The sequence below is a fragment of the Lemur catta genome, chromosome 1 (assembly GCF_020740605.2).
Source record: "Lemur catta isolate mLemCat1 chromosome 1, mLemCat1.pri, whole genome shotgun sequence".
Taxonomy (NCBI): domain Eukaryota; kingdom Metazoa; phylum Chordata; class Mammalia; order Primates; family Lemuridae; genus Lemur; species Lemur catta.
Window position 1 is genome coordinate 110654055 of NC_059128.1, and position 68401 is coordinate 110722455.

Sequence of the window (68401 nt, forward strand, 5' to 3'; positions counted from 1 at the left end):
CGCACACATAACCATCCAAAGCCGTAAGATTCTGAACTTTTATTTTCTGGCATGAAAAGTACAAATAATTAAACAATTCCATGTAAAAGTCTGTTACCGCGGCCAGGCCTGTAATCCCGGTAATAAATAGTCTAAACGCAACGCGAAGTGTTCTTGGTGTCGGGTCGTGTGTTTCTCTTTTTTTTTGTCTTTTTTTTTTTTTTTTTAAACAGTTCATTATCATCTCCAACATGGACTCTGTCATGATTTGAAACCTTCCGAATAAATAACAGGATGAAGGGGAGGGCTGGAGGGGCTATGCCCCCTCCCCACTGGCCCTGCCTCTGCCCCCCAAGGGACGTGGAAGACCCGAGCCGGTCCCCTGGGAGCCCTGGCCTGGCCCCCTGGGGTGAGGGACTGGCCTCCAGGGTGGGGGCCTGGCTGGGCTGAGTTTAGTGTTTTAGAAAAAGAAGTCCCCTCCCAGTCTTAGGGGTGGCAGGGGGCCGAGGCCTCGGTGGGGGTGTGGGGAGGTACCCCCTCTCTGAAGCCTGGGCCCCCCAGGGTGGGGGACAAAGCCAGCCTTTATTGCTCAGACGCCTCCTGCACGCTTCCCACACGGCCACGCGTGTTCCCACGTGCGGAGGGCGGAGAGGAGAGAGCCCCAAGAAACAGCAGGGGAGAGGAGTGGACCCGCCTGGGGGTCCCTGCCCTGCTGGAGGGGAGAGGGAAGAAGGCAGGGAGGACTTAAAACCACAAGAATAAATAGGTTCGTGTATCAAGAACAAGCTAGGGCTTCACCAGCTAAATAGACTGAAAAAATTCTCAAGACAAGAGCAAAAGTAATCCCATTAAAGACCCCGGACGTCGCTGGCCATGGGGACTGCCCCACGGAGCATGCGCCCCCGGGTGCCACTCGGCTACCATTACTGTTATTAATAATTATTATTAACTTTAATGATTCCACTTCCCCTTTTATAAATAAATTAGGCATAACCACGTCTCGGCAAAACTTAAAGAAACAAAGAGAACACCATCGTTCCTTTAACTTGCAAACTGGATGAAGTAACAGAAATATACACAAATGTCCTTACAGGGCAACAGGAATAATAAATAGTTAACATAGCAATAAGTTAAAACTACAAGAAGCTAAATTCAGCAAAAAAGTACAAGAAAGTTAACTGGTGCCAGTTTATGTCTTTTTTTTTTTTTCCTTTTTTTTTTTTTAAATCTCTTCTGTGTGTATTTTTTCCTTTTTTTTTTTGTCTCTGTTTTTTGTTTTTCTTCTCTTCTTTGTGTTTTTTGTCACTTTTTTGATTTTTTTTTCTTTTTGTTCCTTGCAGCAGAAGCTCCACAGACGTTTAATAACAACACCGGGAGGGGGAGGGGAGAGAGAGCTGGACGATCAGATAGGGCCATGGCCAGACACCAAACGTGGGGACACCGGGGGACGGGGGTGGGGTGGCGGGGGCAGGAAGGCAACTTAACTATAGCTAAAGTCGGGGTTTTGCAATTCTCAGTTCTGACTGGGCCTGCTGAGGGGGGCAGGGACTGGTGCAGGGGCTCCCAGGGGCTCTGGCCTGTGGCTTCTGTTGGAATTTTATTATTATTATTATTTTAAAAACAAAATCAGGGAGAAGCAAAGTCCAGACAGAAGCCAGGGCCGGAGCTCGGCGTGGGGGCTGTGTCCACTGCGCTCACCTATCTGGAAAGACGAAAAAACCCAACAAACCAAAAGTGGGTAGGTAGGTGACAAGTGGACAGGAAGGTTCGTGGGGCTGGGCCCCCGAGGCCCATCCACCCTGGGCCTGGCGGGGAGTGCTGGGTGCCAAGGGAGGCCTGGCACTAGTGGGGGAGGCTCAGAGCTGGGCCTCCCCGTCGGCTTTGTGGGCCATGGCCTTGGCCCAGGGAGGCTTAGCCCCAGGGGCAGGGGGTCCTTTGGCCTCAAGTGTTGGTGGGGGGGCTGCCTCCAGCCCACCGTGACGCCAAAGTGGAACGAGGTATCGTGTGTCTGGATGCATGGACGCTGTGTGCGCACGCCTGTGTTCGTGGGCGGCAGGGAGACCACCGAGGGTCCAGGAGAGAGCTCTGCACAGAAACCGGGGCAGCGCATGGGGGGACCAAGAGGGTGCGAGAGTGACCGGGCGGGGTCTGGGGTGGGACCTCCTGCCTGGGCCTGTGGGATGCTATGGGCATGTCTGTGTGTCCCTGGGCGGTGTGTGTGTGTTTCTCTGTGACTGGGTGTTCAGATTTGATGTCCAAATATATCTGCCTCCATTGTCACGTGCGCACGTGGACCGACGGACGTATTCTCGTGCTCACACATGTGTGCCCACATATGTCTGTGCCCACATTTGCCCACGTCCACATTGCTGTAGCCCCAACTCCTGTCTCTTTCTGTCTAATCCTGTCCACGTGTCTGCGTTTGGCCAACGAGTCCCTCAACGTGTCCGGGGCGTGTCTCTGTCCGTCTGTGCTGCGGTGTGTCCCCGAGGTGTGAGTGTGTGCCCCTGTGTGGCTCTGCATGGTTGTTTCTTTGTGTGGCCTCCCCCCAGTGTGGACTCCCAGACCCTCAGCCCCACTCCCTGGCATCCCCCTGCCCCAGTTGGTAAACATAACCTGCCAAAATATTTTCTTTTTTTTTTTTTGTCTTTTTTTTGTGTTTTTTTTTTTCAAGTTCAAGAATCCCCAGTAAAAATTCTCCACGAGGTCTTTTTCCCTTTTTACAAAAATAGAGTTTTTCTTAAGACCCCTCCCTCCCACCCCCCTTTTTTTTTCATTTTGTTTCTGCTTCCAGCCCCCTCCCCGGCTCCCCACGTCCCACCAAGGGGGCCCTGGGCCGGGGCTGCCCACACCGCCTCCTCACGTGTCACCTTTTTGGGGATTTTTAAACCTGTTCCCTCTCCCCAAGCCCACCTAGGTGTTGGGGAGGCCTGGGCAGGGGGGCCTGGGAGGGCACCCCCAGTGGCCCCCACGCCACCCCACGGAGGGTGGCTGAGGGTTGGGTGGGGGCACACCTCTGCGTTCTTTTTAGCCAAAGAAAGAAACAAAAACCTTCGCCATGAACCAAACCAAGATGAGAGAGTGACCAGCTCAGCCTGGGGTGGGGGCAGGAGGATGGGGCAGGGGACCCCCGGGCACCCCCCATTCCCGGCACACCCTCCCACCCCCAGAGTGCTGTGCTCACCCTGTGGCTTCGCAGGGATGTGGGTCCCTCACGTCGTCCGTGGGTCTGCCTGCGCTGTCTCTCTCGGGCCCTTTCTCTCTCTCTCTCTCTCTCTCTCTCTGCTGCCCAGGGAGGGGTGGGAGGATGGGCGGGGAGGGCGGCGGCTCAGGCCTTGTGCTGTTTGCTGGTCTTGAAGGACACCTGCAGGACGCGCTCGCCCAGGCGGTAGCCGTTGAGGCTGGCGATGGCCATGGCCGCCTCGTCGTAGTTGGTCATGGTGACAAAGCCGAAGCCCTTGCACTTGTTGGTGGTGAAATCGCGGATGACCTTGACGTTGGTGACGGCCCCGAAGGGCCCGAACAGCTGCCACAGCACACTCTCGTCCGCCTCGGGTGACAGGTTGTACACGAAGATGCACCAGCCGGCGCCCGCCGCGCCCCCTGACAGGCCCACGCCCGCGAGGCCGCTCATGCCGTCGATGGCGATGGGCGAGAACCTGGCGATGAGCGAGAGGGGACTACTTTGGGGGTCACGCGGGCTCTGCCCTGACCCCCTGCATGCCTCCGACCCCCTGGTGACCCCTGACACCTTCAGGACCCCTGACTGTGCTGTGACACCTGCACTAACCACGTGGTCCCCATCTCTGACCCCATCTGAAACCCCAACTCTGACCCACTGACCTATAACCCTGTCTTGACTCCTGACCTCTACCCTGTGACCTTTAACCCTGTTGGTCCCAACCCTCCACATCCCTCCGGCTACCACCCCACGTGGCAAGAGGCTCACCCTGGAAGCCCCATTCATTCAGCCCTCAGGACAGCTGTCACCTCCTTGGGGCAGCCTCTGACTCCACCAAGTGACCTCCTGGTCCCCCTGCCCCCTCCAGCCTTTTCCTTTCCAAATCCTATCTGTTACTGGCTCCATCCTTCCTGCGAGGGCTTGTTCCCCGCTGGTCCCCAGCCCCAGGGCAGTACCTGGGAGGTGTTTGTTGAGTGAATTAATGAAACACTCGAGAAGTATTTGTTGAATGAATTAATGAAAGGACAGAATTGTCCTTCCACATTCCCCGCATTCCTCACTGGCTACCTGGCCCTCCGACCGAACCCCTCCACTAGAGGGGAGGACCCCGAGGGCCTGAAGCATTTGACCTTGACCGCGCCCTCACTCTCCATGCCCTTGCATGGGCCGTTCCCACTGCCAGAAACTCCCTTTCCACCCTGCCCTGTGTCTTGACGCCTCTGCACTGATGTCACCTCAGATGGGTCAGCAGGTGGTCCCTGCTGGGTCTCCATCACCCCTTATCCCTGCCCCTTGCACAGCCCTTACCATTGTTCATTTACCTGTCCCCTCCCCCACTAGACTGAGCTCATGAATAACAGTAACGACATCACGATACTGGCGACCCTTTATCTAGAGTGCTCCCTAGGTGCCAGGCACTGTGTGTTCAATACCACTTCCTGTCCCCAAGGGTCCAAGTCTGCCCAGACCACGCTGGGTCCCTGGCCCTCAGCCAAGTGCCTGGCTGGCACTCGACCCACTCAACAGCTTGTTGCGCAATAAACACGGGGACCTTTACAAGGTCAGGGACGTGGCCAGTGCTATGCTGCCGGGGCCTCGAAGTTTGTCCCTGACTTCAGGGCAGAAGGGGTGATTTTGCGACCCTTGGCAAGGATTAGTAGTGGCCAGGGGGAAATCAGACACTTAATGTGGGAACCACGGGGCATGACTGTGCCCTGGGCAACGCCACCTGACTGTCACTGGAGTGGAGAAAGGAAACCGGAAAGGGCCTCAGATAGCACCTCTGTCCCCTGGACCCGCACATTTTTGTAGCAGCTGCTATGCCCCAGAACCCCCAAGGAAGCGATCTTACAGGGTAGAGAGGACCCGAGAGGTAGAACCCCTGGGAACAACTGATGTCACATTTCTCAATGGCCTTGCTACTCCCAGACCCGGGTAGACACGCCAAGCCTGCAATCCTGGGGGCGTCAGAAACAGGGCCGGTGACAAGAAGGGACAGTGGGCCGGGGGCATTGTTACCTCTTGACTCCGTAGGCCATGTTGAGCAAATTGTCCAGCCTGCGGAGGCAGAAGCAGTGGTCAGAGGTGGCCTCCGGACACGCCCTCGTGCTGTGATGACACCACCAGCCAGTGGCCTGCCCTCCCCGCCCCCACCCGGCAGGCCTGCAGCAGAGCCTTCCCCCCCCGCCCCCCCCCCCCGCCGCCTGCCCGCTCCCCGCCTGGCTGGACACCGCCTGGCACGGAACCGCAGGCACTCGGGCACTGCCTCTCGCCTGCCCTGCCGTCCTTGTCCTCCCCCTCCCGGCCGGCGCATCCTGTCGGGGCCCAGGGGCTGGGATCTCTGGGGAAGGATAATTTCCAACAAAGGCGACAGTAACAAGCCCAGCCAACTCTCTCAGTGCGCTTGGGTGGCAGGGGTGGGGGGAAGTAACTTGCCACGGCCACCCAGGGCCCACAAGGGGCTTCCATTGTCCCCACTTTGAGTGGCTAAGAGTTCTGACTCACTGGGGATCCTGGGTTTGAGTCTCTGCGCTGCTCTGTTTGGGTGGGGCAAGCCACAATGCCTCTCTGTGCCCCAGGGTCCCCGTCTGTAAAAATGGGAACACAAGCTTCCCGCTTATCCAGTTGTGTTGCAGAATAAAAGTGTGTCTAGCAGGCAGGGGGCACTCATGAAATGTTTGGTGTTATTATTACAGACACGGGGCTGGGTGCAGTGGCTCACGCCTGTAATCCCAGCACTTTGGGAAGCTGAGGTGGGAGGATTGCTTGAGCCCAGGAGTTTGAGACCAGCCTGGGCAACATAGCAAGACCCCATCTCTACAAAAATTAAGCTGGATCCTGATCATGTTGACTCCAAAATCCTTAAGGCCAATAATGCCAATCATAGTGGCTAGCACACATTGAGTGCCTGCTGTATACGAGGGCCTGGCCTTGGCACCTGAAAGATGCATCTCTTTGCTGCTCTCAGCAGCCCCAGGGTGTGGGTGCTGTCGGTGTCCCTCTGCTCTGCAGGAATGGGCTTCAGGGGGGCAGCTGCCAGCCTAGGTCACCGTGTTTGGGGGTCCAGAGTGTGCCTGGGTGGGCGGCGGGGGGCTCACCGGAAACGCTGCGTCTGATGGTGAAGGGGCCCCGCGTAGCGCCGGGCGGACGACTGGTAGAGGTGAGTGAGCAGCGCCTGCCCGGTCTTCTGACTCGGGTTGTTGGCAAACTTGACCGTGATGGGCTCAGCTGCGCCCAGCGGCTTCTGCCCATTCAGTCCTTTGATGGCCTCCTCAGCCTCAATCCTCTTGTCAAAACGGATGAATCCCACACCCCGAGAGACACCTGCCAGGGGGAGAGGGTGCCCTGTCACAAGGACTCTGTCCTCTCCTGCGTGGCCACCTCCTCCCCAACTGCCCCGTTCCTTGTCCCGGCATTCGCGGTGTCTCCCTTTCTGTCCCACCTCTGTGCCTTTGCCCAGCACCTGCCCCCTCTGGGTGCACCCGCCCTGGCAGCCTGACCTGTGACCTGGTCCACCAGGATGCGAGAGGTGATGATGCGACCGTACTGGGAGAAGAGCTGCTCCATCTCTTTCTGGCTCATGGTCTTCGGGAGCCCGCTGACGTACAGGTTGGCATCCCTGATGGACGCCGAACTGGGTCTGGCATAGGACACCTAGGTGAGGAGAGGACCCATGTCACGGAGTCCCAGAAATGCCTCATCATCCATTCACTCAATAAACACCTCCTGCATCGTCACCACGGATGGGGCCGAGCCAGGCACGGGGGAGGGGCTGTGACAATGTGTTCCTGCCTGCATAGAGTGGTAAGGAGGGGACCTGTCGCGAGAGGTCACAAGTCTTCCTGGGGACCTTGGAGACCCTCAAATACCTAGCTCACATCCTCATGCTTTTTTTTTTTTTTTTTTAGAGATGAGGCCTTGCTGTGTCACCCAGGCTGGAGTGCAGTGGCACCATCATAGCTCACTCCAGTCTCAAACTCCTGGGCTCAAGGGATCCTTCTGCCTCAGCCTCTCAAAACGCCGGGATTACAGGAGTGAGCAACCATGCCTGGCCTCACCCCTATGTTTGATAGTCCATCAACAAACATTGATTCTTCCCACTCCTTTGGAGGGTGAGCCTGGGACACTGGCCCCCCTCTTCTAGAATACTACACTGGGTGCCTACCACCCCCCGCTGGGGACTCAGGTCTTTAGCCACCAGCTCCATGCTGGCGACTCCCAAATGTTGCCTCCGATCTGCACAACTGTGTGGCCCCCGCTGCCAGGCGCCCCGTGTGAGGGTGTCGCGGGCACTTCACACTCAACATGGCCACATCCAGCTCCCAACCACCTCAAACCTGCCCTGACTCAGTAACAGCTGCTCTGTCCTCCTGTGTACTCACATTCCCTGGCTTGGGTTGTCCTCGAAACCTCTCTTCCTTCCCACTCACATCCAATCCACCATAAATCCTATGGGCTCCACCTTCCTCCTTATCTGGAATCCACACACTTCTCCCTACTTCCAGCCAGCCCCCACCATTGATCACCTGGACAAGTGCAGCAGCCTTGGCCCTCCCCACTCTTCAGTCTGTTCCTCTTGCAGCAGCCAGAGGGGGACTGTGAGCGCCTGAGTCAGGTCATGTCCCTCCTCTGCCCACAACCCTCCATGGCTCCCACCTTCCTCAGTGCTAACTAAGGCCAAAGTCCTTCCCTTGGCTCACAAAGCCCTGCACACTCTTTCCCATCTCCTCCCTGCCTTCATATTCCCCCTTGCCCCCCTTCAATTGCTCTGTTCCAGCCACAGGGGTCTCCTCCGTTTTCCCCAAACCCACCAGCCATATCCCAGCCCCAGGGCCTTTGCAACTGCTGTTCTCTCTGCCCGCAACTTTCTTCCTCTTCTTTCTTCTCCAAGGTCTCAGTTGAAATGTCCTCTCTGTCATCTCCCATCTGAATTTGGTCCCCCCTCATCTCCACCCCTACTACTTTTTTTCGAAGCACCCCCTCAGTTGGGAATTAGACATGTTTTAGTTCCATCCTTTGATCCATGTTATTAATTATGGTCCAACCCAACAACGAAACTGTCTCTGTAGCTGTTTAAAAAATGGCGGACGTTGCATGGAATTGTCTAAGCTCAAAAAAAAAAAAAAAAAGTGGACATGTATATTTCTTTCCCCAAAACAGTGGTGGGCATTGTTTTGGGGTGAAGAAAAGTCTATTTACAAAGCAGTGAGGATTATGCGACCCCCATCTCATTGTGTGTGTGTCAGTGTCATCGAAATGTGGCATGGAAACCCACCCCACCAAATGCTGAGTGGGTGACATGTCACTGGTGGGCAGAGAGGGCCATGAACAACCCTCCTCCTTATTTCTACGATGTTGATTTTCTATTTCTTCTAAATTAACCTCTGGGTAGACAGAGGTCATTGTCAAAGGCCCGGCTTTTGTGTGGGATGCTGAGCTGCGAGGGTGTATGCCTTCATTAGAAATAACTAATTAAAAAGAAAACTAAAGAAAGCAGGTGTGGGTGAATTTGGGGTGCTTGTGGGCAGTGGTGTCTAATTCCACTAATGCAATTGTGCGCACCAGGAGATAAAAGACAAACACATCGCCTGTGTTATTTCTCTAATAGTAGTTTTAAAAATCGTGCTGTGTATTTGATGGTTTTCTCTCCCCCGTGGAGCTGGGAGCTCTGAGCGGTGAGCACTTGCTGATGGATCAAATTTGGGGGTGGGTTTTTGGGATCTTGGGGTCCGGCATCATCTGAGGCACAGAGTAGGTTTTGTTTTGTTTTTCATTTGAGAGTCTTGTTCTGTCATCCAGGCTGGAGTGCAGTGGTGCAGCCATAGCTCACTGCAGCCTCCAACTCCTGGGCTCAAACAATCCTCCCGCCTCAGCCTCCCAACTAGCTGGGACTATAGGTATGCGCCACTATGTCCAGATAATTTTTTTATTTTTTGTAGAGATGAGGTCTTGCTATGTTGCCCGGGTTGGTCTCTAATTCCTGGCCTCAAGCGATCCATCCTCCCAAACTGCTGGGATTACAGGTGTGGACCCCCATGGCTGGCCTCAGAGCAAGTTTCCATGGGCTTTTCCCATCCCTCTGTGACATGGGCTCCCCAAGGGCAGGGACAGGTCAAATTCCTCCTGCATCCCCACCCTGGGATGGGGCCTGGCACACAGGAAGCAGCTGGAAATATTTCGGTCAGAATATTTTGTCAGAGCACCCAGGGGGGAGTGAATCTCAGGGAATCTCAGTACCGGTCTCAGAACCACACACCCGTCACAGTCACAGCACCGCACGAGCACACGATGCCACACACCCTCCACCCAAACAGGGCACGGGTAGCCACACCCACACAACATCACTGAGACACACAAACACCCTGTCAGAGCCAGACACCCTCTCCCAGGCCCCACCAGGTCACAGCTGGAGTCGCAGTGTGTCACAAAGCACCTGTCAAATAAATACCACATCCCACAGACACAGGGGCACGCCCAGTCTTAAAGAGCTAGATCGACTCAAGGACAGCCACTCTGTGGACACCGTGTCCCACAACAACTGTGTCCCAGCCAGAGCCATAATGAGTGAGTCACAAGATACCTGGACCATAAACACTGCATGTCACAGTTCAGGGCGACAAACACACACACACACACACACACACACACACACACACACACACACACACTGCATCTCACCCTCACGCTTAAGGAAAGTCGCTAGGGTCAACCCTCACGCCCTGGGGTTTTTAGGTCTAGTCGGCCATGGAGGGACCCATCAGGTCACGACCTCATTTCTCCCCTCACCCCCAGCCCCCCACATCACGGAAAGGAAGAGATTCCTGCACCTCCATTCCCACCTTGAACCGGGGGCCAGATGGGCACCCCACACCCCTGCCTCCCCCAGGCTCCAGGAGCAGATTTGCAGGGCGGAGCCCAAACACCCCCAGGCGAACCCAGAGAGGGGGGTTTCCATGGCGATTCCCCCCCAGGGAACCCAAGCCTGCAAGGTCCCAGCTGCAGCTGCTGAGAGGGGAGGTCAGGGGGGAGGGGCATTGCACAACGGTGGGGGAGGGGTCCACCCCTAATCCCGCCCTCCCAGACCCTAATTAGTTTCCAGATGGCAGATGGGCCCCCACCGCCATTTCCATGACAAAGGCAGGGGTGGGGGCGGTGGCTCACAGGACCCTGGTCACTCTGTCCTACCTCCAGGCCCTGGCTGACTCCCTGAGCTTCCAGAGAACTTGGGGCAGGTATTGTCACCATTGCCAGTTGAGGAAACTGAGGTTCAGAGAGGCAAAGCCATTGGCATCCCCTCCCTACCGGGTGGCCCAGCTGGGCTCTGGATGAGCTGTGAAAGGGGGTGGAGGAACGGATATAGGGGGTGGCAGTGGGAGGCTGGGGACAGTCAGGGTGGGCAGTCATAGGGGGACTGGGGAATGAGGCACCAACCTTAATGGTCTTCGTCTGCAATTTGAGGCCATTGAGGGTGTTGATGGCTTTGTCTGCATCGTTGGGGTCAGAATAGTTCACAAACCCGTAGCCAAGGCTCTGCCCTGTGAGCAGGACAAGGATGAGGACTTGCCAGTGTCCTTCTGAACCCAGGCCTGAGAGACTGAACCCTCCCCACCAAGATCCCACCCTCGTGTATTTCCCTACAACACCTGCCGCCATCACTCCCAGAATCAAACCTATCTTCCCATCAAACCTGAGACCACCTCTTGTCCCTGATATCCCTGAGACACCCCACTGAGGGTCACACCTGCCCTCATCACACCTGTATTCCCTCCCCTCCAGCCACCTCCAGCAGCCACACCTGTGATCTTGTCCCGAACCAACTTGCAGGACTCGATGTCACCAATGCTGCCGAAGAGACTCTTGAACTCATCCTGGGTCATGTTCTGGGGCAGGTAGTTGACGATGAGGTTGGTCTTGCTGTCATCAGTGGCTCCATTTGTACCAAGGAGTGGCCCGTTGGGCAGGGCCGGGCCGGCCGGGCCCCCCCCCACCTGAGACTCCATGGCCCCCAGTATCTGCTGGAGACAACAGGTCGCACCAGCTCACCGCCCAGTCCCCACACCAGGGACCTGCGGGAATGAGTGGCTTGGTGGTGACAGATTAGCCACGTCTACTGTGGGCTTTGTCATGGGGAGTGGGGAGTGGAGGAGGGGACACCTTATTATTGTAAAAATCCCTTCCATTTACCAGAAAAAGCACTGGGCAAAAAAAAGCACCTGATGTGATTTTAACATGAGAAATTCCATCTACAAATACCACATACACAAAGAAAGATCTAAAATCAATCTATGCATTTTCAGAATAATAGAAATGAACCCTTTTGTCTTCAGAAGAAGAAATCTAACACTTTTAGTAGCTTTGAAGCCCCATATGCCCTTCCCTAATCTTATTTCCTTCCTCCCACCAAACATAATTCCTATCTCAAATGTGTTAATATTTCTTTTGCTTCATACATAATTTTCCTAGTAGGTATTTACCCTCATAGTTTTCCCATTGAGCTATTTTGTTTTTTTTTTTTTAACATAAAATATCTGCATGTAATGACAATTTTATTTTCTCCTGTTATTTATTTTTCTTGTCTTATTGCAGGGGCTACAATGTGATGGGGGCTTCATCATTCTTGATGGTAAAAGACATGATTTAAACATTTCACAGCTAAACATGATCTTTACTATGGGTTTTTTCTAGATGGCCTTTATCAGGTTAAGAACATTTTCTTTTATTCCTAGTATCCTAACAAGATTTTTTTTTAAAAAAATAAGAATGGATGTTGAATTTTATTAAAAATTTTCTACATCTATGGAAATGATTTCTTAGTTTTAATATATTAGTGTCATCAATGATATTAATTGATTTTCCAACATTACATCAACTTTTCTGGGATAAACCAAACTTGGTCATGCATATTGTAGTTTTGTTTATGTACATTGCTTGATTTAATTTGTTGAGTTTTTTGGTGGTTCCTTTTGTAGTATTTTTAATGTCTATGTTCAGGAAGATATACTGTTTTTTATTTAATTCACACAAAGACTGTAAAAGGTAGAAGTTAATCTTGCTATGATGGATGAGGAATCTGAGCTCAGAGATGTTAAAGAACTTGCTAAAGTCACACAGCATATCAGTTGTGGCACTGGAACTCAAATGCAGCCATCCCCAGACCTGTGATTTTCAGACTATGACAGTCAACCAGGCTGCTGCTGGCTCTGACGACTCACTATGTGTCTTTGGATATGCTCCTTGGGACCTCTGTTTCAGTTTGCTGCAAACACAAAACAACTGGTAATAGCTATCTACAGGGCTACGCAGAGGAGAATTTTAAAGCCACATCTAGGCTTAGCTGGAAACAGTGCTGGGATTGACTGGCATTGCCTGCCATGGGCTCAGGAAGGTCAAGTAGCCAGCATTTCCTTACATCTTTTATAGCATGGTTGGCAAACAGGCTGACCTCACTCAAAACCCCAAATCAATTGGTAGAGTCTTCCTAGAGGGGTTAATTAAGAAGGATGCAGAAGCCACATCTAGTTTCAGCAAGGAAGACCACTGTGATGTATTAGCCATGTCTGCTGGGGCCACAGAATCAGAAACAGCCAGCAGGTACCCACCATCTCGCCCACCTCTGACTCAAGATCCAACAGCATAATTGTTCCCACATATTGGGCACGAGTGTGTGCCAGCCACTGTGCAAAGTACTCCATGTGCAAATTTTCTTTTCTCATTCACAACCCTTTTAAAAAGAGGAGTTTCCCTCCTCCACCACACCCCCACTTAATACATGAGGAAACTGAGGTTAAGAGATATTTTAAAAATTGCCAAAGAGCATGCATCATGTAAACGGTGGAACAGTTTGCCCATGAGTTTTTCTGACCCAGAGTCTGTATTTCCTACTTCCACTGCCAACCAAGACTGGTGCCAGCTGTAACATTTCCCAGCTCTATGTCCTCAGATAGATCACTCAATGCTTCTGGGCCTCTGCTCCACCTTGCTGCAAACTCCAACTTACAGACACAGTGGCCAGGGTAAGGATCTATAAACCACAAGTGAGTGTTGCTGGAAAGCACTCTGGGATCGGTTAGCCATGTCTGCCATGGGCACAACCACAGGAAGTCGATTAGGCTTGTCGAGCCCACCATCCCTGCCTCATAATATTGCTATTAATAATCATTCCTGGCCAGGCGCGGTGGCTCACGCCTGTAATCCTAGCACTCTGGGAGGCTGAGGCGGGAGGATCGCTCGAGGTCAGGAGTTCGAGACCAGCCTGAGCAAGAGCGAGACCCCGTCTCTACTAAAAATACAAAGAAATTATCTGGCCAACTAAAAATATATATAGAAAAAATTAGCCGGGCACGGTGGCGCATGCCTGTAGTCCCAGCTACTCGGGAGGCTGACGCAGTAGGATCGCTTGAGCCCAGGAGTTTGAGGTTGCTGTGAGCTAGGCTGACCCCACGGCACTCACTCTAGCCCGGGCAACAGAGTGAGACTCTGTCTCAAAAAAACAAACAAACAAAAAAAATCATTCCATGACACTGAGAATCTATCGTGTGCCAGGCACTGTGAGAAGCACTTCAAGGCATCATTTCACTTATTCTCCCAACAATCTTGAAAAACAGAGAACACATTCACCATTTTACAGGTGAGGAAACTGACCTCAGAGACATTGGGTGATTACGAATGGGAAACTTGATTTCAAACCTGGACCTGTTTAATTACAGAGAAATTTTCGTCATTATGGCCGAGGCACTGGGGTGGCTCTGCCTGTTATAACCGTGTGTCCTCAGGAGTGATCTTTGGTTTTCCTTGGGTCTGTTTCCATCCCACTTACTCTTATAAAAAGAATGGTGGGGACGGTCAACTCTCCTACATCTCCAGTCAGCTGAGAGTGGCTCCCTGGGGGGCCACCTGGTGGAGTACTCTGAAGTCGCATGACGAGGCTCATGAGGAATGCCCACTGAGTTGATTAGCAATGTCTGCCACAGGCGCCTGCAGTGAAGCAGCAACATGCACACCACAGACCTGCATTCCGGTCTTGTGACATTAATACTTTACTAATAGCATAGTCATGTGTGGAGGGCTAGGAGTTTGCAATGTCCCAGACAAAATTCCTTATGGAAGACTTCCAGGTGAGTCTCCTGATGTTGAATGTTATAAGAATCTTTTCTCCACCAAACGCATGAGGAAATGGAGTTTCAATGAAGGACCTGCACAAAGTTCAGTTGGGACTTGCATGGGGTTGACACATGCAAGAGAATTCAAATCCAGGATTCAGACTCTGGTGTCCACTCTCCTAACCAAAAGGCCAATAATTAATATAACAAATAGTAACAGAAAAGCAAAGCTGTACCTACTCTATGCTGTGCCCTGGGCATCACAACATTGAAACTGCCTGCCGGTTGAATCTATTCATTCAATTCAACAAATATTTACTGAGGGCTACCACACACCAGCAGCTGACACCACCCTCCTCACTGCTGTCCTCTGATAGTCATGTCACGTCTTGGGACTCTGTCCCTCTGTCCCTCCAACGAAGGTATGGCACAGAGGTCTTCCACGTATGGAGATGGATTCTGAATTCCCACCCAGGCTTAGCGACATAGGCTTCTGTGATGGGTTGATACTATTTGCTATGGGAGCCCAAATAAGCAACCAGTAGTACCCAAGTCCCTGCTCCTGGACATGCTAGAGCCGTTTTTGAACCCCCACTGAGCATGTGCAAAAGTTTTCCTTGGCTTTCCACAACCACACTGGAAGGTGGAGAAGGTATGCTCCATTTCTCAGATGGAGAAACTGAGGGTCAGTCAGAGGGACTTGCCTAAGGTGACAGGAGGAGGTGGAAGGGACGGAGTCAGCATTTGACTCCTGATCTGATGACCCCAGAAGCCACAGAGTTACTGGCTGCCCCTCCCCCAGTGCTGTCCCCAACCTGGATGGAGTTAAGAGGTGACTGGGTGGGTCAGAGCCAGGTTCCTGAGGCGCAGCCAACTAATCTCACCACCACCGCATCTTCCTCCCATCTGTGCTGAAGCTTAGCAGGGACCAGTGTCGCCTTTTCTCTGAGCCGGCTGAGCTGATAATGGGATCAGATTGGAGAAGGCCACACCCGCCCTGCAGTGAGTGTGTGGCCTGGGATGGTGGCAACATGGGCATCAAAGGGACCTCGAGGGCTGGCCCAAGACAGAGATGGGGGTGTAACGTCAGAGGGGAGGAAGGAGGGCAGGGATCTTCCTTCCCATTCTCTGGTTCTTTCTGGTCTCTCTCTCCCCCTCTTTCAGTTTCCCTCTCCCTCTCTCGTCTTCTGTCTCTCTCTCCTCCACTGTTCGTCTCTCACAGAACCCTCCTTCTCCCTTTTTCTCTCAGCACTCTCTCGCCAACTCTTTTCCACCATTGCACACACATCTGACATGTGGATTTTGCAGTGGGCACACCTGAGGCCACTTGCTTCCTCAACCCTCCCACGTCTGACCCCCTTGGCTTCCAGCGGCGCCCCCTGGCCGCAGTCACAGTGACAGATGCCTGGATACCCCCGACAATAGGGCATTGAGTGGCTACGCATGGTAAGGCTGGGCCACCACGTGGTGCTGACTGGGCCTCCTACTTCTGGGACCTTCTTCCTCCATGCAGTGCCCTCACCGTCTCCATGGCTTCCCTCACTTCCTCCCAGCCTGTCCCCATGTTAGGTCTCTGCTTGAGTGCCCCCCGCATTAGAGAACCCAGGCCCCCAAGGGCCTCAAGGCCCTTGTGTGACCTCTGGCCACACCCTCTTCCCCTTTGTGCATTAGTTCTCTTTTTCAAATGGGAGGGGGCACTCATCAGGGGACGCCTAGGAGATACTGGACTGTCGTGGGAGGTCAGAGGGTCCTCAGGAGGCCACGTCCAGTTCCCAGACCTGGGTGAACAGCATGAGGCTCAGAGAGGGGAAGGAGCTGGCCTGAGGTCACACAGCAGGTGAGCCTGCCTCTGGGGCCTCATTGCTCAGAGCCAGGTGGGCGGGTCCCAGGGTCCAGGAGGGGAGCGAGAGTTGAGCATGCCCCCACCCACTGTGCTGGCCGCGACTCGAAAGAGAGGCCCGGGGAGAGACACAGTGTACAGAGACACACACGCAGAGACCGAGAGATAGGAAGAGCCGAAGACGGAGGCCCAGGCGCCGGGACCAGACAAAGGACGAGCGGCGGCGCGGGGAGCGGAGTCGCGCGGCAGGGGCGGGGGTGGAGCAGGGGTGGGGCTATAACTGGCCAGCCCCGCCCCCGGGATACGCCCGGGCTGCCGAGTGGAAATCCGAGGGCTCGGGCGAGGCCGGGCCCCGGGGGCCCTAGGGGCGGGGCCTAGATGGGCGTGCCCGGGCGTGGCTAGACAGGGCGTGGCCGGGCGGGAGGGGCCGCGCGCTCGGGAGCTGACCAGCTCCGTGGCTGCTGAAAGCACCGAGAGCCGGGCGAGTGGCGCGGGCTGGCGGGCGCGCTCAAGGTCACCCCGCGGCCCAGAGCCCTGGCGGGGTGGGGCGCCTGGACCTGGCTTAGGGGGACTGCCTCAGCCCCCTACCCCATCTCCCGAGGGGGCGGGGGCCCAGGAGCCGAGCAGTCTCCCCCCCCACCGCGGGCGCTCCTCTCCCCTCCCCCTCCCCGCAGCCCGAGGCGCCCGCGCGAGGCTACGGCCCGCGAAGAAGCGCCGAGAAACAAAGGGACGCGGCAGCGGCGGCGGCGGGCCCGCGGGGCCTCCGGGCGCGCCCCCTCCTCTCCCCTCCCCGCTTGCCGCAAGGTCGACGGGCTCGAGGACGAGACGCCCGCCTTCCGGGCGCGGCCGAGGCCCGAGGCGCGCGATCCGACGCCACCCGCTTCCCCAGGGCACTCGGGGACGCCTTGCCGCCTTGGCCTGGCCCAGCACCAGTGATCGGGGCCCTGCGTTTGCCTGGGCGGCCTGCCGGGTCTGGGCCTGGATGAAGGAAGCATCCTCCGCCGCCGCGGCCCCTCCCCCATTAGGCCCGTTGGAGAGGGGGCACTTCCGCCTCCAGGGCGGTGTAGGACACCCCCCGAATCGCAGCCCGCCTCCCCAAATACTTTCAGGCCAGGCTCTAAGCGCCCTCAGCACTCTGGGCGCGGCCCTGCCCACTCTCAGGCCCCGAGGCTCGGTCCTACCCCCCCCACCTGGGCCTAGCTAGGCCTGGTCCTACCCCCCCTCCTCCGATCTCCGCGGAGCCTGGGCCCAACCCCTCGCCGCCCCGGTTCCCTCTCGGCGACAGGGGAATACCTACAGTGACCATTCTTGTGTGCCCGGCGGGCGCGGTCCGTGTTGAGGGCGGCTCCGGGGGTCGTGCACTCCTAGGGGGGCGCCCGATGCTCACGCCGGGGTCCCGCCCGAGCGACCTCTGGTGCGGCCGCTGCAGATGTGGCGATGAAGGTGGCGGCTCCCTCGAGGGCCAGGGACGGGCCCGAGCCCGGGGATGCGCGCGCGGATGACCGGGCCCCGGGGTGGCCTGCGGGCAGCAGGGGAGGGAAAGAGGGAGCGGGCGCGGGGTTGAGGACGCCCCCTGCGCGGCCCCGCGGGGCCCGGGGAGGTTGCGCTTCCCGACAGAGATCGCGGCGCGCTGCCTTTCGCCGACGCCCCTCGGTTGGGCCTGTCCGGTCTCGGGTGCTCAAGTCCTCTCCCCTCGCCCACCCTCCCTCCCTCCCTCCGGCCCGCGCTGCGCGCTCCGCGCTCTGGGCCGCGCCGCCGCCGCCCCCAGCCCTTTATAGCAGCATCTGCCAGCGCCGGCGTCGCTTATTGGCTGCGGCGACCGAGCCCCGCCTCCTCGCGGCGCCCGACGGCGCGGCAGGTGGAAGCGAGCGCACGCTGGCCGGGACTCCGCACCCCCAAAAAGCACATCCCTGGAGCTCGGGTAGCCAGATTTGGGCCTGCCTTCTCTCGCAGCCACTGCTTCCTGCTTGGCAGCCCTTCTTGGGCGGGCTTTCTGCCCGGGTGACAGAGCGGGTTCCCCTCCGCGGGCCAGCACCTAGAGCTGGAGGAGCGAAGAGAGAGAAGAGGTAGCGGTGGCCCGAATGTGCGACCTTCCGGAGGCGCTGTCTACCGAGGGGACTGGAAGGGAACGAGGAACCAATATTTCAGTAGGCAGAGGCCTGGGTCCCCAAATTTGGAGGCACCAGGTGTAGCCCCCTTCAAGGCCACAGTGGGAGGGTGGGGGTGGCTAGGGTGGCCCTAGTCTGCCTGCAGAAGGAAGCTGGGACCCAGTGGATTTTGAGTGAGCTAGGTACCTCCAGGGTTCAAAAGGCCGGGACTGCACCCAGTAGAGGGGAACTCCGCACTGCTCCGAAGTGGGTCAAAAGGTTTGGGGACCAGTGTTTCAGACAATCCTCGCTGGAGACTTGCGACTTGGGAGAACCACTGATCCTTCTCCTACCCCATAAAACTAGGGTGGGCGGATCTGACTCGTAAATGTCCTGGCTTTCTGGGCTCGTGGTTGGTCCTCCTGACTGGAGTCATGCTCCCTCTCTGCGAGGGGGGCCCTAGTCTCTCTCTAAGGCGTTGGGGGTGGCGCAGCCTCCTTTGGTGCGCGGACGCACGTGTATGTTTACGTCGGGGGCCGCAGTGAGACGCGGGAACAAGCATTCATTAGAGCAGAGGCGTCTCCGAGTAAGGCTTCAGCACCCCAGAAAGCAGTCTGAAGGCCGGGTCCACGGTGCTGCGGGCCGGGTAGACCGGAACCCCTAGCTGCAGAGCTGCAGCCCCCACTCTATCCTTGTTCCCGCACGCCCCTTTAGGCTCCAGACTGTCAGTGCCATCAGCAGAAGAACCTAATTTGTCCAATCAGGGACGGCCCTTGAGAGAACCAATTGCCGGAAGATGCCCTAGAGATTGAGCCAATGAGAGAGTGCGCACCGGAGGTGCTGCCCACGCTGATGGAGAGGGCAGGCCAATCACACTGGCCCGCGCAATCGGGGCGGTGGCAGTGCAGGTCCCCGGGTGGCCCTTCTTGGGCTTGCCCGGGTGGCCTGGGTGCCGACGCTGGGGACCCCGAGCGATCGTCTGTCCCCCACCTTGTGTTCCTCCCGGTTCCAGTCCTGGCGGACGCCGTGCCAGGATGGGAGAAGGGCTACTCCTGGGCGCGCAGACCCCGCCGCTGTTCCCTTGGAAATTGCCGGCTTCGGCTGTGCAGGGCGAGCAGAGGGCACTGGCCTCCCGGGGAAAGCAGCTCGCGGGGGCGGCCCCAGCGACCGGCCTCGCTCATCCTTGTCGATTCTTCCGTCCTTAGCTGAGGCAGGCCCCGGCCCGGAGCGGAAACTGAGGCACAGCCGTGGCCCCGCCCCACCCCCGGGAGCTGGTGAGGAGCCGGCGGGGCCAATCTGCGCATGGCGCCACAGGGCTCCCCCGGGCACGTGCCCGAGCTCGCGGCTGCGGTCCCCGGGGTCACGTGGCTGCAGCCACCAGGGCTACGCGGCTCGCGCGCCACCTGGCGGCCGCGAGTCACTCCCCGCCCCTCTCCCTAGTGGCCCGCCGGAGGAGGCGGCCTCAGCATCCCCCTCTGGGAAATGGGGCCAGGGCAGGCACTGCCAACTCCCTTCCCCCCGCGGCTTCCTGTTCTGGGAACACGCCGAGCTGGCTCCACCTCGGGGCTGTGGCACTGGCTGTTCCTTTGGCCTGAGGTTTGCCTCCCCCAGCTTTCTTCAGGGATGTATCTTTGTCATTCTGGTCTATGCGCAAATGCCACCTCCCCAGAGAGGCCCTCCCTGACCACCGACCTAAACAGCATCCCCGCAAACCAACACATCACTATTTTCGGCCCGGCGCTTGTCACCAGCTGCAGAAGTCTCATATAGGGGTTTACTGAACATCTCCCCAGCTCATCCTGGAGCTCTCTGAGGATGGGGGATGAGTGTTCCTCAAGGGATGAGGAGTTAAGTCTGTACATTAAGGGATCATTTCCATAGCTGGTTACTAGAGAAGTTTCTCTGAACGTGTAGAGCACCAGAAACCAGAGGAGGCAGTGCAGTGTTAAAAAAGAAAGAAAGAGAGAGAGAGAGAGAGAGGGAGAGAGAGAGAGAGAGAGAAGCAAGCATCAGGATCCCGAGTCCTGAGAGACGCCCAGACGCCCCAGTCCCCCATCCCGATCCCGTGGGAACTGTGCAGGGCGGCCGGGCTCAGTGGTGAGAAGAAAGGACCCTGTACGGCATGGAGGGGTCTTCTCCCTGCCCGGCCTCGCTCAGAAGGGACCTATGTTGGAGACAGAGGGGCCCAGCCCCCAAATCATCCAGGTCTAGGGGAAGGGCATCTCCTTTCTCACTCTTTAATCTCGCTCTGCTCTCTTGAAACAGTTCCAGCAATGCAGCCCCAAGTGCCAGCTCCGGGATAGGGCAGGGTGGGGGACCTGCCCTGGGGACCCAGCCCTGGGGTCGGGCAGGGCAGGGGTGCCTTCTTCCGGCCTGCGGTCCGGGCGGCCCCCGTGGCTCTCCGGGCCCGGGCAGGCCCGGGCGTGGTGTCCCAGCGGACGAATAAATAGGGGCAGTCAGTGGTCAGGTGGCTCAGGTGGCCTTGTGGTCTGGGTGGCTTTTGAGCGTGTGAAACTTGACGCTGTCCAGCTTCTCGAAGCGCTTCCCACAGCGCTCGCACGTGAAGTTGTACTGCACCTCGGCCGTGTGCTTCTTCATGTGCCAGTTGAGCGACGCGCGCTGCCTGCACTGGTAGCCACAGATCTCGCACCTGCCGGGAGCCAGTGGGCGGCACCGGGGCAGGGTCAGGGGGCGGGGCCGCCCGCAGAAAGGGGCGGGGCCACCTGGGGTGCGAGTGCAGATGCAACTGAGGAAACGCCCGATGCGGACCCCGCCCCTGGGACCTGCTGGGATCCCTTTCTTCCCGGTCCCCAGGCGGGGCAGCCCCTCACTCACTGCAGGGGCGTCTCGCCCGTGTGCGTGCGCCGGTGCACCTCGAGGTGGTTCTTCCTCTTGAAGGACTTGCCACAGGTCTCGCAGGTGAATTCACGGACACCTGAGGGGTGGCGGAGACGCAGGCCTGAGGACACTGCCGTTCGGGGAGGGGGCTGCGGGGTGTCTCTGATGCGCTGCAGAGACGGAGTAGCCGCCCATCTCTCCACGTCTCCCAGGCCTCAGGGCACAGGCCGACCAAACCCCATGTCCCCCCCATGCGAATGCCAACTACAACTCGCAGCCCAGACTGAGGCTCAAAGACTCCGCCCAGGAAGGCGCCCAAGCAGAGCCAGGATTCGAACTTCCAGAGGGGCACAGGATACAAACTGCCAAACCAACATGGGTCTGTTGGGGATTTGTCCCCAACATTTGATCTTTGGGCGATTTCACATAAAAATCCAAAGTTCTGGCCCCCTGAAAAACTGCTAGGCCATGCCCTGCGGCTGGGCACAGGCACGCACTCCAATGTGTCCCCAGCCCATGTGGAAGACCCACATCTCTGCCACCGGTGGAGACAGAGGCCCAGTCCTAAGCCCACTGCCCCACCCTGCCCAGCTGTCCTTGCGGCTGCCTGGGTGTGCCACTAGTGTCACCTGTGGCATTTAGTATTTTTGTTATGTTTGCAGGGTTTTTTTGGTTTGTTTGTTTTAAAGCAACATTTTCAGCAAAAGAAAAAAGGCAAGTGTTCTTAAAAAAACTAACATGACAGGCATTCTGGAGGCTCACTGAAAGGTGGGTCACTGTCCCCACTCTGCCCTGGAGCTGCTCCCTAAGTCCCACATGAGACCTGCTCATGAGGTCATGGGGAGGTGTGGAGGACACAGCTAGCCTCTGTCCAGCCCCTACGATTCCGAATAGTGGGCACTACTGTGACTCATGTAGCTCCAGCTCCAGCTGTCCCTCCAAGAGGGACAGTCCGTGCCTGGGGACTCAGGATTGGGGTTGGACCTGCCTGCCCCAGAACGGGCTCCCAGGCCCATGCCCCTGGGCCCCAGCTTACGCCACCAGGCTGGCCAGGGCCTGACCTGAATGGATGATCATGTGCCGCCGAAGGTGGTTGGATAAGTAGAACTTCTTGCCGCAGCCGGGGTGAGGGCACACTTTGGTCTTCCCTTTGCGATGCACGAGGTTGACATGGTTCTGGGGGAGAGAGGGGCAGCAGTGGGCACTGTGGGCCCACTGGGGGGGCTCTCGAAGGTGGGGAGAGCTGAGGGCAGCTTAGAGGCACGTTAGTCTGAAGATGGGTGCCCTTGCCAGCTCTGAGACTCCCAGGGGCACAATTGGGGTCAAAAGGCAGCTTTACTGCACACCTACCATGTGCCAGGCTCTGGGCTGGGGCATCAGTCAACTCTGTGAAGGGCCCAACTGTTAGCCCAGGTTATGGATGGAGAAATTGAGGCTCCCAAGGCTCTGGGGTTCGGCCCATGTCTCCCAGGTGGGCAGTGGCAGAGCTGGGCCTGGCTTCCAGGGCTGTGAGCCCCACAGCCAGTCTTTTGTTCCATGCTACCCTGCTCCTGCGGCCTGGAAGCAGGCAGCCCTGATTCATTCATTTCCTTGTTTTTTCATTCTTTAACTCACTAGAACCACCAGCCACTTGCAGCACGAGCCTGGCACGCAGGATGTGCTTCCTGCATGAGCCACCCTGCCCAGACCCCAGCCCACAGGCTGCCTGACACAGGAGCAGGCCTCGCCCAGGCTGATCTGGGTGGAGGCCTCACCTGGAAGCTGCTGAGGGCCACGTACACCTGGCTGCAGCCCTCATAGGGGCAGTGGAACATCTCGAGCAGGCCGTCGGCGTCCATCACCCGCGACCGTTTGCTCCGCCGCCTCCTGGAGGGGAAGGGGCCATGACGTCGCCGGGGCTGCCATGCTAGGCAGGCTGGGGGCCGGTAGGCCACTCCTCACCCGCGCCCTCGCCCGCCCCAGCACCCACTTCTCAGGCTCCTTGGGGATCTCGTAGATGATGGCTGACATGTCGCTGCCGTCCAGCTCCTCCCCGTCTGCTTCTGCCTCGGGCTCCGCACTCTCAGGCACCATTGCTGCCAGCTCTGCCAGCTCTGGGGCCACCGGCTCCTCCTTCTCCTCCTTCTTGAGCACGTATGGGTCCTCCTTCTCTAGGGGGTGGACACAGGGCAGGTGTCCGTGGAGGACAAGGGCTGCCAAGGAGCCCACTTCGAGGGCCTCTCCTTGCCCTCTCCCTCCCGGGCCCCACCCAACCCTAGACAGAGGCCACGGTGGGTCCCCCAGACCTTTCTTGGTCTTGATGCTCGCTATGGTGGTGGCGTCCATGGTGCTGGGCTGGCTGCCCTCGGGCTCAGTCTGGGTGTAAGCTGCCACGCCCTCCATCATGGCGCAGGGCATCTCCTCACCCAGGCCGCCACTGGGGGTGCCACTGCCCGCTCCCACGTTGAGATGGATGCCCTCGGCCGTGAGGGCGTCGTAGCCGGGGCCGGCAATGATGATCACCTGTGAGCCCGGCACCATGCCCGGCATGGGGCAGCTGGCCACCACCTCGCCCAGCGCCTCCTGGGGCACATTCTCAAAGAGGGCACCGGGGCCTGCGCCCACTTGCACAGGCACTGGCACACACACCACTGTCTCCAGGGCTTCGGGCCCACTGCCTGCCGGGTTGGGGCACAGCGGGGTACCCTGCTCGGCCAGGCTCTCCACGTGGTGGACGTCGAAGGGGATGTGCACGCCCTCCTGAGTGATGAGCCCGCTGCTGCCCACAGTGCTGGTGGGGGTCACCGCCGCTGTTGCTGCCGCTGTGGCCTTGACCGGTTGGCTCTCAGGGGGGTCCTCAGAGTCGGAGCCCGAGCCTGAGCTGGACGAGTCGGAGCTGCCAGCTGCCAGGCCATTGCCCACTGTGCAGGCAGAAGAAAGAGGACGGTTATGATAGCAGCAGCAGCTGGTTTTTGTTGAGGGCTCCCCAGGGGCTGGGCACTGGGACCCTCTTACTGCCAAGAACAGTAGTCACTTGTCAGTATCCCTCCCCTACCACTCCAAGGCCCCTGTTCCTGGAGACACTCTTCTCCTCGGCCCCCAGACCCATACTCTGGTTTCCTGGGTCCTCCCTGGTGGCTTCTTCTCAGCCTCTTAGGGCTTCCTCTCTGTGCTTAACTCGCCCACAGGGTCCTGCCCCACACTGATGGTGTTAAAGGCCACTCTGATTCTCAACACCAACTGGGTGTCCAGCAATTCAATTCAGTTCTGACACCATCTACCTGGAGAGTGTGTGTGTCACATCCCATGAGTTAGAGGGCTCAGTCCCACCAGACTGGCCCCACTTCAGATGCCAGCTGCAAGCCTCGGGCCACCACATATGTCTGACCAACTGGCTATAAATTGGGGGTTCCTACAACCCCTTCCTCAGGTTTGATAATTTGCTAGAACAACTCAGAGATGACAGCTTTATTATAAAGAATAGAATTCAGGCACAGCCAAATAGAAGAGACACAGAGGGCAATGTACGGAGAGACGGCGCACAGAGCTTCCGTGCCCTCTCGGGGGACACCACCCTCCCTGCACCTCCATGTTTCCACCAACCCGGAAGCTCTCAGAACGCCATTGTTCGAGAGTTTATTTTTATTTTTATTTTTTGAGACAAGGTCTCACTCTGTCACCCAGGCTGGAGTGCAGTGATGCAATTATAGCTCACTGGAGCCTTGAACTCCTGGGCCCAAACGATCCTCCTGCCTCAGCCTCCGGAGTAGCTGGGACTACAGGTGGGAGCCACTATACCTGGCCTTGTACGAGAATTCTTATGATCTCCAGCTTCGCTGTCCAGTCCTTGGAGGTTGAGGCATGGGGCTGAGAGTTCCTGGTGGCTCTGATCATGTGTTTGGTCTCTCTGGTGACCAGCCCCATCCAGAGGCTATCCTAGGGGCCCCATCCTGAGTCGCCTCATTAGCTTAGACTCAGGGCTGTCCCAGAGGAGCTCCTTCTGAAAGGGGCTTGATATTAATAACAAAAACCACTCCTATCACTCACGAACCTCTTTGGTGAGCTCTAGATTCTTCCATCTCACCGCTTCCTCCTCTGCTACCCAACAGGGTCTCAGGGGTATCTCTGACTCAGATCTGCAATGCTGGGCTCTGAATCTTCCCTCTAAAAAACCCCCACACTGCTCATGGGCGTCCCTGACTCAGTGGATGGCAGCTCAGTCCCTCCAGTGGCTCAGGCCAAAGTCCTGGGGCTATCTTTGACTTCTCTCTCTCACACCCACTTCCAATCTGTCAGCAAAACCTGTTGGCACTGCACCCAAAATACATCCACCAGCAGCCCGACCACTTCTCCCGCCTCTGCTGCAGACACAGGTCACGGCCTCCTCCTCCCGCTGCCAGGACTGGTGCAGTCCCTTCTCCTGGGACCCCTGGCTCCTGAGAATCAGTTCACTGCTACTTCCTTTGACAGACACAGGCAACAGCTGCTCACCAAACCCACCTCTTTCTCCTGGCACCTGGGCTAACTACATTTCCCAGCATCCCTTGTATGAAGGTATGGCCACATGGCTGAGTCTCGGCCAATGAAACGTGAGTAGACATGAGCTCCCTGGGGTGAGCCTCCACCTCTCTGTCAATATCCTTCCCAACTCACTTCCCAAAGCCCTCACCATGGCCACATGCCCCCATCACTTCCTGCCCCATTGGCCTAGGAGACACTAGGCAGGTTCCTGCCCCAGGACCTTTGCATTTGCCACTTCCTCTGCAGAATCCTCTTCTCTCAGACACCAAGAAGGCTCCTCCCTCACCTCCATCAGATGCTTCATCAAATGATATTTTTGCAGGGAGGCTTCCCTGACCACCTGCCTCTAACAGTTCCCTTCTCTGTTCTTTTTCCCCAAAACCCTTGCCACCTTCCAGTGTTCTCTGTATTTTACTTGTTCATTTTGTTTACATCTGCGTCCCCCCTAGAATGTCCACTCCACAAGGACAGGGGTCCCTGTGCAGAGCCCCCAGTGCTGAGAAGGCTGTCTGGTCCCCAGCGAGTGCATGTTCCCATACATGAATGCATCTCAGGCCAACGCTGGGGTGAAAGCCATGGGAGCTGCCACTCCAGCCAGGTGTTTGGTGCCGAAATCCACACACAGGGAGAAACCAGGGATAGGAAAAATGAACGTCTGTTGCTTCAATGACATGTTCATGACACAGTCTGCAGACTGTGTGTCCTACAGCCCCAGAGGGTCATGTGGAGAGCAGAGACTGCCCGGGTCAGATCTCCTGCCCAACTCTCCAGCTGTGTGAACGCAGCACCTCATGTGACCTCTCTGGGCCCAGGGGTAACTATGGCACCTACCTTGGGAGTGTTTTGGGTCTTTTTCAAATTTTCATTTATTTTTGTTTTTTAATTATTTATTTTCCAAGACCCTGCACAACACAAATTTTTCTCTCTCTCTTTCTCTCTTTTTTTTAAGAGACAGGGTCTTGCTCTGTCACCAGGCTAGAGCACAGTGGTGTCATCATAGCTCACTGCAGCTTCAAATGCCTGCGATCAAGTGATCCTCCTGCCTCAGCCTCCCAAGTAGCTGGGACTACAGGTGCATGCCACTGTGCCCGGCTGGGTCTTTAATGAGTAAATATATGCAAGGGCTTAGGACACTGGGGGGCTCAAAGTAGACACCTTGTAAGTTTCCCATTATTATTATTAATATCACATGCCCTGAATCTGGGCCCAGGCCTGATGGCCCTGGGGTAGCAGCAGAGTTGCGGAGAAGAAGAATGAGCCCCTCCTTCTAACTAATATTCCCCTGTCCTGTCATGTGCAGTGTGGGCTAAGTCCCCTGGCACCACCCCAAAGGGGCGGGCAGTCACCTAATAAGTTGAGGACAAGGCCAGGGCATGTGTCTGGGGCCACCTGACTGCAGAGTGTGGCTGTTAAGGCTGACTCAGGACTTTTTCCTGGGTAATAACAATATAACAGCAGAAATAGTCCCAGTGGGGGGGTCTACTTGGGGACTCTGAGAGGGCTGGGGTTCCCCCCAGCACAGAGCAGGTAGGGGTGCTGCTGATGGAACAGGGCTGGGACAGGGACACAGCCACATCCCTCTCCACCACCCCACCCACCTGGCTAATCGAACACGGCACTCATTCCCAAGAGCCGAAAGTTGGGTTGGGGTGCAAGGGGGCTCCTCTGGGTGCCACCCCCACCCCCAGGGTGACCTATTACCAGATGGACCAGTTGAGTCACTCCTGGGCCCTAGGGTTCCTCGACTGCCAAGTGGGGCTGATGATAGGGCCCTGGGGAAGATTCAGGGTGGCTCGCGGCAGGGCCTGGAGTGGAGCACAGGGAAGGGGGAGTGACAGGAACAGGAGGGCGGGGTGCTGGTCACAGAGCACAGGACAGGGCGGCCAAGGGGCTGCTGCATGCTGGGAGCCTGGCTGACACGCAGCGGGATGGCCGTTGGCGAGGGTGCCCACCCGGAACACCTCTCGCCCCCGGCTTCCCCGAGGCCAGCTGGGATGCCACCTGCTCTGAGATGCCTGCCAGCGCGGGCTCAGCCCCGGTGGCTGCCCCACCCTCAGCCCTGGCAGGGCTCCTGGCAGCGGGCCCCACGCTCCTCCTCACAGCCCACACCAAGCCCTGAGGCAGCCGGCAGCCCCCTCTCTACCCACAGGGTCTCCTCTGCCCCACTCTGGGTCACCGAGTCCCTGCCGGCCCCATGGGATGGCAGGGAAGAAGACAGGAGAAGGAGAGAAGGAGCATGGGGCAGAGACAAAAACCAAAGGTCAAGTGGGGAGGGGAGAGAGGCAGCTCCAGAAAGAACAGAATGGACAGAGGCCAGAGGACTAGAGAATGCCACTGTCAGCGACAGGACCCGAGAAAGAGCTGGAGAAAAGAAGAAAGGAGGTAGTGGCCAGGACAGCAGGGCCACCGCGGCAAGGTGACCCCCAGCATGCCACCCCCGCCCCAGCTGCCGACCAGGCTTCTGCCCGGGCCTGGCTTTGGGCACAGATGGGCAAACCACTCTGTAAAACGGGGACCGGCTCTCCTCCTCGGGACTCAAAGTCAGCAAGTCCGAGAAGGGCTCAGCCTGGCCTGCCGCATCCGCACTTGGTCCCTGAAGCCAGCACCACTGTGGTTGCTGTTCTGTTTGTGACGCTGGCCGGGAGCCCCCCCCAGACGCCAGTGGCCTCCATGTGCCCTCACCCCACAGACCCACCTTTATCACTGTCGGGGTCCGAGTCGCTGAGCGGCTTCAGGGGCGAGTGCAGGTCCTGGAAGTAGCGGTGGCCGGCTTCGCACTGCCACACGGCTGTGGTGTACAGGCCGAAGGTGGGGTCCAGCTCGACAAGGTGTGGCTCGTAGGGGCAGCGGTGCTTGTGGTCCTCGTACCAGATCACCACGTTCTTTAGGCAGTTCACGTTGCGTCGCCGCCCTGTGGACACAGGGTGGGGACAGCCGTGAGGGGCAGGGCTCAGTCCTCTATGGTGACACTTTCCCTTGCGCCACCTGGGCCTTACAGCTCCCCTGGGATGAGACACCCTCCTACGCCCTGCCCAGGCCTGCACCCAGCTTACAGAGGGGGAAACTGAGGCTCAGAGAGGTGAGACACACCCTGGAGAGAACAAGGACTGGTCAGGGACTGTGTTCATTGGCTGGGTTAAGTCACAGAAACAGTGGGGCCTGCTTGGCACATAGTAGGTGAGCAGTAATTGTTAGCTGCTTGCTATTCTAGTCATCCTCGTCAACACCTCCCGCCTACACCTGTGCAGTCCTTTGGCCCTGGACCCCCTGCCTCCTGCCCTCACTCCCCACCCCACCCCCTGTGGACACCTAGCCAGGGCCTGTCCCTCCTCTGCTCAGAGTCCACCACGGCTCCCACCTCCCTCAGGGAAAAAGCCCAAGCGGTCCCCTCGGCCCACAAGGCCCACTCTGACTGACTCATCACCTCCTCCCACTCTCCACTTCGATCACTCCACTCCAACCACACGGCCTCCTCTCTGTTCTTCAAATGAGCAGGTGTGGCCCGGCCACAGGGCCTTTGCACAATACCTGCCTGCTCCTCCAGAGACGCACCTTGCTCCTTCCCCCTTCCCCCGGGTCTCTCCCCAAATGCGCCCTCCTCTGAGAGGCCACCCCCTCCCCCAGTCACTCTAGCTGACCTGCCTTTACTTGCTGTCCTTTTCCTCCTGGTAGCACCTGGATGGTTCATGTGTGCCTTGTCTGTTGTCCCCACTAGAATGTCAGCCCTCAAGAGTAGGGACAGTTATCTGTTCTGTTTCTCCTGTACTCCCAGTGCCCCACAGGGCCTGGCATGTAGTAGGTGCTCCACGAACATCTGCTGCGTGAGAGAATGCTGCAAAGTCATGGTGGAGCTAGACTGCCTGGGTTCAAATCCTGGGAGAGGACAAGCTCATTGCCACCAGATGCCTTCCCTGGTGGGGTGGCCTTCACACTGGCAGACACAGAAGGAGACCCCCAGCCCTGGGGCTCAGAGCTGCACAGACCCAGGCTGTTTGGACTCCCACTGACAGGTGGCCAGCGGACAGGAGGGACCACCCGCGCCTGGCTCCCATCCAGGCTGGCACAGGACATACCCTCAGGCCTTTGCACAAGCTGTTCCCTCTGCCCAGCTTTCCCCTGGCCGACTCCCACGCAGGGAGCAGGACAGAAGAGGAGCTAAGGACACGACTCCGGGAGACACACAGAACAGGGTGTGGGGGTCTGGCTCTGCCACGTTCCAATTGTGCCACTGGGGGGTGGTGCTGGTGACCCGGCTGCTCAGGGCCCCCGTTTTCTCACTCACTCCCAGCTCTCCCCCTCCCCACGGGACTGAGGCTCTACTTACTTTTCTTCCGCTTTGGCTTTTTGGGGACTTGCTCCCAAGGCTTCCTGCAACAGAGAGAGGCAGTGAGGGTGAACGCGAGGCCTGTGTCCTGACTGATAAGTGACGACTGCGGCCATGGCCAGAATGGGAACTTCTGTTTTCCTGTCCCCCCTGCTCTAGCACGTGGGGGCTCTCTCCTCCACTGCCATCAGCCTTGGGAGGGCGGCCTAGTACTGTCACTATCTCACAGAGCAGGAAACTGAGGCTCAGATGTGAGGCCACCTGCCCCGGGTCCCATGCTCAGGGACATGGGAAGTCTGTGGTGGGCAGAATTCTGAGACACTCCCATGATTCTCCCGGGGAATCACGCCCTGTGTATCCTTTCCCTGGGAGTTGGGTGGGCCTGTGAGTGTGACCCAGGTACCAATTCTTGCTCAGGTGACCTTGAGTGAAACATTAAGGTGGGCCGGACCTAATCAGGGGAGCCCTTACTGGGCCTGGCGCCTGCTGAAGGCAGAAATTGGAAGCTGGGAGCGTGAGGGCACCCGTGGAGGCGCCACAGGGCAGAAACCAGAGAGTGGCCTCTAGGACTGAGAGTGGCCCTGGATGACAGCCAGCAAGACAGTAGGGACCTCAGTCCTGCAACCATGAAGAAATGATTTCTGGCGACAACCCAAGGGACTGTGGAAGTAGTTGTGCCTTTCCCTAGTTGAGCCTTCAGATGAAGATGCAGCCCACCGATACCTCGATTTCAGCCTTGTGAGAGCCTGAGCAGAGGATGCAGAGAAAACATGCCAAGCTCCTGACAGAAACGTGAGATAATAGATGTGTGTGGTTTTTTTTTTTTTTGAGACAGAGTCTCACGCTGTTGCCCGGGCTAGAGTGCCATGGTGTCACCCTAGCCTACAGCAACCTCAAACTCCTGGGCTCAAGCAATCCTACTGCCTCAGCCTCCCTAGTAGCTGGGACTACAGGCATGTGCCACCATGCCTGGCTAACTTTTTTCTATATATTTTTTTAGTTGTCCGGTTAATTTCTTTCTGTTTTTTAGTAGAGATGGGGTCTTGCTCTTGCTCAGGCTGGTCTCGAACTTCTGACCTCGAGTGATCCACCCGCCTCAGCCTCCCAGAGTGCTAGGATTACAGGCATGAGCCACCACGCCCGGCCGATGTGTGTGTTTTTAAGCCTCCAAGTTTCAGGTCATATGTCAGGTGGCTGTAGAAAACGCCTAGAGTTGGCCTCAGAACCTGCACTGCCCCATCCAGGTTGGTTGAGAGCCCTGGGGGAAGACTGTTGGACCCACCCTGGTGGACTGGCTTTGCTAAGGACCCTACCCCGGACGCTAACAGCCTGCTCTACAAGGGTCCTGGCCCAAGCATGTGGCCTGCTCGGTGGGTCCTGCCCCTGCAGCCAGCCTAGGACCAAATGGTCCAGCCACCCGGCCCACCGGCCTCCGGGCCTTCCGTGCTCTGGCTGTGGCCTGACACCCTGCCTGTGTGGCCCAGTGAGCTGAGGCCTTGGAGAGCACAGAACAGGGCAGGCCCTGTTCCTCCCACACCAGGATGGCTGTGGGGTCTACCCAACGGGTACCTGAAACCACAAGGCTGCCTGGCTGTAGCCGACACTGGCTCTCAGGGCAGGTGCTTGGGAGCCACCCCTCCCCAGGCTGCTAGGGCCATCCCCCCCAACCTGCCACCCCACCTGGGCCACCTCTTGGTCTTTCTTCCTCTATGCCACAGCAGCAGGCTCCTCTGTGACCTCAGGTAAGTGACCTTGCCCTCCTGTGCCTCAGTTTCCCCACCTGCAGCATGGGATCATAATAGCACCTTCTTCACAGGGTTGGCATGATATTATATGTGTCATTAAGAGTTTGGCACAGCCCCTGGCACTTAGTCACTGCTCACCAGATGGTGGCAATGATCATTGTGATTACCAATATTGTTGTGGAGCCTGGCCCCTGGCCTTCACACAAACATCCTGACAGCCAGTCCGATGTCTTTTGTCAGCAACACCGTGCACCCCTTCTGACTCCTGTCCAGCCTCATAACAATTCTCAGCTGACATCCAAGTCTGGTCCCCAGGGGAGCACCTTGGGCTTCTCCAACCTGTCTGCCCCACACACCCATCCCAGGTTCCTCTACCCCGCCCCCCACAGCTGCACCCTCCCCTCCAAGGGGCCAGACTAGACCCTCACCCAAACCCAAGTCCTGATGTCCATGGTCACCTCCACCCACTCACAGCTGGGCGCTGGGGATGCCACATGGCCGTAGAGACAGGCTGGGACATCAGCCCGATCCGAACCAAGTTCAAGTCTCAGTTCTGCTATCAACTGTGTGGGTGACCTCAAGCATGTCTCGTCCCCGCTGAGCCTCAGTTTCCTCATCTGGAAAGTGGGGATCACAGCAGTGCCTCCCACACAGGGTCACCATGGGGGTTAAGCAAGGTTAAGTGTACCATGGTGAGGGCCATGTTCCAACACCAATGAGGTGCTTTCTCCTTCCCTCCCCTGCCTGCTTCTCCAAGCTCCGCCACCCCATGTCTTTAGCTCCTTTAGCTCGAGTTTTCTACACTCGCTATCCCCATGTCCTTTCCTTTATCTCCCTTGAACTCCTCCAATCAGGGCTTTTCTCCATCACGCCACACACTGTCCCATCACAGTCACGAGGGATGTCTGTCACCCTGGGTGCTGGCCTTGCCTGGTTCTCCGCTGGGCCCGGCAGCGGTGCTTCTTTCACCTCTCTGACTTCCCTGAGCGAGGAGAGAACACACCGGGCTCAGGCCTATGTGGTCTGTGTAAAAGCATCCCCTTAGCAATTTTGATCACTATGTCACCTTGACCTTGGTGACTCTTAAATTCAGATCTCCAGCCTGGCCATCTCCATACTACAACATTGCAGCCCCAGCCTCCTCCTCAACATCCCATGCAGGGGTCTCACAGGCATCTCACACACAAGCTGTCATCTTGCCCCCAAAATGCCCCTTCTGGGTTCCCAGCAACTGAAAGTTCACAGGTGCTCAGACCCAAACTTCAAGGTGGTCCTCTCAGATCCCCATCCAGCAGCAACCTCTTCGTGGCCCTTTTTTTTTTTTTTTTTTTTTTTGAGACAGGGTCTCACTATGTTGCTGAGGCTGGTCTCGAACTCCTGGGCTCAAGTGATCCTCCCACATCAGCCTCCCAAGTAGCTGGGACTACAGGTGTGAACCATCATGCCCAGCTAACATTAATGGCCCTAAATTCAACCCCACTCCTCTCCACGGCCCCACCCAGGTCCAGCCCAGGTTACTGCTTACCTAGACCCTTGCAGGTGCCTCCTGCCTGGCCTCCCAGCTCCTGCTCTCCCCCCTCTACCCCAGTCTCTATGTAAGAGTTAATATGATTCTTTTAAAGTTTTGTAATGTAAAAAGAAAAATTCAATCACACACAAAACTGGAGAGAAGAGTACACCGAACCTCTTTGGACCCATCACCAGCTTTAGCAACTGTCAATTCGTGTCAATTCATTTGAACTCAAATCCCACTCCTTCTTCCTGCCACACACATCCTGGAAGTGTTTCTTTCTTTCCTTTTTTTTTTTTTTTTTGAGACAGAGTGTCACTCTGTTGCCCTGGCTAGAGTGCCGTGGCATCTGCCTAGCTCATAGCAACCTCAAACTCCTGGGCTCAAGCGATCCTCCTGCCTCAGCCTCCCGAGTAGCTGGGGCTACAGGCATGCGCCACCATGCCCGGCTGATTTTTTCTATATATATATTTTTTAGCTGTCCAAATCATTTTTCTATTTTTAGTAGAGACAGGGTCTCGCTCTTGCTCAGGCTGGTCTCGAACTCCTGACCTTGAGCAATCCTTCCACCTCGGCCTCCCAGAGTGCTAGGATTACAGGCGTGAGCCACCATGCCCAGCCCTGGAAGTGTTTATTTTAAAATACAAGCCAGATCATGTCACTTCTCTTTAAAATCCTGCACTCACACAAAGCAAAAATGCCTTGCAAGGGGTCCCACCTCACTGGGAGGAAAAACCGAGTCCTCTCCATAGCCTGCAAGGCACTGCACCACCTCTCTGTCCTCATCCTGTCCTGTCTCTGCTCACTCACTGCACTACAGCCACCTGGGCCTTCTCGCTGTTCCTGGCACATACCAGGCAGAGGTCTGCCTCAGAGCCTCTACACTTGCTATTCCGTCTATTTCAACAATTTCCCCCGGAATCCTTTGGGTCTTTTCTAAAATGCTGTCTTCTCAATGTGACCCTCCTTGATGTCCTACTTAAATGTCCAACTCACACCCCTGATTCCTCTTTCCCTATTCCACTTTTGTTTTTTCCATAGCCCCGTCACTCTCACATGTACTATATAAATTGCTTATTATGTTTCTTGTTTGCAGGAGACAAGCCTTTGAACAAGCCCCCCTCTGCCCACTAGAATGTCAGCTCCACAAGGCAGGCACCTTTGTTGGTGCCCTGAGCATTTCCAGTCCTGCCCTTGGGCATATAAACTAGCCTGCCACCCTGGGGAGGGGGTGGGTTCAGCAGGATCTGGTTGATTCTTGACCTTCAGAATTTCCCCAGGGGAAACATGAGAACATGTGCGTGTGAAAACCTGGGCTCAACAGGGATTTCACTGCAGCACTGTTCACTACTGTAACAGCTAATACTCAGACTGTTCACTAAGTGTCGGGTACTGGTCTAACCTCTGCATGTTTTAACCCACTTAATCCTTGCATCAACCTGTAAGGCAGGAAGGGAAAAACTCTTGACACTGCTCCTTGTCAAGACTGAGACTTTGTAAAGACAGGTCTCTGCCGTCCACGTAACCAGCTAACTAACTCGGGGCTTCCCCTTCACCTGAGCCTCCCCGGGCTGAGTTGTTCCCCAGGAGCCAGGAGATTTAGGGGAGCGCAGTCCAGATTGTGAGGAGTCCACAAGGTAGGTGTGTGCGGCCTAGGGTGGTAGGAATGTGGCCATATGTATCCGAGATGGGGTATCAGAACTTCATGAGGGGCAGAACTGGGTGCCCCAGGGTGTCTAGTCAGAGTCCCGGGCCAGGTAGGGGGTGTTTGGGGATGAGATCTGAAGGCGAGGCAGCCCCTCTAGGAACTGGGTAGTTAGACCGCCTGGAGGTGTAGCCAGTCCTAGGATTGGGCAGCCAGAGCCCTAACAGGCGGGGCCAAGAGCCCAGAGGCGGGCCGAGAAGCTGGGAGCATCCTAGGATTGGGCTGTCGGAGCGAGGGGAGGCGGGGCCGCGCGCCAGGCGCGTCCCGGGCGCGGCAGTCGGAGACCGGGACCGGGGCCCAGCCCCTGGGCGGGGTTCACAGGTGCTGGGGGCGGGGCCTCTAGGCTCGGGGGCGGGATCAGGCTCGGCGGGGGATGGGGGCGTCTCCTCCCTCGCTCCCTCCCGCCCTCAGGCCGGGCCCCCTCACCCGTGGCGGCCGCTACGCTGGCCGCGCTCCAGCGAGATGAGGTAGGCGGCGAGCTTGGCGTCGCTCCAGCCGCTGCGGCGCCGCAGGTCCACCCAGGGCCCGTGTGCCTCGCCCAGGTACACGCGCCGCACGTCGTACTTCTTCCGGGATTCGAGCCGCCGCCTGGCCCGGTCCGACTCCGTGAGCCGCGGCCGGCCCCGCGCCTTGCGGCCCGCTGCGCCCTCCTCGGCCGCAGCCTCCCCGCCTGCGCCCGCCTCAGCCTCCGCCTCCGCCTCGGGCTCCGGCGCCCGCTCCGCCATCCCCCCCACCCTGGTTACCAGCCTCCCCCGTTGTTAGGAGCCCGACCGGAAGTGGCGCGCATGTTCCGCGCCGCCGGGAAATTTCTCGTGGTCTCTCACTGCCCTGCGGCGCCAAAAGAAGATCGGGAGCAAAGACTGCGCATGCGCGAAGCTCACTCGCCCCTCCACCAACCCTTTCTTTGGTAAACTTTCAAACTTCACTTAGAGGGAAGGGCTGAAGGTTTGTGACCACCTAGGAAGACAGAGCTAGAAGAGCGTATAAATCCTGGGGGCTCTCGCCTGCCCATTGCTGGCAGCCTGAGATGGTGGGGAGGCGATGCCACACTGCCAGAGACGAGGGAAGGCAGCCCCACCAAGCAAGACAACTTTTATTTGCTGTACACTCAAAGGCCATGTCATGCTTTCACACCAGTCCACGACCTTCTCGGGCCACAGTCTGTGCCCTCCAGCCCGCTCATACTCAACTCTGGCCCTGCTGCTGTCGCTGCAGAGTGTCTTCTTCCTCCTGGCCCTCGGGTGGTGGTGGCCGGGCTGGCTCCTCCAGCCCGGGGGAGGACGTCAGGAGCTCCCCTGTGGACCCGGCCAGGCGGAAGACCACGGGGATCTGGGCCAGGGCTGGGTTGGTCTCCTGCAGGCCTTGGATCCACTTGGCCAGTGTCGCTTGGTCGTGGGCACCTGCCATGCACATGGCGAAGACAGGGCCTTCCTCCACTGTTGGGAGAGATGGGCTTTCACAGTTTGCATGGGGAGGGGGGCACAGCCCTTTGAACCTCTGAAGTCCTTTAAGCTCCTTTTCACTTTCTTGTACCTCCAGACCTTTGCACAGGCTAGCCCCTCTGCCTAGGCTGCCCATTGCACACTTCACCTGGTGATGCCTCCTTGATCTTCCAGATTCTGCCAAGGAGCCCTCCTGTCCCCGTTTCAGGAAGCTGGGTGGCATGCACCTCCCCAAAATGTAACTTGCCTGTTCCCCCACTGACCCAAGGGACTGATCTGTCCTGGTTACACCCAGTAGCCAGCACAGAGGTGCTCCACAAATGTGTGACCAAGGGCTGACAGGCCTGGGTAGTCTCAGGCCTGGAGCGCCTGGGACACGTGATGCATGCGTGTGGGGGTGGTAATTGGGCTCTTGAGCCCCATCCCTTGACCCCAGAGGCCACCCCTCATCCTGGGTGGTGTTGGAGTCCTGCCGGTCCATGTTTTTACCTTCATCAATGTCAAATTCATAGTCATCCCAGCCGCTCCTCGCATACTCCAGGTCTAGCTGCATTGGGTAGTACAGGTTCCACTCCTCCGGAATCTCCTCCACTTCCTACTCCAAGGAGGGGAGTGCAGGCAGGGTCAGCCCCAGGACCTGGTACCACCCTCCCCAGCCTCTCTCATGAGGCCTCAGGGTGGTGCCAGCCCACCCCCCATCCCTCATGCATGCTGTGGGCCCTCACCCTCTCCTCAGGAGGCAGCAAGTCAGCTCTGAGGATGTGGTAATAGACACACTTGTTGCGGAGCCACAGGGAGAAGGGGCCCTCGACGAAGACAGGCCGGTCTGGGTTGTGGCGGGCCAGGGCAGCCTGCTGATTGGGACTCTGGATTCCTGGTGTGGAAAAAGGCATGCCCTGGTGCCCTGGCCAGGGGCTCTGCCCAAAGGGCCAGGGAGCCCCCAGGCAGGTCCAGTGGGAACCTCGAAGGGCCTGGGTCCGATCAAAGGCCTGGCTTCCCCTTGCCTGGGGCCTTACCTACGATGTGGGGCTGGGTGGGATCCAATGCACCTGTCCAATCTTTGGACAAAGGCATCTGCAAGGAAGAGCAGGGGTGGAAACTTGTGACCCCGGCCCAAACAGAGGAACCAGGACAGAGAAATGGAAAGGGAGATCTCAGTGAATTAAGGACAGCTCTACTGGTGTCCTGTTACATGTCACTCAAACCTTTCTTTTCCTCCTTCTGTCCCATTTGGCAATAGCCACCAACATTTAAGATGCTCACAGCGAGGGAACCCTGGAGCCAAGCCTACCTGTCTTAAAATTACGCAATCCTGGCTCTGTTACAAGCTGCGTGACCTTGGCCAAGTCACTGTACCTCAGTTTCTCCAATCGCAAAATGAGTATAACAACACATCAGATGGTTCTAAAAATGCTTAGGACAGTGCCTGGCGCATAATAAATGCTCAGTGCTTGTGAATTAAAAAAAGAAAAATAATTTCACATGCACAGACTATCCCAGGAAAATGACACAAGATGCAAATGACAGCTTTTATCTCTGTGGAGGACAGCGTGGGGATACATTTTTACATCTTTTAAAATTTGACATCATGGAGGCTGGGCACGAGTGGCTCACACCTGTAATCCCAGCACTTTAGCAGGAGGATTGCTTGAGGCCACAAGTTTGAGACCAGCCTGAGCAACACAGGTCTCAACCCCTTCTCTACAAAAAAATTTTTTAAATAATTAGGCAGGCATGGTGGTGCGCACCTGTAGTCCCAGATATCTGGGATGCTGAGGTGGGAGAATCACTTGAGCCCAGAAGTTCAAGGCTGCAGTGAGCTATGATTGCACCACTGCACTCCAGCCTGGGTGACAGAGCAAGACCTTGTCTTTAAAAAATAAATAAAATTTACACCCTGAACATGATTCAAAAAACGAAATACAGTTGAATTTTTTACAAAATGCATATAGTCTTTGACCAAAACATTGGGCAGTGGAAAACTGCTGGAACACATACTGTGCATCTTTTCAAGGTAAAAGAACTGAGATGGATCAATGTTATAAGCCATATTATTAAGTGAAAACTGCAAACAGCAAGGCATAGTACATGTATGTACAGCCCTGCCATTGTACATTGCGGAAATAGTTGTAAAATCTGTTTTACCCCTGGACTCTTTTATTGGACAGTTAGTATATTTATACTGATTTTTTTGTTTCAAATATAACACTATGGAGTTCTTTCTTGGGGGGACAGGGTCCTGCTCTGTTGCCCAGGCTAGAGTGCAATGGCTCAATCATAGCTCATTGTAACCTCGAACTGCTTGGCTCAAGTGAGCCTCCTGTCTCGACCTCCCAAAGTTGCTGAGATTACAGGTATGAGCCACCGTGTCCAGCCTACATTCCAACTTTTATTTCTCCTTCCTTCTAACTTTTCCGGTAGCTTCCTGTACACACTGGGCTTCACTGTTTCACCTATTTCATTTTTCCCGGGTCCTGGGGACTCTACAACATGGAGCTACCATAGACTAGAAGGACATTCTATCTTTATGGCTACAGATTGTTTCCATTGTAAATCCAGATGGTGTAGATGGTCATTTTACCGTGTTTTCAACCTTTCTGTATATATTTTGTATAATGAGATGGGGGAATATTTAAATATGAACGATATATATGCAAAAAAAAATACATGTCTGCTTGTAAATGCAAAGGAACCTCTCTGGAAGGAGACATGTAAACAGTCCCCTCTGAGGCAAGGAGACTGTGGCCCCACGGGCCAGGTCGAGAGGAAGACTCTTCACTGTGGGCTTTTATGTGCTGTTTGGCTTTTTTGTTTGTTTGGTTTTTTTCTGAGACAGGTTCTTGATCTGCTGCTTGGGCTGGAGTGCAGTGGTGCTATCATATCATAGCTCACTGCAGCTTCCAACTCCTGGGCTCAAATGATCCTTCTGCCTCAGGCTCCCGAGTAGCTGGGACTACAGGTGAGCACCACCACGCCTGGCTAATTTTTTTTTTTTTTGGTAGAGACAGGGTCTTGCTATATTGCCCAGGCTGGTCTTGAACTTCTGGGTTCAAGCGATACTCCCACTTCAAACTCCGGAAGCGCTGGGATTACAGGCGTGAGCCACCATGCCCAGCCTTGTTTGGCTTTCTTATACATTACTTTTTAAAATGAAGAAATGAATTAAAAACTACCCTTCCCTTGCAATCTGTTCTTGCTCTCAAAGCCAAGTCTCTGGCCTCTTTCACCAGGACCCCACAGTCACCTCCTGTCCCCATCCAACCTCATCCACATGGCCGCCAGAGGGCGCTTTCGCAACTGCAGATCCTTCCAGAAGCAAGGCTCCAACCCCATCCCTCTTCTTAAAACCTCTTCAAGACCAAGCTCTTTAACCCCACGTTCCCCACACCCTTCCTGCTTCCTGCTCCCTCTGGGATTCCACGGCATCCTGGGCTGCTCCATCCCAGAACCATAGCTCAGAAGGAAACTTATTTGGGGCCAGTCTCCAGGACCAGATGACAAGCACTGTGAGGGGCTCAATTTGGATCCCCCATGTGGCCTGGCACGAGTACAGGTCCCCAGGATGCTGGGGCGGGGGTGCTGTACCACTCAGTCATTTAACAAACCACTGCTGAGAATCCACTTGTGCTGGACCTTGGGAGACATGGGGGAAACTGAGTCACGGTGAATTTGAGGAACCAAGCCCAGCAGGGTGAAGCAGTGGTACCCTAGCCAGGGTGGTTAGGAGGGACATCCTGAGGACGGAACAGTGGAGCTGAGACCTGAAGTACACCAAGTGTTTCAGGAAGAATATTCTTGGCAAGGGGACAGCTAGCACAAAGGCCTGTGGCAGAAACTGGCATAGAACACTCAAAAAACAAAAAGGGGCTGGGTGCAGTGGGTCATGCCTGTAATCCTAGCACTCTGAGAGGCTGAGGAGGGAGGATTGCTTGAGGTGAGGAGTTCGAGACCAGCCTGAACAAGAGCAAAATCCCGTCTCTACAAAAAATAGAAAAATTAGCTGGGCATGGTGGTGTGTGCCTATAGTCCCAGCTACTCGGGAGGAAGGCTGAGGCAGGAGGATCACTTGAGCCCAGGAATTGGAAGTTGCAGTGAGCTATGATGACAGCACTGCACTCTAGCTGGGGTGACAGAGCAAGACCTTGTCTCAAAAAAAAAAAGAAAAGAAAAGAAACAAAAAGGAAGGCGATGCCTAGAATGTAGCGAGTGTTGGCAGAGGGATGGAAGCAGAGCCCAGAGGTTGCTATGGTCTGAGTATGTCCCCTTGATCTTGGACTTCCCAGCCTCCAGAACTGCAAGCAATAAATTTCTGTTTATAAATTACTCATTCTATGGTATTTTGCTATAGCAGCCTGAACAGGGTAACACAGAGGTAAAGCTGTACTAAGCAACATGGCCATGAGAACCTTTCGCAGGACTCAACAGGGAATCAGGGTGTGTTCTACCACAATCACTCTGGTGCGTGAGGGGAACCCAGAGGAGGGATGGTGGGACTGGGCCGGGGGCTGAGCGCGTGGACAGGAGTGGGTACCTGGTAGACGGTGACCTTGGCGCTGAGGTCAGGCTCCATATGCCGCAGGCCCAACTTGGCCAGGTCCACAGGGTCCTGGGGCAGGTCCCGGGGCACAGGGAAGGGGTTGATGTTCTTGAAGCGCGGTAACCACAGCTTCATGCGCAAGAACTTGAGCATGGGGTAGCTTTTGCGGCCAAATATCTGAATCAGTAGGAACTCTGTCTCCTTGTCAGGCATCACCCCTGTGCCGGGCAGATGCAAGAAGAGCCTCAGGGAGGGACAGAAGGTAAGGGAGGGAAGAGAGCAGATAGAAAAAGCTGAACTCAGGGATTTGATCACAGAGAAGGAAAAAAGAATCAGAGAGAATTAGAAAGGAAATGTCAGAGCGAGGCAAGAAAGAGATGAGAGACAGAAAGACAGATTGAGAGGCCGGGCATAGTGGCTCATGCCTGTAATCCCAGCACTTTGGGAGGCCAAGGTAGGAGGATCGCTTGAGGCCAGGAGTTAGAGTCCAGCCTGGGCAACAAAATGAGACCCTGTCTCTAAAAATAAAATAAAAATAACTAATTTTTTAAAAAGAGAGACTGAGAGAAAGAGGGAGGAGAACAAGACAGACAGAGAGAGATCAGAGCCATGGTGGAAGGAGGGACCCGAGACCCGGGAGGGGGTCTGCCAGCTGTTGGGGCAACCCACCCCCCAGGCCCTGGCCTGCTGGCCTGACCGTTGTTCTCCATCTGCTCAAGGACAGCAATCCCGCACTCCTGCTGCCGTGGGTAGTGGACGAAGATGTGCTGGAAGATGTTGCGAGGCCGGAAGACCTCCTTGGGGAAGACATCCAGCAGCAGGTTGTACACGGCCAGGTCTCGCTCCACGCCGAACTCCCGCATCTTGCGCAGGGCCAGGTAGATGAAGTCCACGTGGCCCCGCTTGTGCACGTTGTGCTGCCCAAAGTTCTGCACAGTCCGCACGAAGCTCGCCTTGTCCCGCTCAACACCTGGTGCCTGCCTAAACAGGTCCTCGTAGGGCGACAGGGCCTTGATGGGCTTTCGCCGGGGCTCAGGTGGGCCTGGAACCAGTGACAATTCAGAGTTGTGGGTGGCTGCACCGCAGTGGAAGCTCCGAGGAGTATGGGGAGGCACCTAGGGACAGAAGACCGTTGCTGGAATCTGGTACCTCCCAGAGTCCCTAGGAGGCTGCTGGCCTGCCTCTGTCTAGGTAAAGGAGCCAGCTGCATCCCTGAAGGCCTCCAAGGAACTATGGAGCTGTGGTTACAAACCCAAGATTTGACAGCATCACAAACGGTGATAAAACACAGTGCTAGGTAGCTACTGGGTATGGTAGCTTGAGCCTGTCGTCCCAGCTACTCAGGAGGCCGAGGCAGGAGGATTTCTTGAGGCCAAGAGTTCGAGGCTGCTGTGAGCTATGATTGCACCACTGCACTCCGGCCTGGGCGACATAGCAAGACTCTGTCTCCAAAGATAATGAAATAATAAAAAAAGAAAATGCAGATTTGGGAGTCTCAGCTTCACTATCTTTAGCCAGATGATGCTCATGTCCCACTTGATGGCTCAGGCATCAGTTTCCCATCTGTTCTGATGGTGCCTCTCTGGGATCAAAGATGTCTTGTTGCCCAGAGTAGGGAACGTATATTGCTAGGTGTGGGCTGGATCCCTCTAGAACAGAAGTCAGCAAATCACAGCCTACAGGGCATTTCCAGCCAGCCGCCTGCTTTCGTAAGTAAACTTTTATTGACACACATTATGCTCCTTCATGTATGAATGACTGGGACTGCTTCTGTGCTATAGCTTAGCACAGAGTAACTGTGAGTAGTTGTAACAGAGATCGTGTGGCCCACAAAGCTGAAAATATTTACTATCTATTTGAACCTTTATAAAACAGTTTGCCAAACCCTGCTGTAGATGGTACAGTAATAAATTTCTTTTTTTCTTTCTTTCTTTTTTGTTAGAGAAGAGGTCTTGCTCTGTCATCCAGGCTGGAGTGCAGTCGTGTGACCATAGCTTACTGCAGCCTTGAACTCCTGCTCTCAAGCGATCCTCCCGCCTCTCAGCCTCCTGAGTAGCTGGGATGACAGGCACACATCATTACACCTGGCTAGTGTTTTTTTTCATTCTTCTAGAGACAGGGTCTCAGTATGTTGCCCAGGCTGCTGTTACTTGAACTCCCACCTCAGCCTCTTCAGTTGCTGGGATTACAGGATGAGCCACCTTGCCTGACCCCAGATTTCTTCTTCTTCTTTTTTTTTTGAGACAAGTTCTCACTGTTGTCTAGGCTGGAGTGCAGTGGTGTCATCATAGCTCACTGCAACCTACAACTCCTGGGCTCAAGCAATCCTCCTCTCTCAGCCTCTCGAGTAGCTACGACTACAAGCAAATGCCACCACGCCTGGCTAATTTTTTTTTTTTTGAGACAGAGTCTCGCTCTGTTGCTTGAGCTAGAGTGCCCTGGCATCAGCCCAGCTCACAGCAACCTCAAACTCCTGGCTCAAGTGATCCTACTGCCTCAGCTTCCCGAGTAGCTGGGACTACAGGCATGCACCACTATGCCCGGCTAATTTTTCTATATATATATATATATATATATATATATATATATATATATATATATATATATTTTTAGCTGTCCAAATCATTTCTTTCTATTTTTTTTTAGTAGAGACGGGGGTCTTGCTCTTGCTCCAGCTGGTCTCGAACTCCTGACTTCGAGCGATCCGCCGGCCTTGGCCTCCCAGAGTGCTAGGATTACAGGCGTGAGCCACCGTGCCCGGCCTTAATTTTTTAATGTTTTGTAGAGATGGGCTCTCACTGTGTTGCCCAGGCTGGTCTCTAACTCCTGGCCTCAAGCAATCCTCCCACCTCAGCCTTCCAAAGTGCTGGGATTACAGGCATGAGCCACCACACCTGGTTCTTATTTGATTTAAATTGAATGTTTAAATTACAATGGTCATATATAAGCATCTATAAACATATATAGCTAATAAGATCCAATATTTACTGAATATGCTCCTTTTCTAGCCTCTGTTAACCACTTTATAAGTGTGAAGGTTGACAGCTGCTGGGGGAGGGCGCGGTGCTCTTACTGTGCCCATTTTACAGAGGAGAAAACTGAGGCCCAGGAAGATGAAGCGGGATGCATGGTGCAACACAGCTGCAAGCAGCAGAGCTAAGATTGGAGTGAGTTTTCTCAATCCCTCTGCTCTGCTGCCCATAACAGCCACCATATGTCTTGCTCAGATAAGGTGATATTAATTAAAAAAAAAAACGGTGGCCGAGCACGGTGGCCTGTAATCTCAGCACTCTGGGAGGCTGAGGTGGGAGGATCACTTTAGCCCAGGAGTTTGAGACCAGCCTGGGTGACATAGCAAGACTACAAGTCTAAAGAGCAAACAAACAAACAAACAAAAATAGCAGGCGTCATGACGTGCGCCTATAGTCCCAGCTACTTGTGAGGCGCTCAGGCAGGAGGATCACTTGAGCCCAGGAGTTTGAGGCTGCAGTCAGCTACAATGACACCATTGCACTCTAGCCTGGGTGACAGAGTGAGACCTTGTGTTTAAAAAAAAAAAAAAAAGATGTTCATTAAAGTGAAATTTTAGCCAACTAATCCTACAGGTGGTATATTCATAAGGCAAAAATCAGAAAGGAAGCAGCGTACTGCCCAAAGGAGGGGAAACACCATGAAAAGAGATAACGAAATGAAATGCATATCACAGGACCAGGCAGAGGAAGCGGTCAGAAAGGGAACTGTTAATATTATCGTCACTGTTGCCATTGTCATCTAAGGCTATTGATCTGCTCGTGCCATTGGGTCACTTTGGGTGTGGGAAGGAAGTTCAGTTTTCTGCCCCCATCTTTACAAGTAGATGCAGGAGCTACCCACAGTCACCCCCCAAATCCACTGAGCTCATACATCCTTATTTGCAAAGTGAACCCCCTCACCATGTGGGCACTAGCACCTCTTAAAATAAATTAGGGACCTTCAATGGCCCTCAGCACAGACAGGCCAGCCCAGACCCACTGGAGCTGGCTTCACAGGTGAATTGTGAAAAGGTTGGGAGCAAATCTCAGGCCTTTCTCCCTCCGCCCCGATGACTGCCCAGCTGGTGGTTACCTCAGAGATGGGGGCTCTGGTGAGGGTGGCCCCGCAGATGCCTCCCCAGCCCCTAGAGAGGCCTCGGGCCAGCAGGATGGCTCGGACCCAGCTCATACCTCTGCTTGTTGGATAATCACCTGGCCAAAAGAAAAGATTCAACATTAGCCTGGTACCCCACCTGCTAATAGAAACAAGATCGCAACACGGCAGAGGGCACATTGCAGACTGCATGCTAACTTACCAGCTCCAATGGGTTCCTTATCTACAGGATAGGCTGTTATTATATAATCAAAGGGTCTGTGCTCTGCTTGCTTGGCCTAACCCTTCACAATTTCTGAGAATTTGTTCCTGGAATGCACCACCCCCCTCACCTTACTGGATCTTTTTTTTTTTTTTCAAAGAGATGGTGTATCATTATGTTGCCCAGGCTGGAGTGCAGTGGTGTCATCATAGCTCACTGCAGCCTCAAACTCCTGGGCTCAAGCGATCCTCCTGCCTCAGCCTCCCAAGTAGCTGGGACTACAGACATACACCACCACACCCAGCCAATTTTTTAATTTTTTGTAGAGATGAAGTCTCACTACATTCCCCAGGCTGGTATCAAACTCCTGGCCTCAAGTGATCCTCCCACCTCAGCCTCCCAAAGTGCTGGGATTACAGGCATGAGCCACCATGCCTGGCTGGATCATTTTTTAAAATAGTTTTATTCATATACCATACAGTTCATCCCTTTAAAGTGCAAAAATTTCAATGGCTTTTTAGTATATATGTAGAGTCATACAAACATTATTACAATCTAATTTTACAACATTTTTGTCACCCCCAAAAGAAACCCTGCACCCATTAGCAGTCTCCGTTTGCCCTTGCTCCCAAACCCAGGCAACCACTAATCCACTGTCTCTATAGACTGGCTACTCCAGGCATTTCATATAAATGGAATCATAAGATAGGTGTTCTTTTTTGACGGGTTTCTTTCTCTTGACATGTTTTCAAGGTTCATGTATGTTGTAGCATGTTATCAGAATTTCATTGCTTTTAATTGCCAAAAAAAAATTCCATTTTGGAATGGAATATAAGCATGTTTTGTATGGCTATAACCATGTTTTATTTATCCATTCGTCAATTGATGGACATTTGGGGTTGTTTCCCAAATGTTTTTGACTGTTATAACTACTGCTGCTATGAACATTCGTGCAGAAGTTTTTGTGTGGACATATGTTTATACTTCTCTTGGGTCTATACTTAGGAGTTGCATTGCTGGGACATATGGTAGCTATGTTTAACATTTTGAGGAAGTGCCAGACTATTTTCCACGGTGGCTGCACCATTTTACATTCCCACCAGCAATGTACAGTTGGCCCTTGAACAACACAGGTTTGAATGGCACAGACACACTTATAGGTGGATTTTTTTCAATAAATGTTAAACATTGACTGTATCTGCGTCCCCTTCCACTTCCTCTGCCTCTGCCACCCGAGACAGCAAGACCAACCCTTCCTTTTCCTCCTCAGCCTACTCGATGTGAAGACAAAGATGATGACCTTTATGACCCATTTCCACTTAACAAATAGTAAATGTAGGCCAGGTGTGGTGGCTTATGCCTGTGATCCTAGCACTTTGGGAGGCTGAGGTGGGAGGCTCACTTGAGCTCAGGAGTTTGAGACCAGCCTGAGCAAGAGCAAGACCCTGTCGCTACTAAAAATAGAAAAAATTAGCCGGGGGCGGTGGTGCGCACCTGTAGTCCCAGCTACTCGGAAGGCTGAGGCAGGAGGATCACTTGATCCCAGGAGTTGGAGGCTGCAGTGAGCTACGATGACACCACTGCACTCTACCCAAGGGACACAGAGTGAGACTCTGTCTCAAACAAAAACAAATAGTATAGTATATGTAATTTCTCATCCTTATGATTTTCTTAATAACCTTTTCTTTAGCATACTTTGTTGTAAGAATATAGGGCATAATACACATAACACACAAAATATGTGTTGATCAACTGTTTATGTTGTCAGTAAGATGTCCAGTCAATTGTAGGCTATTAGTAGCTATGTTTTTGGGAAGTCAAGTTATATGTAGATTTTTTACTGCAGTGGGAGGTCAGCACCCCTAATTTCCAAGTTGTTCAGGGTCAACTATATAAGGGTTCCAGTTTCTCTACATCCTCACCAATAGTTGTTTTGTCTTTTTGATTATAAACATACTACTGGGTATGGAGCATTCATTCATGTGATTATTGGCCATTGTATATCATCTTCTGAGAAATGTCTATTTAGATTCTTGGTCCACTTTAAAAACTGGGTAATTTATCTTTTTATTATTGAATTGTAAGAGTTCTTAATATATGTTTTGGATGGATACTACACCCTTATGATTTACATATATTTTCTCCCATTCCGTGGGTTGTCTTTTCACTTTTGTGATATTATCATTTGTAGCACACAATTTTAAATTTTGAAGTCCAATTTATCTTTCATTTGTAGCCGTGCTGTTGGTGTTAAAGCTAAACAACAACTGCCTACTCCAAGGTGATAAGATTTGCTTCTGTGTTTTCTATAACCTTGAACTCCTGGGCTCAAGTGATCCTCCTGCCTCAACCTCCTGAGTAGCTGGCACTACAGGCACCCACCACCACATCCAGCTAATTTTTAAAAAATTTTTTGTAGAGATGGGGTCTTACTACGTTGCCCAGGCTGGTCTCATACTCCTGGGCTCAAGTGATCCTCCCACCTCAGCCTCCCAAAGAGCTGGGATTACAGGCATGACCCACCATACTCAGCCTGTTCTTCTTTTTCAAGATTGTTTTGACTATTCTAGGTCCCTCACAATTACATATAAATTTTAAAATCAGCTGTCAATTTCTGTAAAAAAGCCAGCTGGGATTCTGACAGAGATTATGTTGAATCTGTAGATCAATTATTGATATCTCTATAAAAATTATCTTCTAATCCATGAACATCAGATGTCACTATTTATTTAGGTCTTCTTTGATTTCTCTCAGTAACGTTTTGTAGTTTTCAGTATGCAAGTCTTTTACTTCTTGTTTTTTTAGGGACAGGGTCTTGCTCTATCACCCAGGCTGGAGTGCAGTGGCCCAATCATAGCTCACTGTAACCTCGAATTCCTGGGCTCAAATGATCCTCTTGCCTCAGCCTCCTGAGATGCTGGGACTACAGGTACATGCCACCACACCCAGCTAATTTTTAAAAATTTTTTGTAGAGATGAGGTCTTACTATACTGCCCAGGCTGATCTCAAACTCCTGGGCTCAAGCAATCCTCCTGACTCAGGCTCCCAAAGTGTTAGGATTTAGGCATGAATTACCATGCCCAACCCAGAATCTGCATTTTAACAAGAGTCCCTGGTGTCTTCTATGTTTGTTAAAGTCTGAGAAGTGATAATCTGAGATGTGCTGATGGATCCCCAGTGTTCATCTCCAGCCCTGAGCCCTAGCCTCCACACCTAACTGCTATTTTGGCATATACCCAGACATTTCAAACTTAATTTGCTCCAAATTGATATTCTTGCTTAAACTTGTTCTACTCTAGCCTAGCCAACAGCACCACCATCACTAGTCATTTGGGCCACAAACCTAGAAGTCATTTCTGAGTGCACTATGTTCCTCACTTTCTCACTCGATTAATCCATCAAGTAGTCTTGGTGACCACTTCCAATGTCTTCCCAAATGCACCACTTTCTCTCCATCTGCAGGCCACTACCCCAATCTATGACCTATTTCCTGAACACTTACCCAGCCTCCCACTTCTGTCCTTCCTCCCTCCAGTCAGTTCTCCCCACCATAGCCAGAGGGAGATTTTAAAGATGTAAATTAAAATCCATGCTATCACACTTAAAATCAGACAGGGTCTACCCTTCTAAATTCAAGTCCTACCCCTGGCAGCTCCAGCGGCATTGTCTCTGAAAGAAGCCAGGTTCATTTCATTCTCACAGCCTTTGCATTTGCTTTTTCTTCCACCTTCCTCCAGATCTGTCCATTGCTGTCTGTTGTAATCCAGGACTCTATTCAAATTAGAGGTCTTCTCTGACCACCTCCCCTTCCCCTGCATTCTAAAAGCCCTCATCTTCCACATTAATGCATTTTTAGCAACTATCGGTATCTGAAATCACCTGTTTCACTTATTTCTGACTTGTTCAATGTCTGGCTTCCCAGGAGATTGGAGATTTTGTCTATCTTTCTCGTTGTTGTGTCTCTACCACCCGGGACAGTGCCTGGTATATGGCACGTGCCCAACAAGTACCCATTGAATGGGAATAAGCGCTAAATTGCTATAAAGTAGCTATAAATCTGAACCCCGAGGGAGGGTGTACGTACACGGACTTTGAGGCTGGCTGCCAGGATTCTGGTTCCCTTGGGAGAAACAGACAGACGCGGGTTCCAATTCCCGCTTCGCTGCCGACTTGCGGCGTGACCTCTGCCGAAGGTCTTAACCTCTCTGAGTCAGTTGTCTCATCTGCAAAATGGGAGACCAGGGCCGTGAGGCAGCAGGCACTAGGCGGGCGGCCTTAACAGGCACGTCCTCGCCTCCACCACAAAAGGTCATGGCGCCCTGGCAGCTAGGTCCCTCTGGGGCTGTCTTCTCGCGCCGCTAGGGCCAGAACGGGACGCCCTGGAGACCAGCAATTCGTATTCACTTTCCCACGCGCGACCTACCTACTCACCGCGGCCAGCCGCGGACTTCACGCCGGCTCTGTCTTGCTGCTGGGCGCCGCCATGTTGACTCAGGGAACGTGCGGGTCATGGGCTGCCTGGGAGACAGCAAATTGGGAAAGCCGTTGTGAATTTGTCCCGCCTACAAAAGGAAGTGCACCAATAGGAAGGTGGAATGACTTGGTCCCGCCTCATAACAAGCCTGGCCCCGCCCCCACCGGGGTAAGCCGCACTCCCGACCAGGGAAATCTTGGAGTATGGCCCGGGAAGGAGCGACTGGACCATTCCCAGGCTGGGAGGCCGGAATTGGGAGACTTGTGAATCCAACTGCAGGCCCCAGTCATCCCCCCTGAAATGCGGCGATAAATTATTAAAGATCAACAAACATTTATTGAGCGCTCACTGTGTGCCAGGTACAGTTCTAGGCTCTGAGGATACGCCGCTGACATTAGTGAAGGAGACAGGGTCTGATAATCTAGCTCTATGATTCTGGGCTAGTGCTTAACGCATATGTGCCTCGATTGTCTCACCTGTGAAATAGGCCAATTATAATACTTAACCTCCTAGAATTTTAAAAAACTTTTATTTTTTTAAGACACGGTTTCACTACGTTCCCCAGGCTGCCCTCCACTCCCTGGGCTCAAGAGATCTTCCCGTCTCAGCTTCCCGAATAGCTGGGACTACAAGTGCAAGCCACTGTGTTGGCTTTCATAGGATTATTTTTTTTAGATTTAATTGAGTTAATCTATGCAGAGCAGCCATTTAAGTATGTGCTGTCGTTATTACAAGAATTCACTCTGAACACGCCCCATTCCCTTCCCAACTAGGAGGGCATGGAGTCTGGTTTGACTCCTTGAGCCACTCACACTGAGGGTTGAGGATTCTGTGGGGTGTGTTTGTTCATAATTGTGTCCTAGGGCCACGATGTGTGTGTCACTGTGATGCTGGGGTGGTAAAGTGTGGGTTTTTTAAATGCATTTTTGCAGTGTCTCAAAAACTCTAGCAAAGGTATGTAGGTGTTTGGCTGTGTGAGTGTGGGTCAGGGATGGTCCCTGTGTGTGTGTCAGTATGAGTCAGGCCAATCTGGGCATTGATGTGTGTGACAATTTGTCAAGATGAGTGTGTCAGTTCTTGTGTGTCCATGTGTCAGTAGCTGCATGCGCACCTGTAATTGTACCAGCTTGTAGATGACTGTTACTAAGGAGGAGTGGAATTTGTCCCACAATTGAAGGGTTGGCAATATGTGTGTTAACATTTCCATGCCTTAATGTGTGCATGATTGCATGTCTGAACACCAGTGGGTCAACCGTGTTTGTGACATCCTTCGTGTCACTGATTTGTAGATGAATGATTGTGTTCCACTTTTGAGACACATGTGGTTGTGTGTGACACACCATATTTGTCTATGTGTGATTGTGGGTCTCACTACCAGTGTGTCTGTGACCGTATGAGTCTGACTCTACATGTGCACAACTATGTTTATGACAACACCCTATATGTCTCTGTGTGTGACTCTATATCCCAGCAATGATATACTGGGTCTGACCATGCCAAATCTGGGACAGTCTCTGACATTATGGGACTCTGTGTGTGGTTGTATCCAACCACTGATTTTTGTTTAAAAAACCCTGTGTGTCTCTGACTTATATTGGTATGATTGTCCCCTGCTATTAGTGTGGCAGTGACAGAATATGACACTGTGTGTGTATGTGATGGTGCCTCATTATTGGTGATTCTGGGACTGTGTCCAGCCATCTATGTGTGGGTGTGTATCTGTGTGACAATGGTGTCTCTCTATGCCTCTGTGTATGACTATACACATGAGCATGAGGGCTGTGACTGTCTTTATAGCGCCCTGTGTGTATCTCTGTGTGTGACTGTGTGTCTAATCCCCAGGGTGTACCCAGAGGCGCTGTATCCCAAAATGTGTGTGAGAGACGTAGTTTCTGGGTCCCCAAATGTGTATCTCTCCTCTCCTTTGTGCAGCAGGGATGTGATCTAATGATATTCTCCTTGCTTCAGGGCATGGTGACATCAAGATGGTGCAGCTGGCTGTAGGAGCTGGGCAGTTGGGCAGAGGAGGTGCCCGGGAACGCGGAGGTGGCCACAGAACAATGAACACCTTGTCTGTATCCATGGCCCCACTTCCATGGTTCTGCCTCCTGACGTCTCTTGCACCAAATGAGCTCCTGGTAGCGCAGGGGGAGGGGCTGGAGGGTGTGGTCAAGTGGGCAAGGGGCATGATCTATCTTGCCCCTCCCCCATCACCAGGTTTGTGTCCATCTTCCTCACCCTGGCCATCAGCTCTCAGGCCAGTACAACTGCTATCCGTGGAGACAGCCCACATCGGCCTCAGCTGGGCCCTGGTGGGCACACTCTCCTTCACTTCTGCACCTGCTCTGCACTCGCGGGGTGGTGGGGAGCCAGTAGCATGGGGTGGGGGAAAGGGGAACACTGCTGAGGGTATCCAGGTGAGAAAGGGTCCCCTCCGGGAAGTTTCTCAGAGTGAGATTGACCCAGCTCTGGCCCACTGTCTCCCTCTACCCCACCATAAGGTAGAGGTAGACCTAAAGCCTTGACCCAACAAGCCAGGCCCCCAGCTGCCCTGGTCAGAGTCATCAAGACTGGGGTCCGTGGACCCTCTGTGCCTCTCACCCCATGGACCCACCCCACCTATGACGCTCATGCTTCTGGTTACCTGTCGTGTGGTAGGTGGGATCCAGCTATGTGGGACTGGGGGACACAGTCACTCAACCCCCTGCTCACTTCTGATCCCTGCCTCCCTCCAGACCTGTGTAGATTCTCCTCAACAGGGGGAACAAATAGCTCTGAATTACCATGTAGTTTCTCTCTTGGGCTTCTACCACTTCCTGTAACGACCCCAGAGACATCACCTCTCCACTCTACCAACATGTATTGAACACCTACTGTGTGCTTGGTTATGCAGTGCCAGTTTTGCAGCCCAGCAGATCTCAGTTGAAATCCAGCTCTGTCTCTTACTAGCTATGTGTCCTTGGGTGTGTGACTTTCTCTTGCAGAGCCTCAGTCTTTACCACTGCAAAACGGGGTTAATAAAAACATCTTCCAAAGCAGCTGTGAAGAGGAAACCAGGTAATGTAAATAAAGGGCTTAGTTGGCCAGGCATGGTGGCTCACACCTGTGATCTTAGCACACTGGGAGGCTGAGGCAGGAGGATGGCTCGAGGTCAGGAGTTCAAGACCAGCCTGAGCAGGAGTGAGACTCCCCCCATCTCTACTAAAAATAGAAAAATTAGCCAATCATAGTGGTGCGACTTGTGTTCCTAGCTACTCGGGAGGCTGAGGCAGGAGGATCATCTGAGCCCAGGAAAAATAAATAAATAAAGGCTTAGCATAGTGCCTTCTAGTCAGTGCTCAATGAATAGGAGTTATTATTATTATATATTTTTTATATTTTGTAGAGATGGGGTCTCCCAATGTTGCCCAGGCTAGACTGCAGTGGCCTAAAACAATCTTCCCACCTTGGCCTCCTGAGTAGGTGGGATTACAGGCATGAGCCACCACACCTAGTCTTATTATTTTATTTTTCAGACATGGTCTCACTCTGTTGCTCTGGCTGGACTGCAGTGGTGCGATCATAGCTCACTGTAACCTTGAACTCCTGGACTCAAGCAATCCTCCAGCCCCAGGCTCCCATGTAATTAGAACTACAGGTATGTACCACCATGACCAGCTAATTTTTAAATTTTTTTATAGAGATGGGGTCTTGCTATGTTGCCCAGGCTGCTCTCAAACTCCTAGCCTCAAGGAATCCTGGAATATCTGGAACTACAGGTGGGAGCCTCCACACCGCAGGCCTATTATTATTATTCTAATGTATTCTCTTCACAGAACTTATCACTTACCATAATTTCTATAAGATACAGGGAGTTTTTGGTCTGTCTTGCTGTGTGCGTGTCCCCAGCATTAGGGACAGAGCCTAGAACATGCCAAGTGCTCAATATATTAGTTATTTTTTAAAATGCACAAATGAATGGATGAATGTTCCTGATGCTCACCCCAACCTTTAAAACCTAGCAACTGTTCCTTTTTGTTGGGATTCTGTCTGCTTCTGTCTTTGTCTGTCTGTTCATCTGGGGCTTTAAAATAAGCCCCATGTGACTGCCTTCTGCATAGCTGACTAATCACCCAGCCACTGCCTTCTCCCATCTTTCCCCAGACCCGGACCTGGCTGTGCCAACTTCTCTCTGCTCACAGCTCTTTGTCAATTTTGGGTACTTGGGTCTGGGAACATATGGAGGTCTGCCGCCTCCTCTCCTGCATTCCCCTCCCTCTTCCTCACCCCTGACTCCTACTCTTTGGTCCACAGGTGGTTCTTGAGTACAGGGGACTGTCCTTGAAACTCACCAGTGGCCCTGGTGAGTGGTGTGGTCATGGCTGTAGTCGTATGTAGCTAGCATTGCTGTGATGCCTTTCTAAAATTCAGAAACATCGAATTTGACTATATTTTCCTGGAAATTCTCAACGTCCTGTGGATGTAACACATTAGGCTGTCCAGGGCCTGAGGCTTGCTACCTCACCATGGGTTCTCATGACAGCACAGCACAAGGGAGGCTTCAGGCCCCAGAAAAGACTGTAGGACAGGACTGAAGATATGTAGAAAAACTCCCCTCAACCCTGCACACTTGAGCCCAGCGCCAAAGGGTGGGAGGTGCACAGGAGCCCAAGGCTGTGTCTGAGCTGGCTCGAATTCCCTGGAACATTCATTGAGTGTCACGCACTGTTATAGCCTTGGGGAACAACAGTGAGAAAATAAAGATTCCTGACCTTGGTGTGCTGACATTCTATTGGGGAGGCAGACAAAAGACCCAAGTACTGTAGAAATATTTTATAGCTTGAGCCTTCTGGTGATTATGCAGGTATGTATGTAAGTAAAAATCCATTTGAGTTCTTAAGATTTGTGCATTTTACTTTGTGATATATATATGTATATATATATATATATATTTTTTTTTGAGACAGAGTCTCACTCTTTTGCCCTGGCTAGAGTGCCGTGGCGTCAGCCTAGCTCACAGCAACCTCAAACTCCTGGGCTTAAGCAATCCTACTGCCTTAGCCTCCCGAGTAGCTGGGACTACAGGCATGTGCCACCATGCCGGGGTAATTTTTTCTACATATTTTTAGTTGTCCAGATAATTTCTATTTTTTAGTAGAGACGGGATCTCGCTCTCGCTCAGGCTGGTCTCGAACTCTTGACCTCGAGCGATCCTCCCGCCTCGGCCTCCCAGAGTGCTAGGATTACAGGTGTGAGCCACCGCGCCTGGCCGATACTTTTATTTAAAAGGAAAAAAAAAGGGCTGGGCAAGGTGGCTCATGCCTATAATCCCAGCCCTTTAGGAGGCCAAGGCAGGAGGATCACTTGAGCCCAGGAGTTAGAGAGCAGCCTGGACAACATAGCGAGACTCCATCTCTAAAAAAAAAAAATTTTTTTTTTAAGTAGCCAGGCTAGTGGCTTGTGCTTGTAGTCTCAGCTACTTGGGAAGCTGAAGTGGGAGGATCACTTGAGGCCAGGAGTTCAGGGCTTCAGTGTGCCTGTGATCCTGCCTGTGAATAGTCACTGCATTCCAGCCTGGGCAACATAGCAAAACCCTATCTCTAAGAAAAACAGAAAATGTTTAAAGTGAAACAGAGAAAGGGAGGAAGTGCAAGAGGGGTTTTCAGTCTGAAATCAGGTGATTTAGGGAAGTCCTCACTGAGGTGGCCTTTGAGTAAAGACCTGGAGGAATTGAATGAGCCATCTGGATATCTGGGGAACACTTTGGGCACAGAATGAGCCATCTGGATATCTGGGGAACACTTTGGGCACAGGGAAGAACTGCAAAGGCTGTGAGTGGCCAATGGAGAGTAACAGGGGGGAATGTGATAGGACGAGGTTAAATTTGGGGTGGTGGGCTTTCTGGGCTCCCCTAGAGAGCCCCAGTTTTAGGCTGTTGATAACCTGGGTGGATTAGCATGTAAAACAGGTCTTGGCAGTCGCAGTGGCCCCAGGGGAGGAGGGTTATCCGCCCATAGAAACCCATTTCTGGCTGGGTGCAGTGGCTCACGCCTGTAATCCCAGGACTCTGTGAGGCCGAGGCAGGAGGCTCACTTGAGCTCAGGAGTTGGAGACCAGTCTGAGCAAGAGTGAGACGCTGTTTCTACTAAAAATAGAAAAATTAGCAGGCACCGTGGTGTCTGCCTGTAATCCCAGGCAGGACGATCGCTCCAGCCCAGGAGTTTGAGGTTGCAGTGATCTATGATGATGCACTCTACCTGGGGTGATAGAGCGTGACTCTCTCTCAAAAAAGGAAAGAAAATAGAAACCCCTTTCTGCAGTCCCTCTGCCTGCATGGCCAGTGAGCGGGCTTGGGGGATAAGGTATAGAACTACCCTTAGGACTCCTCAAGGACTCTGCGCAGCCGCAGCACATCCACCTCATCAGGACTCCTGGGATTGGTCGATCTGAGAGGACCTGTAGCCAATCAGCTGCCGGTCCAGAAGAGCTAGCGCACTCCTCCTTGGCGAGTTGACAGCCACGTGGATAGTAGCTGGGCGCGCTGCTGCCCTCTGCCGGGACCCCCAGCTAGGCGCAGGCGCAGTTTGCTCGGCTCAGCAGAGCCGTGAGTCAGGGTACCTCTGGGAGGTGGTGCGGTTGCTGACCTAGCTGCAGCCTTCAGAGCTCCCAGTGTCCCTCTCTTGAAGTAGCAATGGCTTTGTTTTCTTATTTATACTTCTGGAAGTAGTCTGTTTAAACACGTTTTACATATTTTACGTACTGTATTTGTTAACACAGAACACAATATGATGTGTCAGGCCCTGGTGCAGACTCTATAGCATGCCATCTTGGAAAGAATAGATGAAAAATAGCAGCTTCACGGTGGACGATCGTGGCAGACATCACCTTAAGCAAAGGACCAAGGTTAACATCAACAGCGATTAGTCATAGTGACATCATGAAGCCCCTGTGACACAGTGACATCAGAAGGGTCCATCATCACCCCTCTGGTATTCTTGCCAGTAACGCAAAAACCTCAATCTGATCAAGACAAACCAAATATAGAGACAGTCTATAAAATAACTTATCAGTACTCTTCAAAACTGTCAAGGTCGGGGCTGGGCGAGGTGGCTCACGCCTGTAATCCTAGCACTCTGGGAGGCCAAGGCAGGTGGATCACTTGAGCTCAGGAGTTCAAGACCAGCCTGAGCAAGGGCGAGACCCTGTCTCTACTAAAAATAGAAAGAAATTATATGGACAGCTAAAAATATATATAGAAAAAAATCAGCCAGGCATGGTGGCACATGCCTGTAGTCCCAGCTACTCGGGAGGCTAAGGCAGAAGGATCGCCTGAGCCCAGGAGTTTGAGGATGCTGTGAGCTAGGCTGACGCCACGGCACTCTAGCCAGGGCAACAGAGTGAGACTCTGTCTCAAAACAAAAACAAAAACAAAAAAAACCCTATCAAGGTCATGAAAGACTGAGGAACTGACACAGGTGTGGTGCCCGGGACCTGTAGTTCCAGGTACTGGGGAGGCTGAGGAAGGAGGATCGCTTGAGCACAGGAGTTTGAGTCCAGCTTGGGGAACACAGTGAGACCCCCTCTCTAAAAAAATTAAATATAAGTGCATAAAAATAAATGCAATGAGGGATCTTGGATTGAATTCTAAACAGACAAAGAACATAAGTAGAAAAGCTGAAGAAATACTAATCAAGTCTGTAGCTTATTAGTATTATTACAGCAAAGTTAATTTCTTAGTTTGACAAATGTACTATGGTTACGTAAGATGTTAACATTAGGAGCCAGGTGAGATGTATATGGGAACTCTCTATACTATTTTTGCGACTTTTCTGTAAGTCTAAAATTATCTCAAAAAGTTAAAAATACCCAGGCATGGTGGCTCACACCTGTAATCCTAGCACTTTGGGAGGCTGAGGTGGGAGGATGACTTGAGGCCAGGAGTTCGAGACCAGGATGGGCAACATAGCAAGGACCCATCTCTACAAAAAAATTAAAAAACTAGCCAGGTGGACTGGTGCACACCTTTAGTCCTAGCTACTCAGGAGGCTGAGTGGTAAGGATCGTTTGAGCCCAGTTCAAGGCTTCAGTGAGCTATGATTGATTGCCCAACTGCACTCTAGCCTGGGTGACAGAGCGAGACCCTGTATCTAAAAAAAAACAAATTAAAAACAAACAAACTTAGGAAACAGGCATTATTAATATGCCCATTTTCCAGAGGAGGAAATTAAGGCACAGAGAGGGTAAGACACCTGTCCAAGGTCACACAGCAGGACGCACCAGGGCATGCCTCAAACCCACAGAATATGGATCTAGAGCCCCCACTTTTACTCTTAACCACAGCACCATGGTGCTTCTATTTAGCTCAAAGTGCTGCATCTTCTCACTGCATCTTTGTGTATTTCCCTTGTCCCCCACTGATGGATGACTTGTTATGACAAGGCCACTGCAATAAATGTTCTTGCACATATGTCATTCTTCACAGCTACACTTGTACTTCTTAGGAATATTCCAGAAAAGAGGATATGCTGGTTCAGTAGGTAAGGACATTTCTCATTTGGAAAACCACCAACAGATTGCCCACACCCATCAACAATGTTCCCACAGCCTCCCCTGCATCGTGTGTTATCAAGCATTCTGATTTTTTGCCAATATGATAGTCACCTATCTGCTTTCTTAAAAAAGCTTTCTTGTTCATCCAGATGCTTTTCCTTCATAGCATCTCCTTGCAAAGCTCAAGGCTACACAAGGGAGTGGGAAGCTCCTATAGAATAGCCCGGAATAACCCCGGCCACAGCCTGTGACCCAACCTCCTCACCCCCTCCTCTAATTGTTCTTCCGGCGAGGGGAGAAAGGGAAACTTAAAGGGGATCCCTACCTCAACCATCCATCAGAAGATACTGGGAAATCATGTCCTTCCCTTGGGTGTGGTTAAGCAGCAACATTTCAGACACACGTGTGTCTGAGTCCCAGCTCACCCTCTTTAATTGCACTTATTCAGTGAGCAGTTTTTGAGTGCCTGTTGTGTACAGGCACTGTTTTGGACAGTGGGGATAAAAAAAGTGGACAGAACAGGCAAATCCCTGCCCCCTGTGGAGTTTCTTTTCTCACAGGATAAGATAGATCATAAGTAAATACATATGTAAGATGTCAGGAGATGGTAAGAAAAAGAAAGCAGAGAAAGAAGAGAGAGTGGTGGGAGTGATTTTTTTTGTCTGTCCTCCTGTGTCCAATCAGAGAAAACTGTTAAATCACTTTTTAATTTAATTTATTTATTTTTTTAGAGATGGGGTCTTGCTCTGTCACCCAGGCTGGACTTAAGCCCAGTCCTCCTACCTCAGTTTCCCAAGTAACTGGGACTACAGGCATTTGCCACCATGCCCACCTTTTTTTTTTTTTTTTTTTTTTGAGACAGGGTCTGGCTATGTTGCCCAGGCTGGTCTTGAACTCCTGGCCTTAAATGGTCCACCTATCTTGGCCACCCAAAGTGCTGGGATTACAGGCATGAACCAACACACCCAGCCCTAAAATTAAAATTTTTTTGGAGATAAAAATACCCACTGTCAGGTGCAAACACTTAAGTGAACAGCTGCCTCCTGCTCACCCTCTCATAGACAGTCTGGGGGTGGGGGATGCTATTATTTTAGGGCAGTGGTCAGGGAGGGCCTCTCTGAAGAGGTGACATTTGAATAGAGACTGAACTGAGGGAGAAACCATGCAGGCATCTTGCAGAATGGCTTCCAGGTGTCAGGAACTGCTAGTGCAAGGGTCCCAAGGTGGGAATGTGCTTGGGGACTCAAAAAAAAAAAAAAAAAAAAAGCACCCATGTCTGGAAGGATCTGGAAGGAAAGGCAGGAGCAATATGACCCTGGGACAGTGGATTGGCCCTTCTGAACCTTGAATTTCCTTATTTATAAGATAGGCCTAAGAACTTCCACCATGAGAGGGGCTGGTGGTGAAGATGAAATGAAATTGTGTCTGGTACAGTGCCTTGCACAGAGTGTGTGTTCCTGGAACAGAAGCTTAGGAACAACAGCCTCAGCCTGTTTTCTGGAGGAGACAGCTAGGCAAGGGGGGCGCTGGCAGGGTGGGCTGCCAAGACAGGCTCGTGCAGGGTGGGCTTTCAACTCTCTCCCCAAGACACACAGGTACAAAGGGGTGTGTGTGTGTTTTAAATGGTTCTGAGCATCAGGAAGGTTTTAGGGGGTTCCCTAAAGTTGAGAGTAGGGGATTTCACAAGGGCAGTCAGTGATGGGGGAGTACCCTGGGCTTGGGGTCTTGGGGTGGGCTCAGTCCCCTCTCTGTCTGCCTCTAGCTCCATCTACTAGACAGAGACACGAAGAAACAGAGACAATACAGCGACATTCACATCCAGAGAGAGAAACAGAACGACTCGAGACCTGCAACAGGAACAGAGACACAGAGATGGAGAGAGAATGGAGAGCGCGAAGAGACCTGACCACAGAGAGAAACAGGGACAGGCAGATTCCCAGAGACACAGAGAGACAAAGGCAGAGACAGAAAAAGCCGTGGTGACGCAGAAAGACGGACAAACAGCGACTCAGAGACACAGACCCAGAATCGGAGGAACAAGGTTGACCCAGAACGGGCTGTCCTCTCGGGGGACCCGGGGCTGCCCCGTCAGGGGGCGCGCCAAGAGCTCCCCCAGCCTGCCCCCGTCGTGCCTGGGCCGTGACTTCAGAGCCCGCGCGGATTCTATAAATGGCCAAGCGGCCGCTGCCCGGGGCCAGGGCCGAGTGAGTCAGCGCGTGACGTCACCGCCGCCGGGACCCCCGCCAAGCCCCGCCCTGTCCCCGCCAGGCCCCGCCCCCGCCCGGGGGTGCCGGCCGCAAGCTGGGCCAAGCCGCTGGTCCTTCCACGCACAGTAGCGACCTGTGGCCCGCGGAGGGCCGGTCAGCGTGGGCAGGATCCAGGAATCTGCGCGTTCGAATCCCGGCTCCTCCACCCTCGAGCTGTGTGACCTGAACAGTCGGCTGCATGTCTCTGTGCCTCATATAGACCCCACCTCCTAGGGCTATTGTGGGGAATGAGTTAACAAATCTAAAACACTTAGTACATAGCAGGTGCTAATTGTTAGCTCATGTTATTAATATATATTTTAGTGTATCTTCAACATATCATGATGCGCCATCAAACTGGTCTTTAGCATATGGCCTTAGCTCAGTGGTTCTCAAATGGGGGCGATCTTCTTCCGCCCCCACCCCAACCTGGGGACATTTGGAAATGAATGTCTGTAGATATTTCTGGTTGTCAAAGCTAAGGGGGTGCTGATGGCATCCCTCCAGGAATGATGCTTGAAGTCCTACGATGCCCAGGGCAGCCCCCACCGTGAGGAATTACCCAGCCTCAACTGTCAGAAGTGCTGAGGTTGAGAAACCCGGCCTTAGCCTCATAGCTAAGGTTCATGGGACAGAGGATCAAATTCTATTCTGCCACAGGCCAGCTGTGTGACACTGGGAAGCGATTCTATGCCCCTGTGCCTCAGTTTCCCCGCACGTAAAGTGAGTGTAATAACAGCGTCCACCTCTGAGAGTGTTGTGAAGATTGAGTGGATACATATATAGTGTTCGGAACAAGGCCTGACACATGGTTGCTGCCATTTGGGCATATCACAGCCATGTCCTTAGCACATGGCCAGTAAACTGCATGTTCTTATCATATCATTAGTGTGGGGCAGGATGCTGACATGTCATCCAAGTGTCACTAATGTGGCCCTGACATATGTTGACATGGCATCCATCCCTGTGGTCCAGGGGTGGGATCTGGCCAGATGGGGCTGCTTGACAGGGACATAGTTCATGGCCTGGGACTCAACGGCAGTTACTCCATGGCTCAGGTGACCCACAGGTGGATGGGGAGGATCTCTGCTCCCCCAGGTGCTTATGAGGGGCTGGAGGGAACAAAAACGGGGGTGCTGGACCCTCAGCAGAAAGAATGCTATCATCTGAGTCCCTCCCGTGTGCCAGGCACTGTGCTGGGCATGTCCAAGGCCTTATTTCTTCTGATTTTCACAACACTCCCATTAGGCAGGCACTATCATTAGCCCATTTTACAGATGTGGCAATAGAGGCCCAGACAAAGGGCCTGCCTAAGGTTATAGACTGTTGGTATCTGGAATTAAACCCAAGATGGTGCTCCCCAAACTACCATAGGTGACAGTCCTGCCTCAAAACTGGAAAGAAGAGAGATGAACTTAGAGACTCAGCCAGAGGTCCAGTGGATGGTGGGTGGAGACGGGGGGGGGGGGTGGTGGTGGCAGAAGAAGGTTGGTCTGCATCTGATCAAGCCCCCCCTAAGCATAATGCAGGCTGCCCCCCTAGGTGGAAACAATGACACAATCAGCTCCCAATACCAAGGCTCTGACATCACAAGGGGGGGCTGGCGAGGTGGGGGGTGCTCCGCCCCTTGGCAGGCCCCTGTGGCCAATGGAATGGCCGTGGAAGACACCCGGGCCGCCTCCGGAGCTTCAAAAACGTGTGAGGAGGGAAGAGGGTGCAGACGGAGCTTCAGCTGCTGTGGTGGTCCTCAGAGTTAGCGCCACCACTGCCCTGGCCACAGCCCACCAGCCAGCATGTCCTCTGCTCATTTCAACCGAGGCCCTGCCTATGGGCTGTCTGCCGAGGTCAAGAACAAGGTAGGGCTGGAGGGCCTCCCTAGCCTGGCTCGCATGTCCTGCCAGGCCAGAAGCCCTGCTGCTGGGGTTCCCTAAACCCCCTCCTGCCTACCCCATGTGACCCGGAACCTGAGAGGGCGAGAGGGAGAGGCATGGGGCAGGCATTGCCTTGCTCCCCCTTGGGGACATCCGGAGAGCTCAGCTACTGCTGGGGGGCACACAGCCACACATAAACAGAGGAGGTCAGTCCACTGCAAAGATTCCTACCTGTTCAGAGTCCTCTGTTAACCCTTTGTGTTCCTGGATGGGAGGGGGCTGTAGGGGGAAGACTTGTTGATTTTTCCCACACCCCCAGCCTAACAGAAATATTGAGGAGCACTTGAGAACTGGGGTTCCTGGGAGGTGAAGCCCAGCAACTGTGGGAGACGGTGACGGTAGAGGGGGACAGAGGAGGAGGGTAGGGGGCTGCTGGCATCAGAAACATGGCAGGGGGCTCCTAATTACAGAGCTAGGAAGACACCCAGACAGCACCTCCATGCTGTGTATGGGTAAACTGAGGTTCAGAGAGGAGAGGCCAGTGGCTAGGGGCCCAGGTAAGGCAGGCACAGAACTGGGGCCCTGGATTCATTCCCCCTACATCAGAATGGGGTCAGTTTCTCCAGGGTAGGGAACTTGGCCTTCCTACCCTACTGGGATCCCCCCCAAGAGCGCTGCTGGGGGAAGGTGGTCCAGCCCCATTTCACAGAGGGGAATACTGAGGCTCAGAGTGACTTTTCCCAGGGTCCCATAGTGAGGGAGTGGGGAGCAGGCATTGGAACCTGGGTTGGGGGGATCCTGGGGATGGAGGAGGACGCGGGTGGGGGGCGGGTGCTCGGGTTGGAGACAGATCCCAGCGCCGCCCCCTCCCCCCAGCGCCGGCCCCAGAGCCGCGCAGAGCCGCCGCTCCATATAAGGCGGCCTCGGGGAGCCCGGGCCACGCTATATAAGGGCCGGTTTGCTTTATAAAGCCGGGCTGGTGGGGAGGGGGGTGGCAGGGCCGGGGCCAGGTGAGGGGGCTGCCCCTCCCACCTCCGTCCGCCACCCAGGAGAAGGGGCAGCCCGATCCCCCAGGGACTGGGAGCCTGGCTGGGCTGGGGCGGAGGGTTCTGGAGAAACCAGGGGTCGGGGGAAAGACGCAGACAGAGACACTGAGAGGCTGAGACACCAAAGAGACAGTCGGGGGAGGGCGAACCATGAGCCAGATAAGACCTAGACAGAGACAGAGAGCACGGGACAGGGAGACAGGGGAGACAGACGCACCCCACCCCCATCAGTGGCCGGGAACTTGGAGTTGGGGACGGAGAATGACCTGCGGAGGCAGAGATGTCAGACAGGGACTAGCCACCCAGAGAGACGGGGACCCCAAGACTGAGCCAAGGAAAGACAGACAGAGCTGGGGGAGAGACAGAGACATACAGACTCGCAAGGAGTGGGGGGCAGGACCAAGGCCAGACCCCCAGCTCTAGCTACTCTAGCTAGAGACAGAGCCTGGGAGATGGGGACCTGGACAGACACTGAGAGATGTAGGACAGAGCAGTCCCCTGCAAGCCAGCACCCAGGGGCACCTCCTTAGGTCTCCTCCTCCTCTGCCTGGGCGCCCCCTCTTTCAACAGGGGGGCAGGGCCAGAGAAAGATACACCCCAAGTTTGGCCTGGAGGGGGAACCAAGAAGCTAGGCCCCGCCCCTTGCCCCTCTGGCTCTATGGATCTGGCTTTCCACGTCCACCCCCCTGTCTACACTTTCTGGTGCCAAACCTCAGAATGCCCGGAATGGCCCCCTGGGCAGGTGCCACCTCAGCTCTGGCCCTCAGCCCACCCCAGCGCCCACCCCCCTCCCCCACGGACGCTGGGGCAGAATTGCCTTAGTTGGAAAGGGACGAAGCAGGAGACGAGGCTGAGGGAGGCTTGCATGGGACTCAGGGAGCCCAGGCCACTCCCCACCGCATCCTCACCGCCCCCTCTGTGCCCCTCACCTCCAGCTGGCCCAGAAGTACGACCACCAGCGGGAGCAGGAGCTGAGAGAATGGATCGAGGGGGTGACAGGGCGCCGCATCGGCAACAACTTCATGGACGGCCTCAAGGATGGCATCATTCTTTGCGAGTGAGTGGGGCACTCGTGGCCCCGACCCTGCTTGGGCCACTCCCAACCCAAACACCCATCTCCACGTGGCCCCTCAAACGACCATGAACCCAGAGCTGGGTTGAACACTTTATATCAGAAACCTCAAAACAGTCCTCTGAGGTGGCAAATAATCATTGCGCCCATGTAACAGGCAAGGATAACTGAGGCCCAGATGGGTTAAACACACTGCCCAAAGTCCTAGGCTGTTTCAGTGGGAATGACTCCAGAATCTTAACCACCATGCTATACAGGGCAGGCCCATCTATGGCTTCCAGAGTCCCCAGAAAGAGCGGTCACAGTTAATAGGCAGCTGGCAACAATAGCTGTTCATGGCTGGCTTGAGGTGACCGATGTGCTAAGCAGGTCCCGGTTTTCTATTCCCTTCAGAGCCCCATGGCCCTGAATCCACTGCAACCCTAACACTGGGTGGGATCCTATCTGCATCTCTGTGTCTGACCCAGGGCAGGGTGACCCAAGCGCCTCCCCAAGCCCCGGCGCTGGGGAGGGCTATGGAGGGGTGTTTATCTTGTCCCATCCCCATCCACTAGAAATAAGGAATTGGGGCACAGGGGAGGGGGCGGGGGAAGCTGGTGTCCCAGCTCAGACAGAGGGCTGCTCAGGTCTCAAACAGTATGGAGTCAGCCAGCCACTCGGTCATTCACTCATCCACTCATGCAACAAGGATTTACGGAGCACTTGCTGTGTGCCAGGCTCTGGAGCAGGCACCGTGGCAGTGAACAGACGGGGTAGGAGCTAGGAGCAACTAGGACTCAACAGGGAGTTTTGGGGGTGAGACCAAATAGTCAATCAAATCATCACGGACTTGACTGCGGTGGCAAGTGCCCTGGGGGAAAGTCAACTGGGGAAGGAGGATGAGAGGGGCAGGTTGGGGGTGTGTGTGTGGGGGGGTGCTGTCCCTTACAGAGTGGTCTTCCAGGCTTTCTGAGTTGGTGACACTTGAACAGAACCTCAGATAGAGGGAGGGAGGGAGGAAGCCGGGAGATCTGAGAGAAGAGGGATTGTAGGAGGCAGACGGGATGGCCGGTGCAAAGGCCCTGAGGTAGGAGCGTGCTCGGGGTGTTCAAGGAACATAAGGAGGACAGCGTGGCCAGCACCAAGTGAGTGACAGAGAGTGCAGGGAGAGGAAGTTACACAGTGAACTGGGGACCAGATGCCAGAGAGCCTTTTAATCATGGCAAGGAGTTAGGATTTGATTGTGAAGGCAGCAGGGAAGCACTGCAGGATTCTGAACTGGAGAATAATTTGAATTGCCTCAAAATGGCCATTCTGGCTGCTGAGTGAGGAAGGGTCTGTAGGGGATGAGGTGGAAGTTGGGAGCCCCAAGAGCCCAGGAGACAGACACTGGTGGCTTAGACCAGAGTGGAGGTAGTGGGGAGTAGTGGGTGGGCTTCTAGATGTACTTACAAGGCAGAGAGGCTGGGCATGGTGGTTCATGCCTGTAATCCCTATACTTTGGGAGGCCAAGGAGGGAGGATTGCTTGAGCCCAGGAGTTTGAGACCAGCCTGGGCAAGAGCAAGACCCCTCTACAAAAAATAGAAAAATTAGCCAGGCATGGTGGTGCGCGCCTGTAGTTCCTGCTATTCAGGAGGCTGGGGCAGGAGGATCACTTGAGCCCAGGAGTTTGAGGTTGCAGTGGGCTATGATGATGCCACTGCACTCTAGCCCAGGCAACAGAATGAGATCCTGTCTCAAAAAAAAGAAAAAGAAAAAAAAAAGAGGAGAGAGACTGTACGTGGGGCTGTGAGAAAGTGGGGGGAGTCAGAGGCAAGTCCAAGGGTTTTGGCTGAACACCTGGAGTTTGGTGGGAGTGGGGTGGGTTTGACTGGAGACGCCCATGGACGAAGCTGGATGGGGAGCGAGAGGCCAGGGCTGCAGGGAGACATGGGGGTGTCGCTGGTGGCACATGGATGGCTCTTAGAGCCAAGAGACTGGATGAGATCATCCAGGGGGTGGGCATGGTCAAAGAAAGGCCTGTGTGGGCTCCCCACTGTCTGCAAGAGAAAAGGATGCTGAGACGCGGTGCCAGTGAGGCTTGGGGAACACCTGACTTGGGCACACCTTGCATGAGGAGCCTCTCTCACGGGGACCTGAGTCTAGCTGCCCTGAAGCTGGTGTCCCACCTGTGCACGTGGGGGTGGTTTGGAAGGGCTGCATTGAGAGCTGGCTGTAGTGGGAGGTGACACAGTGGTACAGTATGGCCCAGTCACGATCACTCTAATGCCCTACTCACTGGGCTGGGCTGGGTGGAGCAACAGAGGGCATCCTCACTCCCCTCCCCGACTCCTTGTAGGTTCATCAACAAGCTCCAGCCAGGCTCTGTGAAGAAGGTCAATGAGTCCACCCAAAATTGGCACCAGGTAAGACCAGTCCCTTTCACCCCCTCGCCCACAAGCCCATCAGCCCTCCACACGCCCACCACTGACCCTTCCCCGGCTGCCCACTCCCCACCAGCTGGAGAACATTGGCAACTTCATCAAGGCCATCACCAAGTACGGGGTGAAGCCCCACGACATCTTTGAGGCCAATGACCTGTTTGAGAACACCAACCACACCCAGGTGCAGTCCACCCTCCTGGCCCTTGCCAGCATGGTGAGTGTGGGGGCAGGGTGGGCCCGGGACAGTGGGTGGTGGGCGGCCTGGGCTGGGTTGCACAAACATGCAGCCACTGGTGCCCCTGAGCCCAGTGTGGGTGGCAGGTGCTGCCAAGGGTCTCCAAGGGGACAATGCAGCCTGGAGGCCCTGTTGTCAATCGCACCCTCCTCGCCCCACCCAGGCCAAGACGAAAGGAAACAAGGTGAACGTGGGGGTGAAGTATGCGGAGAAGCAGGAGCGGAAATTTGAGCCTGAAAAACTGAGAGAAGGGAGGAACATCATCGGGCTGCAGGTACCACCCCCTCCCTGCCGAGGAAGTCAAGGAGGCCAGGAAGGTACCCTGGTCCCTGAAGGCTTTGGGGGACAAGATATTTGGCATTAACTTAACTACAGGCCGGGTATGGTGCTCAGCATCTCCCATTCACAAACTCGCTCCGTTAACAGCCGTCGTGGGGAGGTGCTGTTACCATCACGCCCTTTCTACAGATGAGGAAACTGAGGCCCAGAGAGGCCAGCTCTCTTTTGCCCGGATCTCCCAGTTCATGCATGGTGGGCTGGGACTTGAACCCTAGAAGTCAATCACGTGATATGCCCACTCTGGGCCTCAGTTTCCAATCTGAAAAATGCAACGGTCCTCGGTTGTCAGTTACTGCTCATGACCCGGGGTGCGGCTCTGTGATTGTCTCTCTGGCTTCCTAGATGGGCACCAACAAGTTTGCTAGCCAGCAGGGCATGACGGCCTACGGCACTCGGCGCCACCTCTACGACCCCAAGCTGGGCACAGACCAGCCCCTGGACCAGGCCACCATCAGCCTGCAAATGGGCACCAACAAGGGTGCCAGCCAGGTGAGGGGGGTCCGCGTGGCATGTCGGCGAGGCCCATTCCCCCAATGGTCCCCACGGCCTGACCGCGCTGCCCTCCACAGGCGGGCATGACCGCGCCAGGGACCAAGCGGCAGATCTTCGAGCCCGGGCTGGGCATGGAACACTGCGACACGCTCAACGTCAGCCTGCAGATGGGCAGCAACAAGGGGGCATCGCAGCGGGGCATGACCGTATATGGGCTGCCGCGCCAGGTCTACGACCCCAAGTACTGCCTGAACCCCGACTACCCGGAGTTGGGCGAGCCCGCGCACAACCACCACCCGCACAACTACTACAACTCTGCCTAGGCCTCGGCCTTCCCCGCCTTCCCCCCAGGGAGGCTGGCTGCTGCCCTTGGCTGGACCCCACCGGGCCCAGCCGACCCCCTCTCCCTGCATGGCGCCCTCCAGCCCCCTGGCACCTGCCTACAGGGTTAGAGTTTGGGGCAGACTAGGGGGCCTGTGGGGGGCCCCTCCCTGTAGTGCTACAGGGTCCAACATAGAGCCGGGTGTCCCCAACAGCACCCAAAGGACGCACTGAGCAAAACTATTCCAGCTGTCGCCC

The 68401-nt window shown here is 54.2% G+C and overlaps 4 protein-coding genes across 7 annotated transcripts in view; 1 reads left to right on the forward strand and 3 right to left on the reverse strand.

Moving 5' to 3' along the window:
- Window positions 1–3307: 3307 nt before the first annotated feature.
- On the reverse strand, window positions 3308–11169 carry ELAVL3 (ELAV like RNA binding protein 3). Its single transcript, XM_045546499.1, has 6 exons — window positions 10956–11169; window positions 10592–10695; window positions 6661–6814; window positions 6259–6484; window positions 5180–5218; window positions 3308–3659 (listed from the first exon to the last, which is right to left on the reverse strand). Exons 1-6 carry the CDS (start codon window positions 11158–11160, stop codon window positions 3308–3310), a joined length of 1080 nt encoding a protein of 359 aa, XP_045402455.1. The 5' UTR covers window positions 11161–11169.
- A 9240-nt stretch (window positions 11170–20409) lies between these two features.
- On the reverse strand, window positions 20410–35586 carry ZNF653 (zinc finger protein 653). Its single transcript, XM_045546506.1, has 9 exons — window positions 35235–35586; window positions 29849–29892; window positions 28220–28435; window positions 23310–23924; window positions 22994–23174; window positions 22779–22890; window positions 22086–22200; window positions 21022–21121; window positions 20410–20836 (listed from the first exon to the last, which is right to left on the reverse strand). The coding sequence occupies exons 1-9, from the start codon at window positions 35531–35533 to the stop codon at window positions 20659–20661; spliced, it is 1860 nt and encodes a 619-aa protein (XP_045402462.1). The 5' UTR covers window positions 35534–35586; the 3' UTR covers window positions 20410–20658.
- Window positions 35587–35883: 297 nt separating this feature from the next.
- On the reverse strand, window positions 35884–49630 carry ECSIT (ECSIT signaling integrator). 4 transcript variants are annotated; one of them, XM_045546517.1, is made up of 9 exons: window positions 49539–49630; window positions 49200–49338; window positions 44892–45010; window positions 41485–41902; window positions 40782–41005; window positions 37267–37324; window positions 36976–37124; window positions 36740–36845; window positions 35884–36244 (listed from the first exon to the last, which is right to left on the reverse strand). In XM_045546517.1, exons 3-9 carry the CDS (start codon window positions 44985–44987, stop codon window positions 35994–35996), a joined length of 1302 nt encoding a protein of 433 aa, XP_045402473.1. In that variant the 5' UTR covers window positions 44988–45010; window positions 49200–49338; window positions 49539–49630; the 3' UTR covers window positions 35884–35993. The 4 variants fall into 4 exon arrangements, with proteins under 4 accessions (XP_045402473.1, XP_045402477.1, XP_045402483.1 ...); XM_045546521.1 differs by having other exon boundaries at window positions 49547–49620; XM_045546527.1 differs by lacking the exon at window positions 49200–49338 and having other exon boundaries at window positions 49539–49617.
- Window positions 49631–61957: 12327 nt separating this feature from the next.
- The window catches only part of CNN1 (calponin 1), a 6685-nt gene continuing 241 nt past the window's right edge, over window positions 61958–68401 (forward strand). Inside the window, exons 1-7 of the mRNA XM_045546535.1 lie at window positions 61958–62220; window positions 64217–64338; window positions 66672–66738; window positions 66833–66970; window positions 67155–67265; window positions 67673–67819; window positions 67900–68401. The exon at window positions 67900–68401 is cut by the window's right edge and continues 241 nt beyond it. Of these exons, the coding sequence (XP_045402491.1) occupies window positions 62158–62220; window positions 64217–64338; window positions 66672–66738; window positions 66833–66970; window positions 67155–67265; window positions 67673–67819; window positions 67900–68145 (894 nt within the window). The 5' untranslated portion in view covers window positions 61958–62157 and the 3' untranslated portion in view covers window positions 68146–68401. The remainder of the gene's footprint in view (window positions 62221–64216; window positions 64339–66671; window positions 66739–66832; window positions 66971–67154; window positions 67266–67672; window positions 67820–67899) is intronic.

Excerpts from the sequence above, each read along its gene's own strand:
- ELAVL3 (XM_045546499.1), bottom strand. The coding sequence starts at position 11,160 with ATGGAGTCTCAGGTGGGGGGGGGCCCGGCCGGCCCGGCCCTGCCCAAC. Across the intron at positions 6,815-10,591 it reads TGCAGACGAAGACCATTAAG|GTGTCCTATGCCAGACCCAG; the intron begins GTTGGTGCCTCA and ends CTCCTCACCTAG. Across the intron at positions 6,485-6,660 it reads CCTGGTGGACCAGGTCACAG|GTGTCTCTCGGGGTGTGGGA; the intron begins GTCAGGCTGCCA and ends TCCCCCTGGCAG.
- ECSIT (XM_045546517.1), bottom strand. The coding sequence starts at position 44,987 with ATGAGCTGGGTCCGAGCCATCCTGCTGGCCCGAGGCCTCTCTAGGGGC. Across the intron at positions 41,903-44,891 it reads CCAGAGCCCCCATCTCTGAG|GTGCCTCCCCATACTCCTCG; the intron begins GTAACCACCAGC and ends TTCTGTCCCTAG. Across the intron at positions 36,846-36,975 it reads TGCTGCCTCCTGAGGAGAGG|GAAGTGGAGGAGATTCCGGA; the intron begins GTGAGGGCCCAC and ends TCCTTGGAGTAG.
- ZNF653 (XM_045546506.1), bottom strand. The coding sequence starts at position 35,533 with ATGGCGGAGCGGGCGCCGGAGCCCGAGGCGGAGGCGGAGGCTGAGGCG. Across the intron at positions 29,893-35,234 it reads CAGCGTAGCGGCCGCCACGG|GAAGCCTTGGGAGCAAGTCC; the intron begins GTGAGGGGGCCC and ends TCTCTGTTGCAG. Across the intron at positions 22,201-22,778 it reads TGGCCCTCAGCAGCTTCCAG|AACCATGTCAACCTCGTGCA; the intron begins GTGAGGCCTCCA and ends TCTCTCCCCCAG.